The sequence below is a fragment of the Triticum dicoccoides genome, chromosome 4B (genome assembly GCF_002162155.2).
Source record: "Triticum dicoccoides isolate Atlit2015 ecotype Zavitan chromosome 4B, WEW_v2.0, whole genome shotgun sequence".
Classification (NCBI taxonomy): domain Eukaryota; kingdom Viridiplantae; phylum Streptophyta; class Magnoliopsida; order Poales; family Poaceae; genus Triticum; species Triticum dicoccoides.
Genome location: NC_041387.1, coordinates 241,984,463 through 242,054,383, shown reverse-complemented (window position 1 = coordinate 242,054,383; position 69,921 = coordinate 241,984,463). Strand labels below are relative to the sequence as shown.

General features: G+C 44.7%; 2 protein-coding genes across 12 annotated transcripts; both read right to left on the bottom strand.

The window, feature by feature from the left end:
• Positions 1-26,445: 26,445 nt before the first annotated feature.
• On the bottom strand, positions 26,446-28,983 carry LOC119295890. Of its 5 annotated transcripts, XR_005144460.1 has the most exons (4): positions 28,248-28,983; positions 27,930-27,959; positions 27,699-27,836; positions 26,446-27,094 (listed from the first exon to the last, which is right to left on the bottom strand). XR_005144460.1 is itself a non-coding variant. In XM_037574326.1 (3 exons), the coding sequence occupies exons 1-3, from the start codon at positions 28,529-28,531 to the stop codon at positions 27,773-27,775; spliced, it is 405 nt and encodes a 134-aa protein (XP_037430223.1). In that variant the 5' UTR covers positions 28,532-28,983; the 3' UTR covers positions 27,382-27,772. The 5 variants fall into 5 exon arrangements, 1 of the variants encoding a protein (XP_037430223.1); XR_005144457.1 differs by having other exon boundaries at positions 27,930-28,983; XR_005144461.1 differs by lacking the exon at positions 27,930-27,959 and having other exon boundaries at positions 28,221-28,983.
• A 3,753-nt stretch (positions 28,984-32,736) lies between these two features.
• Positions 32,737-37,637, bottom strand: LOC119295888 (protein RETICULATA-RELATED 4, chloroplastic-like). Of its 7 annotated transcripts, none has more exons than XR_005144456.1 (5): positions 37,358-37,637; positions 36,312-37,219; positions 36,069-36,112; positions 35,401-35,444; positions 32,737-33,068 (listed from the first exon to the last, which is right to left on the bottom strand). XR_005144456.1 is itself a non-coding variant. In XM_037574325.1 (5 exons), the coding sequence occupies exons 1-4, from the start codon at positions 37,478-37,480 to the stop codon at positions 36,434-36,436; spliced, it is 327 nt and encodes a 108-aa protein (XP_037430222.1). In that variant the 5' UTR covers positions 37,481-37,637; the 3' UTR covers positions 34,845-35,444; positions 36,069-36,433. The 7 variants fall into 7 exon arrangements, 1 of the variants encoding a protein (XP_037430222.1); XR_005144453.1 differs by lacking the exon at positions 32,737-33,068 and adding an exon at positions 34,845-35,107; XM_037574325.1 differs by lacking the exon at positions 32,737-33,068 and having other exon boundaries at positions 34,845-35,444; positions 36,069-36,458; positions 36,588-36,697; positions 37,151-37,219.
• Between the last annotated feature and the right edge of the window lie 32,284 nt (positions 37,638-69,921).

Below are 69,921 nucleotides of genomic sequence, written 5' to 3'. Positions count from 1 at the left end.
TGACACCATGATCTCCATCATCATGATCTCCATCATCGTGTCTTCATGAAGTTGTCACGCCAATGACTACTTCTACTTCTATGACTAACGCATTTAGCAATAAAGTAAAGTAGTTTACATGGCGTTCTTCAATGACACGCAGGTCATACAATAAATTAAGACAACTCCTATGGCTCCTGCCGGTTGTCATACTCATCGACATGCAAGTCGTGAATCCTATTACAAGAACATGATCAATCTCATACATCACATATATCATTCATCACATCCTTTTGGCCATATCACATCACATAGCATACCCTGCAAAAACAAGTTAGACGTCCTCTAATTGTTGTTGCATGTTTTACGTGGCTGCTATGGGTTTCTAGCAAGAACGTTTCTTACCTACGCAAAACCACAACGTGATATGCCAATTGCTATTTACCCTTCATAAGGACCCTTTTCATCGAATCCGTTCCGACTAAAGTGGGAGAGACTGGCACCCGCTAGCCACCTTATGCACCAAGTGCATGTCAATCGGTGGAACCTGTCTCACGTAAGAGTACGTGTAAGGTCGGTCCGGGCCGCTTCATCCCACAATACCGTCGAAACAAGATTGGACTAGTAACGGTAAGCATATTGAACAACATCAACGCCCACAACTACTTTGTGTTCTACTCGTGCAAAGAATCTACGCAATAGACCTAGCTCATGATGCCACTGTTGGGGAACGTAGTAGAAATTCAAAATTTTTCTACGTAACACCAAGATCTATCTATGGAGAGACCAGCAACGAGTAGAAAGGGGAGTGCATCTACATACCCTTGTAGATCGCTAAGAGGAAGCGTTCAAGTGAACGGGGTTGATGGAGTCGTACTCGTCGTGATTCAGATCACCGATGATCAAGTGCCGAACCGACGGCACCTCCGCGTTCAACACACGTACAGCCCGGTGACGTCTCCCACGCCTTGATCCAGCAAGGAGAGAGGGAGAGGTTGAGGAAGACTCCATCCAACAGCAGCACAACGGCGTGGTGGTGGTGGAGGAGCGTGGCAATCCCGCAGGGCTTCGCCAAGCACCATGGGAGAAGAGGAGGAGGGAGAGGGGCAGGGCTGCACCAACGAGAGATCAAATCGCGTCTTATGGGCAGCCCCTAGGCCTCATATATATAGGGGAAGGGGAGGGCTGCGCCCCCTTTAGGGTTTCCCACCCCAAGGGGCGGCGGCCAGCCTCCAGATGGCATCTGGTGCGGCGGCCAAGAAGGGGGGAGGAGTCCATCCTCCCCAAGGCACCTCGGAGGTGCCTTCCCCCTTGAGGACTCTTCCCTCTAGGGTTCCCTAGGCGCATGGGCCTCTTGGGGCTGGTGCCCTTGGCCCATGTAGGCCAAGGTGGACCCCCTACAGCCCATGTGGCCCCCCGAGGCAGGTGGCCCCACCCGGTGGGCCCCCGGGACCCTTCCGGTGGTCCCGGTACAATACCGATGACCCCGAAACTTGTCCCGATGCCCGAAACAGGACTTCCTATATATAAATCTTTACCTCCGGACCATTCCGGAACTCCTCGTGACGTCCGGGATCTCATCCGGGACTCCGAACAACATTCGGTTACCACATACAAGCTTCCTTTATAACCCTAGCGTCATCGAACCTTAAGTGTGTAGACCCTACGGGTTCGGGAGACATGCAGACATGACCGAGACGTTCTCCGGTCAATAACCAACAGCGGGATCTGGATACCCATGATGGCTCCCACATGTTCCACGATGATCTCATCGGATGAACCACGATGTCAAGGACTTAATCAATCCCGTATTCAATTCCCTTTGTCTATCGGTATGTTACTTGCCCGAGATTCGATTGTCGGTATCCAATACCTTGTTCAATCTCGTTACCGGCAAGTCACTTTACTCGTTCCGTAACACATCATCCCGTGATCAACTCCTTGGTCACATTGCGCATATGATGATGTCCTACCGAGTGGGCCCAGAGATACCTCTCCGTTTACACGGAGTGACAAATCCCAGTCTCGATCCGCATAAAACAATAGATACTTTCGGAGATACCTGTAGTGCACCTTTATAGTCACCCAATTACGTTGTGACGTTTGATACACCCAAAGCACTCCTACGATATCCAGGAGTTACACGCTCTCATGGTCGAAGGAAGAGATACTTGACATTAGAAAAGCTTTAGCATACGAACTACACGATCTTTGTGCTAGGCTTAGGATTGGGTCTTGTCCATCACATGATTCTCCTAATGATGTGATCCCGTTATCAACGACATCCAATGTCCATAGCCAGGAAACCATGACTATCTGTTGATCACAACGAGCTAGTCAACTAGAGGCTCACTAGGGACATATTGTGGTCTATGTATTCACACGTGTATTACGATTTCCGGATAATACAGTTATAGCATGAATAAAAGCCTATTATCATGAACAAAGAAATATAATAATAACACTTTTATTATTGCCTCTAGGGCATATTTCCAACACCAGGGCACTGTCCGGCGGCAGAGCTAGATCATGCCCATCGTGACAGTGCGGCGCGCTTGGCTGTGGCTCGAACCCGTCGAAGATCAAGTCTCCGCGGTCATCATCCCTGTAGTTTAAACTTACAAATCTGACCTGATGGCCAGGGGCGTAGCTTTCGATCTGCTCCAGATGGCCAAGCAAATTGGCCCGCAGTGCAAAGCCGCCGAATACGAAGATTTGTCTGGGGAGAAAAGTCTCACCCTGGACTGCATTGTTGTTGATGATCGAAGGAGCCATCGGGCCTAAAGATGACGAAACAGAGGAACTCTCAATGAAAGCACCAATGTCGGTGTCAAAACCGGCGGATCTCGGGTAGGGGGTCCCGAACTGTGCGTCTAGGCGGATGGTAACAGGAGACAAGGGACACGATGTTTTTACCCAGGCTCGGGCCCTCTCGATGGAGGTAAAACCCTACTCCCGCTTGATTAATATTGATGATATGGGTAGTACAAGAATAGATCTACCACGAGATTAGAGAGGCTAAACCCTAGAAGCTAGCCTATGGTATGATTGTTGTTCGTCCTACGGACTAAAACCCTCCAGTTTATATAGGCACCAAAAGGGTTAGGGTTACACAGAGTTGGTTACAATGGTAGGAGATCTACATATCCGTATCGCCAAGCTTGCCTTCCACGCCAAGGAAAGTCCCATCCGGACACGGGACGAAGTCTTCAATCTTGTATCTTCATAGTCCAGGAGTCCGGCCAAAGGTGATAGTTCGGCTATCCGTACACCCCCTAATCCAGGACTCCCTCAGCCGGCTCAGTAAGATAATATTGAGCTGGGACTTGATATATACTTCAATGAAAATAACAGCATATGATATAACCCCCATCATGGGACTTGAATCCATGTCCACAAGGTTAAGAGCCTTGTGCTTTACCAACTGAGCAGTAGACCCTTCAATATAATGAATAAAAAGCTTTGTACCTTGAATTGTTGACAGGAGCAATTGGTAGCCCCCAAGGGCCGGCTCATTATGATGTGAAGAGTCGGGTCTTCAATAAGGCCAATAAAATGACTTTGCATTAGCCCCCAAGTGTCATGGTGCATGCTTGCAGCGACATGAGACTTGCATATTTGATATATCTCAACTTAAATAATGTAGCCCCCAAGTGCGGGGTCGTAAGCCTGCAGCGACTCAGGACTATTCCCTCCATTGTAGAATAAATCATATCCATTGATAAAATAAAAGCCATTGCGCTGAAGCGACTTTGAAAACCTCAATCATAATATTGGTTATTTGATAACCATAATAAAAATCCAGCCATGTTGGCTATTAAAGATTTGAATAATATACCCAATGATTTATAAGCGCATGATTCCAATGGCGCAATCCAAATATATACTGGCGACTTATAGTCCAAAGCCAGGCCGGGTTAATAAACACCGGTGATTTGTATTTATGCTTTATTCAACCTGTTTCTGCATACAACAAGTTTAAAGTGTCCTGGCAGTTTACCACCGGACGGGTCATAATGCCCAACATATAACCCGGGTTTATAACCAAGGCTGCACTTAAGAAAAATCAAATATGAAATATATCATACATGTGACATTGAATCACATTGTTGGTTTACAAACTTTTTGTAGTAAGGGTGATAATCCAAATCTTGAGTATTATAACTCCCCTCATATTTTGCCGGTTTGTAATAAAACCGTGTCGGGTTGTAATAAACACCGGATAATCATCCTGGTGACTTATAGTCGATGCCAGACCGGGCTAAGAAAACTCTGGTTTATAATTGAGTTTGTACTAACAATTGATAGTTGAAAGCTTGTGACGGGTTAAGAAACACCGGACTGATGAAATGACTTATAGTCAGGCCAGGTCAATGGACACCGGTTTACCTTAAAACCTTATCAAAGGAGAAAAAACTTTGACCAAAAGCAAATGAAAAAACTTATAGTCAAGGCTTTTCAAGGGCTGCCAGGCCCAAATTCGAGGCTTTTCATGGGCTGCCAGGCCACTGAGTTAAACCATTTGAGAAAGCCTTTTAAGATGGGCCTCCAACTAACCAATCATCGTTTTAACTTTGACAAGTTCAGGGTCTTGTATAAGAGCAACTTGTCAAACGTTCGGTGAGTCATGCCAGGATTAACTGGATGGGAGTGGCTTACTTGATGAAGGTAGGTTAACCCGGGGTTTTAGGTGAATACACCAGGCTTCCAAGCCGTGGGTCGATACCCAATTACAAGGGTCCTTTCAAACTCTTTGTTACTTTACACAAAGAGCCCCCAAGTAAATTTGTGAGCTGTGCTCAATGGGTGCCTATGTTTGAGTTGTTCTTTTAGCAACAATACTCTCTTTGGCCCCTTGGTGTGAAGCTCCCAAGCTGTATTGTGGCATGACAGCCGGTTTAATGGACAAAACAGGACGTCGCTTTGTAAGCAGAAGCCCCCACATGATAAATAATATGATAAGCCAATAAGGCAGGATACCCATGTTTGAACCGCGCATCATGGTAGCAGGTCCTCTTCGGCAACCTTTAACTTTTTGCAAGAGATAAATTCTTCTTGAACCGGGATTTTGAACCGGATATTGAGAGCTTCAAAGCTTTGTGAGAGACATCTTTCCCTTGAGGCGGATTTCAAACCGGAATCTTCATTTTCAGCTGGAAATTTTCTGACGGCCTTTAAACTCGAACTTGCGAGAAGTTAATTCCTTTTTGAACCGGACATTCTTAAACCGTATTTCAGAGCTTCATAGCTTTGTGGGAGCACAGATTTCCCTTGAACCAGATTGTAAACCGGATATTTGAGAGCTTCAGTGAGACTGACTTCCCTTGAACTGGATTTTAAACCGGAATCCTTTCTGATGACCCAGAACTTCTTCCTTAAGCCGGGATTTTGTAACTGTCATGTCCTTTCTAAGCCGGAAATTTTGTGACGGCCTTTAAACTTTCATAAATGTAACAATAGCCTCCGGGACCGGGTTATCTTTACCTCCATCGTCCTGGGGTTCTTAAATTTGCTAAAACTGGCAAGATTTGCTGAGTCATGTCATCGTAGCCCCCGAGCCTCAAAGGTGACTCGAGGATTTGGCTTCAAACTCTCCATATTTGACCGTGATATAAACCGGCATAAGTTGTATATCATTGGTGTTGATAGCATGATGTGAATCCACAGAAGGTTGAGGTGACTGCGGTGGGTTATAAATGATCCCGTATGAGCCGTGTCAGCAACTCGGCCAATGGTTCCTTCCAACTGGCGATTTGAAGTTAACCAAACTGTAGTGGAGGTGACTTGTGCGCCTGCCCATTGAGCCACCCAGTGTAGACGGCGGCTGATGATAATTTGCCTCCATTTTGTTGAAAGAAAACCATGCTACCCAAGCTGTGACTTGCTCATACTCAATAAACACCTCATGCAGACAGGTGTGGCCCGGTGTCTTGATGTAGACCAGGCCGCGAGAGGCGGACGGAAAAGATGACCTCCGCATCAGAGGTGGCTCAAACAGATGAACCGTCCGCGGTGTTGTAAACCGGCGCGGACGGGCGAGTTAACCACGTCGTTTTGATGTAGTGAACAATTGTCTGATGTGCCCGGCCGGAAATAATCCGCCATGAAATTGATGATCGCTATGTGAAGTTGAAGTCGCTCACGGGTGAACCGGCCGCGGCGTGGTAAACCGGTGCGAACGGGTGAGTCGGCCGCGATGTTTGTAAGCCAGCTCGGGCGGGAGAGTCGGCCACGATGTTCTAAACCGGTGCGGACGCGTGAACCGTCGCGAGGGCAGATGAGCGAGTCGTCCGTGCCATTGTAAGGCGGTGCAGACGGGTGAGTCGGCCTCAACATTGTAAACCGGTGCGGGAGTCTGTTGAGTAAGGACGACCACCTGTGCCCATTGATGTGGCACGCCTCCATCTCCGTGGTATAATGCCATTTTATAATGAATAATTCTCCTGCACATAAAATACAGTAGGGCAAAGTAGTTTTGCTTGGATGAATTAATATGTACTTAAAATAAATAGGGTAAATAGCACCTGATTCACTTTGACTATAGATGATCTGCACGCAGACTGCCAGCGTCAACATGATTCACTGGAAGTAGTGATCCGGGGAAACCTCCAAATTTATTGATGTGTGACCCCATGTCCAAACAGTACCCATCATCCATCAAGCTTGGAGGTGCATGCCCATCATCCATCATACTGTGATGCATACAGACGATTGTGTGGATTTCTTTCAATCCTTTTCGCTGTTTTAACTTATAGCAGCGGATCTGCTTCATCTTTAGATATCTATCTGAAAACAACTTTTTCTCCGCAAGAAGAGCTGCTGAACTTAAGAAGGAATTTGGAACATTTGCAGACAGCGTGGCTCGCCCAGCGTATGTTTATCATCCACCATGTTCTCATCAGTAGAGGCGGCTCCGCGTACTATTGGAAGTTTTGACAAGGTCGCAAGGCGACTTGGTGATAGCTATGAGGCAGGGCCACAGCTGTGGCGTGGCCGGCTCAGAGCGGAGACCAGTAGCCACGAGGGCGGCACTCGCAGGTGCGGAGGCGGGCCAGTGCCTAGCACGGCGGCTCAACACAGGACCAGAACAGAGGCGCAGGTGACGTGTAAGACCCAGACGGGGGCTCAATGCTACGATGAGGCCAGCTCGAAGTGGATGTGGGGTCGACGAGGCGCGGCCCGGCAGCAGAGATACGCTGGCCACGGTGGAACCGCGGCAGTAGAGCGACTCGGCGGGTCACGGACGCGGCGGCTAGCGGGATGGCGAAGGCAGCTCCAGGCGCGGACCACGGAGGCGGGTCTAGCGGCCGGCTGCGGCGAGTAACGACAGCACGGGGCCGTGAGCCCAGGCGGCTCGGAAGCGGCACGGTCGCTCAAGGTGAAGCAGCACGAGGCAGATTCGTAGAAGAAGAGACCCGTGCCCACTTTCGAGTCGTGGTTTTCCTTGCCTCAAACCTCTTTTTTTCACGGGTCACACTGCACTTCTACGAAAAAGTAGTGCTACTAAATCGATCTTGACTTCACGCCGGCTGATACACCTTTTGCCATAGTGTGTTAGATTAGTCTTCAGAGCCGCTTGCCACAAATAAAAAAATCGATCCAATATCTGCTTTATCAAAGGATGCCTTGACGTAATTGCTGCTTCAAATTGATGTGATTTGCTCACTGATTCTTTCGTCGACTAGTACTACCTCTTGCATGTATGTATATCCAGCTTGATCCATTGGGGGGAAATAAGGAGCTACGGTGATTTAACTATGGCGCAGGATTGCTTTGCGTCGGTTCCGGTGCACCCGCTCCGTAACCCGAGTAGGAAAACTGCAAAGAGAAAGTTTAATCTTGGTCTCGGCGATTCTTCTGGACGGCAGCGACAGTGCACGCAACCCTAATTTCTCGATCTTCAGACTTGCAATGTGAGCTTCTCGAACCCTAGAAGAGATCCCTCCAAGAACTCATCACCACCGTGCACGAGCCCCACGGTGGGTGCCAACTATCGTGGATTTGTCACGGCAGATGTCCTTAGTGTCAGGACTTAGTCGCGAGGCCAACACATCTATGTAGTAGCTTGAGAGGGGTTGATCGGGACGAGAGATGCAACACACAAGACAAGGATTTAGACAGCTTTGGGCCCCGGGAAACATCATCCGGAATAGCCCTACATGCTGTTTGTGGCTAGGTCTCATTATGCTCATGAGGGAGTCGCCGATAAACCGGCTTTTTGTGTCTAGCCCTAGAGATTGTTTCTTCTTGCTTGTCCCTCTTTGGGGAGCCCTGCCCCTCCTTATATATGTTGAAGGGGCGTGTTACATGACTAGTCCTAGTAGGATTAGGATTACTCTATTACAAGTGGAGTCCTAGTCTTGCTTCCTTTGTAGGAAAATATTCCTTGTGCTTTCCTTATAAACCGCCCCACCATAGCGTGATCCGGCCTTCCATAAACCGCCCGTTGGGCCACCGGGTCTTGTCGCTCCTCTGACCCGCCTGCCGGATTACCAATGAATCGTAAACCGCCAGGTCCAAGTGGGTCACCAGTGAATCGCCAAACTCTAGCCGGGTCATACATCCGGCGGTTTATACCGCGGGGTATATCCCCTACAGTGAGGTATACACGGATCATAAGATTTTGAAGTATATCTTCACGCAGAAGGAGTTGAACCTTAGGCAAAGGAGATGGTTGGACCTCATCAAGGATTATGATATGAAATTGCACTATCATCCCGGAAAGGCCAATTTCGTAGCAGACGCGTTGAGCCACAAGAGTTATTTTAGCACGCTCATAACCGGAGAATTACCTAAGGAGTTAGCAGATGATCTTCGAGAGTTATGTTTGGAGATAGTTCCAAGAGGTTATGCTGCAGCATTGGAAATTCAGTCCACTTTGATGGCTAAGATCAGAGAGGCACAGAAGACTGACAAGGAGATTGCCGAGATTAAGGAAAGGATGAGTAAAGGAAAGGCTAAAGGATTTCGTGAGGATGAGGACGACACTTTATGGTTTGAGGATCGCGTATATGTGCCTAATGACCTCGAGATCAGGAAGTTGATTCTACAGGATGCCCATGATTCGCCGTATTCGGTTCACCCAGGAAACACTAAGATGTATCTGGATTTGAAGGAAAGTTTCTGGTGGACAGGAATGAAGAAGGATATAGCTGAGTATGTAGCAGTATGTGATGTATGTCAGAGAGTTAAGACAGAGCATCAGAAGCCAGCTGGATTGCTACAGCCATTGTCGATACCCGAATGGAAGTGGGATAAACTTGGCATGGATTTTATCACTAGATTGCCCAGGACTCGTTCAGGCTATGACTCTATCTAGGTTGTAGTTGATTGGTTAACAAAAGTAGCTCATTTCATCCCGGTAAAGACCACCTATATGAGTGCTAAGTTGGCAAAGATATACATGACCAGGATCGTATGTCTGCACAGAGTTTCGAGGACCATTGTATCAGATAGAGGAACCCAGTTCACTTCAAAGTTTTGGAATCAGTTGCATGAAACTTTGGGTACCAGGCTAGAGTTCAGTACAGCCTTTCATCCACAGATAGATGGACAGAGAGAGAGTCAATCAGATTCTGGAAGACATGTTGAGAGCTTGTGCGCTAGATTATGGATCTAGTTGGGATGACTATTTGCCATATGCAGAGTTCTCTTATAACAACAGTTATCAAGCCAGTATGAAGATGTCCCCTTTCGAAGCTTTGTATGGAAGGAGGTGTAGGACACCATTATCATGGGATGAAGTTGGAGAACGACAGTTGTTCGGACCAGATTTAATCAAAGACTCTGAAGAGAAGGTTAAGTTGATTCGCGACAGACTCAAGGTAGCCCAGTCCAGGCAGAAGAGTTATGCAGATTCTAAATGCAAGGAGATAGTTTACGAAGTCGGAGACAGAGTATATTTTCATGTGTCCCCGCTTTGAGGAATTAAGAGTTTTGGAGTCAAGGGAAAGCTAGCACCACGTTTTATGGGACCATACAAAGTTCTAGAACGCATGGGAGAAGTTGCATACAAGCTAGAATTGCCATAAGGATTGTCAGGAGTTCACGATGTGTTTCATGTTTCCCAATTGAAGAAGTGTCACACAGAGATGGCCGATATTCCTCTCAGAGATACCGTGCCACTGGAAGCAATTTAGTTAGACAGTGATTTGACTTATGAAGAGAAGCCAGTCAAGATTCTCGAGTTTTCCAGCCGAGTAACTCGCAGCAAGGTTATCAAGTTTTGCAAAGTACAGTGGAGCCACCATACCAAGGAGGAAGCCAGCTGGGAGCGAGAAGAAGATCTTCGTAGAGAGCACCCAAACCTTTTTGCTGACCAACCCGAATCTCGAGGGCGAGATTCATCTTAAGGGGGGTAGGTTTGTAACATTCCAATTTTCAAATTGGATGTTACACATAGATCATCATATGCATATCATACTTATTCCTGCATTTTGGTTGTGATCCTGGAAATCTTAAGCAACTCAAGGACCCAAGGGTAGAGTTGGAGGTTTCACAAAAATCATATTTGAATTTATTTCAAATTTGAAGAATGGATCAATTTGACTTTATTATTTTCGCTCCAATTAATTCCCATATTAAAAATAAATGAGAGAAGATAATATGACTTCTTGAAACTAAGAGAAATATTGGAGAAAGAATATTAAAATCAAATTATGATTTTATTTGCTATTTTATTTGAATTAGAAAAATATGCATTTTTCAGAATTGCATTTTTAGGCCAGAAAAATGTTCACTTTGTTCTAAATATTTTATTTAGATGATGAGAATTGTTTTTTGGCATTTTTAGAATTTTTTTATATTTTATTAGGAATTTTCTTTTCTTTTGGGAGAATTTATTAAAAAAAGTTCCTGCACGACAGGGCCGAAGGCCCAGCCGAGCAGGTCGGCCCATGCGCGCGCCGCCTCCGCCCGTCCGCCCCGCGCACCGCAGCCGCCGCCGCCGGAGCTCGGGAGAGCCGAGCCGGACTCCCCTCGCCCCGACCCCTCCCCCAAGTCGACCGAGCCCCCCCCCTTAAATAGCATGTCGCCCCGCTGCTTCCTCCCAACCCCGCCGCTGCCTCCTCTCATCGCCGCAAGCAGCAGCAGTGCCGTCACTGCTCTGCCGTGTCGCGCCACCCGCCGTCGCCCCACGCCACCCGACGCCATCGTCCGTCACTGATCTGCCGCCGAGTCGCCGCCATTGACCGGCCGGTTTTCTTCGGCTATCGCCCGCTTTTTTTAGTTAGCCGATTCGGTTTTTTATTATTAGATCAGTTTCGTTCGGTTTATTTATTTGGCGGACGTTCATTCGTTCATTCGTTTTAACGAACGCTATTCGCCAGATTAGTTCAGACAGCGAACGTTCGTTCGTTAGCCTTTTTCTTTTTAGTTTATTTTCGGCCAGGGACTTATCCATGATTATTTCTATCGCAATTTAGCCCCTGATATTTAAACTAGTATAACTTTTTACTCGTTTATCCAAATTAGATGAAACCAGCGCCACAATCTTCATCTCGAACCCCTCTTTCCAGTTAACCAACTTGAACATGATTTTGGTACTGTAAAATTTGACCTTAGTCCAGATTAGTAAATGATCTTGTTTTGTTCGTATTTTGAGTTTCGTTGCTCCGCTTGAGTTGAATCTTTTTGCGAATCATAGCTAATCACATGTACCTACTGTTAAGATTTAATTCACATGATAATATTGCTGTTAGGTTTTGACCCTTGTTAGTTTAAGTCGTTTGCTTTTTTCGTGTTCGATTTGGATCTTTTCTCGGGTTTTCTCGTGTTTCATTTGAGTGATTGCTTATGTATGCTATTGATTGTTTACGCTAGATTACCCGGAGTGCGAAGCTAGTTACTACGAACCTCTAGAGTTTGCAGATCGTCAGCAAGGCAAGTTATACTTTGATCATACTCTTTCATACCCAGTTTTTACTATGCATTAGTATTGCCCCACAAATATTTGTATTAGTTGGATTGGGAACATGTGGTTTTGGTTGTAGTGCTTGAGGTAGGAACCTAATACCTTTTGATCACCCCGGGAATATACCTTATGCTTATTATTGCTTAGCCATGCTCATAGACGGGGATTGGATCGTGATTCACACATGGAAGTTTGAGAGTTATTTAATCATGGATAACATTAAGGTGGCAACTTTAATATACATCTGGGTGGATTGGTTGAGGCACCTGGGGAATCCAGTGTTGTCTGTTTTTGGAAATCTCTGGGTATCCGTGTGATTATCCTATGGAATGCCACCCAGGCTCAAAGGGATCATAAGATTATTCATGCTAGAAACTTCTGTGTGCAGCCACAAGCCATTATGGGCTCTGTCATAGTTGAGTAAATTGCGTGAGCTCTTGAAGAGGTAGACTAGCAGATGTAGAGGGTTGTAGGTGGTACTGTCTATCCAGAGTAGAGAGTTAATGCTTCAGAAAGGCTATGTCTCGATCATCCGATCATGGATGCGGTCGAGTCTTGTGGGGAAAAGTGTGCAAACCTCTACAGAGTGTATAAACTAGTCATGGTTAGCCGTGTCCCCGGTTATGGACATCTTGAGTATCTAGTACTTGAATCTATTGATGTGATCTCAACATGATACTTTAATTTAATTGAGTTGGGTTAATGATGATACTTTTAATTGGGATTTGAGTTGGGGTTACCTTCTCAAATAATGGGCAACATGGGAGTAGTTAAATAAATTTATTCCTTTGTTGTAGGGAAAAACTAGCTTTATGCAAAATCATGAACTTACAGCCTCCACCAGCCAAATATTGCATGTAGATATAGTTCTTGCATTATCATTGCTTTACAATGTAACTATGCCAGCATATTCCATGTGCTGACCCGTTTCGGGCTGCAACGTCTTATGTTGCAGACTACTCAGACGATAAATAAGGTGTGATAGGTCATTGTTTTACAATCAGCTATGCCGGTGGAGTTGATGGACTCATTTACCTTCGAAGCTTCCGTAGTTATCTAGTTTAGATGGCCTTTGGCCATTATATTTTTGTAATCATACTCTTTATGATGACTAGATGTAATAAGTGTGTGATTGAAACTCTGTTATAATTCCTCGAGTACTGTGTGTGTCAGCATTACCGATCCATGTATGACACTGATGCATAGAGACTTGACCGTTTAAGGTCTGGTCGCTATAGAGGTGCTTGGCCCTGGGCGGCTATAGTGCCGGAGCATACTGTAGCTCGTTCCAGAGCACGCAAATGGCCGGCATTGGCATTGTTTATGCCATGTGGGCGTGCCCTCTGGTGTTTGGTAGCTAAGGGAGGTAGTAGAGAAAAGGGGGTATGCCTTGGATGCCATGTGTGGCCACTGGATTGAGGAGGAAGGTGAGGAAGAGGGGTGCAAGGGCTGTCCAGAGAGGTAAAAGAGGTGGTTTCACCCTTCAATCACTGATCAAAATCCAGGGGAGAGCTACTGGAGGCAGAAGAGGTCTAGGAGGAGCTGTGGTAAAAAGTTGAACTCGTGGAGATTAGTGGGAGAGGTCAAAGTGGTGTTTTTAGAAAAAAAGGCAGAAGGTGTTTGTTGCTGGTTTGGGCAAGAAGATGAATTCCTCTTGTCATGAGGCCTAACAGGGTCAAATTTCATGAGAAAATAAGAGGTTCCACCAAGATTGGGTTTATTTGGGCAAAGTTGCCAATGCAGCTTTTGTAAACCCTAGAAATCAACAAAAATGAGTTTTCCAAGATCTAGTCATGCAAAACTATTCTCCTTGATGCACCACTTGGTGTAGTGTCATCATTTATGGTTTAGAGCACGCCCACAAAGTTTGAGAGCAAAATAAGAAAGTTGACAATGTAAAGTTGTTCAAATTTGATTCTGGACAGAGAGGGTTTTGAGGCACTTTGATCAAGATATAATTTTTTCCAACTTGTGCCATTTGGTCTAGATGCATAATTAGACCATTGGAGCATGTGCACCAAGTTTGAGATTATTTGGGCATGATTGGCAATGTAAAGTTGCTCAAACTTCAAAATGGACAGAAATGGTTTTGAGGGGATTTTGTGATGTTATCTTGCTCTCCAAGAGATTAGGCTTTGCAAGATCATCCAATATGTCATATGTGACATGCTAGAATTTTCTTGGAATTTTTAAAGAATATTTCCTTTGTAAATATTTCAAAAGCTTGACATATCCAAAAAGGGTTTTTGAGGGGTTTGACCAATATTTTGAACATGGACATGTGTTAAAACTCTTATATGTGGAAAATATATGTCCACTGAGTTTCCCTAATTTTTCACAAATATTTTTAAAGCATTAAAATAGTTTTAACCTATTAAAGACCATTTCTGGCCTAAAGAAAAAGCCTTTAAATAAAATAGCAGAATAAATTTTAAAATTATATTTTTGTGGTTTATGGGAGTCCTATACCTAATAGGAGTCAAACATACTCTTTGAAAGATTTTTCATACCCAAATCAAGTACTTGTAGTGCAAACCTCAATTCAGGGGTTTTTGGAAAACTAAGTTTAGAAAATACTTTTTGGCAAAATTATTTTTGTAAGAAAATTCTATGGTGTACTATACACATGGCATGATCATTGGGGCTAAAGTTTGGAGCAAGGAGATGAAGTAAAGAAGGTGGAGCTATAATACGGCTTTCATGAGCACTTGAAACCACAGACAAAATCCAATTCAAATAAAAGCCAAAAAATGCAAAAGGTTTTGTTAACCCATATTTTATCATGATATATTAACTTAAGTGTTGTGGCATGAAAATCAGGGTGTGACATAGACCTGGCTCATGATGCCACTTTTGGGAAACGTTGCATGGAAAACAAATAAATTCCTACACACACACAAGATCTATCCATGAAGATGCATAGCAACGACAGGGGAGAGTGCGTCTATGTACCTTTGTAGACCGTAAGCGGAAGCGTTTGACAACGTGGTTGATGTGGTCGAACTTCTTCGCATTCCAACTGATCTAGCACCGAACGTACTACACCTCCGCTTTCAGCACATGTTCAGCTCGATGACATCCTCCGCCTTCTTGATCCAGCAAGACGGCGAGGTAGTAGATGAGTTTCGGAAGCACGACGGCGTGGTGACGGTGATGGTGATGTGATATCTGCAGGGCTTCTCCTAAGCACTATGAAAATATGAACGGGGGTGTAAACAGTGGAGGGGGGCGCCGCACACGGCTAAGACAATGTTGTGTTGTGCTAGGCACCCCCTCCCTCATATGTATAGGTGGGTTGGAGAGGGGAGAGGCCAAGGGGCACCCCAAGTAGGCCCAAATCCTACTTGAGCTTACCCTAGGCCGGCCCCCTTTCCTTCTTTTGGTGCCAAGGGGAAAGAAGGTGGAGGTGGCGTCCCCCTTTCCTTTCTCTCACAAGGGGGGAAGACAGGACAAGGTGGCGCCCCATTTACTTCTTCCAGGGCCGGCGGCCAGGGAGAGGGGGAGCCAGCCCCTCTATGGGCTGGTGTGTTCCTCTCCTTGGCCCATTAGGCCCATAGACCCGTCGAGGCCTCCCGGAACCCCTTTCGGTGATCCGATGACTACCCGGTGCACTCCGAAATTCCGGTGTCTAAATACCATTGTCCTATATATCAATCTTTACCTCTCGACCATTTCTAGACTACTCGTCATGTCTGAGATATCATCTGGGACTCGGAACAACATTCGGTCACCAAATCATATAACTCATATAACACTATATCGTCAATGAATATTTAAGCGTGCGGACCCTATGGGTTCGAGAACTATGTAGACATGACCGAGACACCTCTCCGGTCAATAACCGATAGCGGAACCTAGATACCCATATTGGATCCTACATATTCTACGAAGATCTTTATCGGTCGAATCATTATGACAATATACGTAATTCCCTTTGTCCATCGGTATGTTACTTGCCTGAGATTCGATCGTCGGTATCTTCATACCTAGTTCAATCTCGTTACCGGTAAGCCTCTTTACTCGTTCCGTAATACATCATCCTCTAACTAACTCATTAGTCACTTTGCTTGCAAGGCTTCTTATGATGTGTATTACCGAGAGGGCCTAGAGATACCTCTCCGATACTCGAAGTAACAAATCCAAATCTCGATCTATGTCAACTCAACAAACACCTTTGGAGATACATGTAGGGAATATTTATGATCACCCAGTTACTTTGTGACATTTTATAGCACACAAGGTATTCCTTCGGTATCCGGGAGTTGCACAATCTCATAGTTGAAGGAATATGTATTTTGCATGAAAAGCAATAGCAATAAACTGAACGATCATTATGCTAAGATAACGGATGGGTCTTGTCCATCACATCATTCTCCTAATGATGTGATCCCGTTATCAAATGACAACACATGTCTATGGTCAGGAAACCTTAACCATCTTTGATCAATGAGTTAGTCTAGTAGAGGCTTACTAGGGACACGGTATTTGTTTATGTATTCACACATATATTTAAGTTTCCGATCAATACAATTCTAGCATGAATTATAAACCTTTATCATAGGAAATATAAAATAACAACTTTATTATTGCATGTATGAAATATTTCCTTCAGTAGCATGTGTGCACGCTCTAGACCGCGAATCTGAGGTGAGGTTCATCCAGTTGTTGCATCCAGGCCTCGTGCCAGGATACGGGACATGTTCTGTAGGCATCCTGCTTCATCTTTTCGTAGCAGGGGTCGATGATGGCTAAGGCGAGTTCAACCAAGGAGTCCTTCTTCGTGCTGCCCCAGACCCTGTAGTGGTCACAAATTTCGACAAGGTCCTTGTTGGCCAAGCCCGTAACCTTGAGCGCTTTTACATCCTCGGAGGTTTCTACCATAGCTAACTTGTAGTCGGTGTTGTTGACAAACCTAACGAAACATTAGCGAACTTGTAGTCTATGGAAATGCAGTAGTGGTAGATGAGGACATGATGGCGCACACACAATTGGGCTATGGCAACCTTTTGATCTTTGATGGGATCACCGATGGTGTACTAGAAGTCGATACCAACCACCTTGTACTTGTCGCAAGCAAGCAACTACTCCACGGTGTTGATGTAGTCCTCCACCACGGTCGGGTCGATGGTGTACACCACCGATAAAGACGTCTCCCTCGCGTGGGTCTCCACTTTATGCTCGCCGAACTCCATTGAACCGCCGCAAGATATTCTCTGTGTATGTGTCGTCGTGGGTGTGCTTGTTGTCTTGTGGGGCACAATCAAAACATTGAAAAGACTAAGGTTATAATGGCCGCGGGAATTAATGGGGAAGCCGTACGGCCTGGAATATACGCACTCCAAGATGGTAGTTCTAATTTTAGCACGTGACTCCATCGTGCCGCGCGTAACTACATCATGGCAACGTGCCCGGCGTAACCACATGCATATGGGGCTCCCGACGTGATCGTGTGCAGGCCCCAACAGCGGGCAGAGCGCTCGCGCAGGGACACGAGGAGAGTGCTCCACGGCCGCCTCAACGGCAAGCAACCATGTATATGCATATAGCAGTTGAACATGCAAGGAAAATCTGTCCACAAGCCGAGCGCATGGAGGTACATGAGCAAAGCATGCCGCGGTGCCTAACAGTGTGCAAAGCACGTCAAGGGACACGAGCAGAGCGCGCTGCAGTGCCTAACGATGAGTAGAGCGCGTGGAGGTACGCGAGCAGAGGCCTGCACAGTGATACATGGCGAATAAGACGAATTGTGTGAGCGATGGTAGAGACAACAAGCACGAATCAGATTAGAGTTGAGTGTGCGATACGTGGCATACAGTTGATCAATCCAAGCTGTTTGTGATGGAATAAGCCATGTGTGTTGTGGACAAATGCTTGCTAGTATACAACCGTCTGCGATTGATAAATTCATCACCGACGGGTTCCCTAGTGTGGTCGTGTGAGATGTGATATGCTCTGTCGGCACAACATCTATGCTCTGTGTACAAAAGAACAACATATATACTTATAACAGGACATGATTGCAAAACCAAATTAAATATCACAAATACCATAAATATTGCAAGGTTCAAATTCCAGCATTACAAGGCCCAAATTCAAAGATTACAAGGTTCAAACTATTCTTACACATAAAAATCATCTTCTTCAGAATCTTTTTCATGCATTATTACTGCGAAAGGATCAGCCACCGAGAAGTCATATAGCGGCTCAATACAGTGAATTCCTATTAATCTGTCATATGAAGTTACAAACTGAAATTCAGCTTCTGTAGAGCCTTTTCCATTCAGCTGTAGAAGCCTGCACTCTTTAGCAATCCATTCACTTCTACATAGTAAATATAGAGCAAACCTCATTACCTTGAGCAACCTTTCTTTCTCAACAAAGAACCTGGTGAATTTAATTTCTAGTGTGGTGCCTCAGTTCTCGTTAAAAGTAATTTCTGTGAGATGAAGATCAAGGCATTCAATGGGATTGTTATATTCCCCAACATTTTCTACTTTGGGGCCTGCTAGTACCTGCAAACGAAATATTAGTGCCTAGCTGTAGATTTGAACACTTCGGGCCTCTTAGATTTGCAGGATTTCTAAAATAAGTGAAAAGGGTAAAATGCCACCTTCAATCTTTCATGATTAACATCTAAAAAAAATATTGAAATCCTCCAAATTTCCTTTAGAAATCATTCTACATTTGTCATTGTAATCATGGGTAAAAGTAACAAAAAACTACGCTCCATTGTGGTTAACAATTATCAGGGAAGGAGCATCACCTTGATGTATAGCTTCTTCGTGCAAGGAAAGCATCTACGGAATCTAACAACTTCATCCAGATCGGGGCCGACAGATTGTAGTGCCAAGATCTTCACTATGCGCAGAGGCCGGGTCAAGCTTGTGGGAATCATTTTCTAGATGACAGGCAAATTAGATAAAATGTGTTGTCCAATAATATATAAGAATAAGAAGACTGTTGTACCTGAACGGATAATGATCCTGTAACATGTTCGTTGAATTCAGCACACGAATAGCCCAACACTGTCAATTTCCGCGCGTGAATGACCATTATTCTTGCTGGAACTAATTTATCAAGTACATACAATTTCTCGAAGAAGGGCGCATTCTCAATGACCATATCTTGAAACACCTCAACTGACAGCCTTGGGCGGTGCCAGCAATGCATATAAATCGCACGGACATTCGTCAAGGTGATGTGCAGGCTATTAAACCCATCCATCACATGAAGACGAAGGTACTCGAGCACTGTACAGCCGACGAGCAGGTGCTCCAAATCCTCCTTTGAGATGCGGACGACAATGTGCTCAAGGTACTTAAGTTTAGGGAGATGAAGAGCACGCGTGACATCAATCTGGGGGAAATGCAGTACCTGAATGTAGCGCGACGTAGCATGGGCATGAGGTGGAGCGCAGACGATGACAATGAGTGTGGACGCCCAGCATGAAAGCTGAGCTCCTCTAGCCGATCTAGGGCTGGGGATACAAACCAGTAGTGAAACTTCATTTCGGCCTTATAGTGGGAACTGAACCTGCCAATAACAAGGCGTCTGACCGGCCCAAGGTGCATGGCAAGGGAGTGGGACAATGCGTCCAGGCATTGCTGCTCCCCGCTGCAGAACTCGTCGTCAACGATGAGGTCCAGGGGGTGGAGTAGGGGTGTCATGCCACCACAGCGAGAGGACAGTGGTCCGCACGCCAGATTTGATGGGGAAGTGGGATATGATGGTTACCAACATCTCCTCGGGGAGGCTGCTGATGAAGTCCACGTTTGCCAGAGGCTCGGGCGGTTCTGTCTCGACCCGCCCCGCTTGTTGGCCGGCTCGTCCTCCATCTCACAGTAGGTGCTGGTCCTCGATGGCGGTTCTTGTAGATGAGAATGGAGGACTATTCTACATACCTTCCCGAGGCGGCCAAAACAAAAAGTCTAGAACCAGCAATAAATTGCAGCGCTCGCGGATCGCTTCTCGGAACGGTGAGCGTGCGCGGCGGATTGTTCGCAGTCGTCCCGTCGAATCAAACAGCCGCCCGTGGTAGTAAATTGTTAGTTGAACGCCCACGGTTGGACTAATGCGACCGTTTGCGATAATAACAACCCTATTTGGATACTTTAACTTAGCTAGAGGTTAGAGTTAGTTTCTAGGTCATGACTAATCCTAAATTAACTCTAGCCAAAGAGGTGTTTGGATGACAAGGTTAGATTGACAATAAATGCACTTGATGGAGAGAGAAAAGCAATTTTTTCAGTGGGCCCCATGAGAACTAGCTCCAATTAGCACCTCTTGGCTCGCGGGGTAGAGAGAGAAAAGTGATACTTCAGTGGGCCCATGAGAACTAGCTCTAATTAGCACCTCTTGGGTGGGATAGTATTTTTGGGTGGGTTAGATGCAACTAGCTCCAATCTAGCCCTCAGATTTGGATACTTTAGGGCTATTTGAGCTCCAACTAGCTCAAACTAACTCTAACCCATGGATCCGAACATGCCCAACGTGGTGGCTATTTGTTAAAAAATGCCTAGGAAAATCAATGTATAAAAAGGCAAAATGAATCCCAAGTAATTTCATATTTTTAGCACAGTTGCATGTTGCCTCTATAAAATAAATCAAGGCAGGAAGAGACAACATATGTCATTTCGCACACAGATCGGGTGACCAAGTTCCCTCTTGGAACCATGAGGCTTCTTGATAGAAGCTCCGGTTTGTATGAAAGAAAATATGGGTCAAAGTCGAGTTGAAAAAGTCAGCAATATCTAACTCCAACTTACAAAGGGTACAAAAGCACGATGATTAATTGTTCAACAGGTTTACACAAAATCCAGATTGAACAGGACAATAACATCTAACTCAACCAAAGTTTTCGGCAGTCACAATGAAATGGATTGGTATGATCCATAAAATCAAGATCTTGGGCCAAAAACTCTACTACTACACGAAGACAAGTTGTTATAAATAGAAGCCGAGCACGTTTAGAAGCCCTTTTGTCCACCTAAAACTTCTTTTTATGCTGTTCAACGTGTCCATCAGTGAGAAAGGGGGAGACTTTATTTGGAGAAAACGATTACGGATTTCTTTTCCAAAAACAAGAAGCAAGTGCTCCAGGGCAGGGCAGCAGGAGTGGATGTTGCTGCTGCAGTGAGGCCACCGACAGATCAACCACCACAAGCGCGAATTTTTTTAGTAGTGGGATTCAAAGGATTTGTACCAGATTGTCTGGTAGATGAACCGGGCCAAGGTGGCGGTGTGGAGAGAGGAGGAAAACAATAAGATGGACATCAGTGGTGAGGGCAGAGCTATAACGCTTGGTGGAAAGCTATTTGCATAGTAATGGTAGAACTCATGATGCTGGAGTTTTTCGAATTGATGGGATGTCAGCCAGACATCCACCGTGCAGGGTATGTGCAGCAGGCAGCATGCAGGGATGCATAGGCATTGAAAGGAGCCCTGATGGGAGGAGATGATGGCTCTGTGGAGTTCAAATCATGAATGACATATAGCCGGCGACAGTCAACACTAAGAGGCGTGGCGCACCACAAAGTGCACCACCGAGATGCAAGGACCTGTGTGCAGCAGCCATCCTTGGAGGGGAGAAGGAAGATGATCTCCCCAAGGATGGTGTCCGGGAGATCGCTAATGCGGTCCGGCTAATATTCCAAGGATTCCTCGGATCCAGGGGTGGTCGCTTCTGCCCGCGCTGCCGGGTGCAAGATCTACAGCCTGCAACATCGCTAGTCAGAGCCTCATCTTGTACATACCAATCTGAAAAATGGCAGAAACATACATGTAGGACATTCAAAATCAATTCTCAAGATATGGAAGAAAAAGGCACAAACATATATGGAGGACACTCAAAATCAATTCTCAAGATCTGACTACGAATTATTAGCACGAACGCTAACCATAGTTGGACTATTAGCAAAAAAAGTCATTTGTATGGAACAAACACTTAAGCACTCACCATAGATACCATTTAAACACTACACAGATCTAACGAATCTTACTTTGATTTCATAGACTGGGTGAACATAACTATAGGATTCCTATTCCCAAAAAAAGGGGGGACTAACCAGTTTTCCGTTGGAGTCAGAGTCGTTGCCGGAGTAGCTATGGACCTCTAGTGCCGGCTGGGGAGGCACGACATTGGAAACGAAGTCAAGGTTGCGCTACTGCCCGCATGAGACCTCGTCGGCGGCGACTGCAACCTCTGTGCCCATCGTCATGCGTTGCGCGGGTGCTTTACCAACCCCGGTGTCGCCACTCCCTCCAATGGTGCGCTTCGGCAACATCCTAATACACTCCATGCGGCGGTGACAACTGTGGACGGGGGGTGCGGCCACCTATTATGACCAGCGGATCGGGCGCGCCATTAAGATGGAGGAGTGGGAGCGAGGTGGGCAATGGTCAAAGGGCTGGCTCGCCTCCCGATGAGCCTACGTTGCGGACTGCTGGCATGCCTATCGTCATTTCACACAGCTACTAGCACGCCCCACGGTGACACTACGTAGTGAGCATGTGCATGCCTCGGCCTCCCAGTCTGCCTACGCGGCGGGCTGCTAGCATGCATCTTGTCAATTAACGCATGCTCATACGGCATACGGGACGCGTGGCAACACGTATTATATTGATTTTCCTTTTTGATGATTAATTCTGCCACTTTATTGCTTAACCAAAGCACGACACCTACATTGTTGGTCCAATGCACACGGTTCGAATAAAGAGTCCGTTTGCGATATTGGTTGCTAATTATTGATAATTTTCTGTCTATAAGAAGATTATATGAAAACTTGTCTCAAATTTGATTTTTTTAATATCACAGTCTATTGGTATCCATATGACACCACGATAAGTTTCATGAATTTCAACTTAGTTTTCGATTTACTGGATTTTAAAATTAAGATTCTCAATGTTAGAGATTTCTTGCATGGGGACTAAACAGGCACCCACGGACACGTACATACGATTTTCCAATCCATTTTGGTGCACTATCATGAGTCTCATGTAGCTCAAATTTGAATTTTGCACATTAAATTGCTAGGAAATCAATCAATGTATAAAAACGAACAAATGTTATCTATTTTTCTTCTTCAATTTTTAACACTAAACTCCTTTCGTCGCATGTTCAGTGCAGAAAGAATTTGACATGCATCTTTGGGCTACATGCACGCGGTGGTCCTCGGACACTCACTCTCCTGTGACTCTCTCTATGGGCCCGTGAGGTCGTCGTCCATCACTATGACATGCGGTGAGAGGTTAATTTAACCAACAAGCATGGTAATTTTTCGGTTTATGTTACGTACGGTAGGACTATAAATATAGTACGCGAGAAGAGAGTGGGGGCAACATATACTGCGCGTCATATAGGACAGTCACTCGCATGCGATGCTTCCATCTGTGGGCCCGTGATGTTGTCTTCCATCACTTTGACCCAACGAGAGAGGTTAATTTGACCAGCAAGGAGGTTTCTTTTTGGGTTGTGTTGTGGTAGGAGTATATAGTGCGCGTCGAAGAGGGGAGGAGGGGCAGCACATACTACACACACATCACGAACGATCTCGCTGTGGTGGGAACTTTTCAGTAGGCCGGTGCCACAAAGAAGTTGTGCATATTGGGTACTAAAAACATCACCAATTCCTCTTTGGGCCACGTGCAGACGATGGTTGTGACTCACTCGCCTATGATGCTTCCCTCCATGGGCCCGCGAGGTCGTCGTCCATCTAATATGACACAACGAGAAAGGTAATTTGACAAATAAGGAGGATTATTTTTGGGTTGTGTTACAGGAGGAGTACATATTACGCGTCGGACAGGGGAGGGGGGGCAGCATATACTGCGCGTCATGAACCTCGCTTCGTGTGCGGGACTTAAAGGTTTCTGAGGTAGGTGCCACATCAAAGTTATGCATAAACATTATTCTGATCACGAGATCAGAATAATATTCTGATCACAACATGAACTTCCCGAGTAACGCGTCTGACCTTTCCCGAGTACTAGGTTGAACTTCAGCTAAAAGATGTCCAAATGGGGCTTGCGATATACTGTTGGAAAGATATGGCACCAGTATCAGGACCCAAGTTAAATTTTTGGTGAAATGTAAGCGGTTTAAGAGCAGTTTTGAAAACCATTTTTTCTTCATACAAAAAACATGAATCATATTTTCGATCGCACTTCTAAACCATTTATCGGAATGAGGTAAATAATATGGCGTTGGAAAGCTGCTGCAAAACTGCTCCTTCGACATGTTGAAAGTTTTCTCTAATTCCCTATGGATAAAGAGTAATTTGGGAAATCGTAAAATTTTGCAAACCGAACAGCCGAGTTCGTATTTTCAATGTAATTTCTAAACAGCTAATCCAATTGAGGCAAATGATATGGCATTGGAACGCTTGTGAAAATGCGCTACTTTTTCATGTTGAAAGGTTTTTTCTAATTTTGAACGGTTTAAAAGTAATTTAGAAAACGGTACAAGTTCCACCGAGTTTGTATTTTCAAGCTAATTTTTTTGCTGTATGTCTGAATGCAACAAATGATACGGCGTTGGAAAGCTTGAGGAAATGCAAAACTTTTTTGTATATATTGTTTTTCTCAATTCTTTACTGTTTTAAGTCAATTTCGAAAATGGCTAAAAACTTATTTTTTTCTTAATTTCTACAAACTTTATTGGAATGGGGCAAATAATATACCGCTGAAAAGCTACGGAAAATGCGAAACTTTTTCATGTTGATGGTTTTCTCCGATTCCCAGCCGTTTTTAAGTAATTTCAAAAACAACGAGATCATGCGTTCTGCCTTTATCGCGAAACAAATTCTTCGAAAATGCACCGTGTGAAGAACTTGAACTTCTCGGCATGTCTACCTGAACTTCACTCTGTTTTTCTTATGTTTTTTTTGCTCGTAGATCTCCATCCACTGCTCGTAGCTCTCCATCCATTCACCGGAATTGAGCACGTGATATACCGATGGAAAGCTGCTATAAAGACGCAACTTTCCTGTGTTGATCTTTTTTTCATACTCGTGACGATTTTAAAAGTTTTTCTGAAATTCATTCAGCGTAGTAGTTGAACTTCCTACTGTTTTCACGTTGAACTTTTGTGACGTATTTTTGTTTGTAATTTTCTCATCCATTCGTCGGTGTTGTACAAATGATATTCCTTTTGTACAAACGTCTCTCACAATAATTTTTTTAACTTTCTCCGACCGAGGACTTGAACTTACACAAATGACATTCATGTCGTTTTGAAGCAAATTAGAAAATGGCGAGATCATGATTTCTGCGTTCATCGTGAACGAAAATGCACTACATGAAGTAGTTGAACTTCTAGGGCATGTCTGTTTGAACTTCACTCTGTTTCACTGTATTTTTGTTATGTGAAATACACACCATGTAGTACGAAATACACACCATGTAGTACGTGAACTTCCGGTTGTTATCACTTTGAACTTCTCTCTGATTTGAGAGAATTGTTTTAAAACACAAAAAACAACATATTTTTAATGTATTTTGGACATCTAAATACACGGTGAACCTCTCTCACAAGAATTTTTTAAACCTTTCCTCACCGAGCAGTTGAACGTCTAGCAAGCATTTTTTCGTTTATGAGTTGTTTTTAAAAGTGCAAAAATGGTGTTATGTTTTTTATTTTTTGAACAGGCAAATCTTAGGTTTTAATAAACTCTGAACTTCTCTGTTATTTCAATTTGAACTTCACCTTTTTATATTTTGAGTAGAGAATAGTATTCGATTTTTATACGGAAAAAATTGAATATGGAAATACAAGGTGAACCTCTCTCGCGAGAAGTTTTGAACTTCCCCGGACATACCACTTGAACTTCTAGCAACAAACTTTTTAGCCTTTGCTTTCTTTTTTTAATACAAAATGCACACCGTGTAGTACGTGAACTTCTGGTGGTTATCAATCTGAACTTCTCTCGGTTACATGAAAATATCTGAGTTTTTTCAATTTTTTGGTTTATCATTTAGTAACGCGAAAAATCTGGGTTCTTCATACATTGAACTATTCTATTTTTAAAAATTGAACTTCTTGGTTTTACAATTTGGACTTCTTGGTGTTATTCATTTGTAACGGAAAAAATTGGGTAATATGTATTTTATAGAGTTTTTCAAGTGCTATGTTATTTTAATATGACCTTTGATTTTTTTTTAACGTGTAAAGTATGTTTTTGTTACATTTTTTGATTTTATTTGTGATATAATTTTAAAAAAAACATCGCTTTTCAATAATGGGAAAATCCATGGGAGAAATTTTTTGAACACCCATAACATTTTCTTCGAACTCTCCAATATATTAAATTTGAACTTCAAGAGTTAACAATTTTTCTTTGTTACACTTTGATTTCTTCCTTGGTATAACATCGAACCACTCTATTTTTTTTAATATGAACTTCCCGATTTGTTCTTTAGTGATGGAGAAATTTATATTCGAAATGCTTCTTGATATTCACACCTCAAAGATGTATATTTTTTCGAAAACAAACATTTTGAACTTTGTGCGGCACAAACTATGAATTTCTCATCCCCTGTTTTTTGTGTGTATCCACATATTTTTCAAGAGAACACATATACTAGGATTTCTAATTTATATTTACAAGAAGCATTTCGATCTCCGTCAAGCACAACACACAACACACAGAAGCAATGTTCATGCCAAAGTGGTAACTAACAACCACTAGACACCAACTGCTAACATATATACATATTGGTGCTCAGTGACCTTCATGCAAACACAATGCCCAATGTGCATTCCCATACATACACATTGAACCTTTACAAAGGATAAGGCTAAACTTCCTCATGCAGACCGGAACAGGAGCACAAAACACAAGCTCCCACAAGGTGAGCGTGCACACACACGAGACACCAGACCCAACACACATGCCCTAGGACATGATGCTCTTTTATAGATTTGGGGTCTTCCTTTTTTTAATAAACACATGGAGAGAGAACCAGCTGCAGCTTACAAGTGTGGTTAGAGCAGCGGCGATGCACAGGAAGAGCGTGCTGGCCAGCATCCAGCATGGCAAACATGCATCTTGCAAGGCACACGTGAACCAAGCACACCATACTGGCGCCCGCACACACGAGCCCACAGTGTCGCACAACAGTAGAACTTCACAGAACATCTCCGAAGAACATGACATATAGATGTAGTGGGACTTCGTGGAACGTCTCCGAAGCCAAGCACAAATTTGACTGTTAAAAACAATAGTTATGCACAAAGTTGAACTGAACTTTTAACACCCGAATTGAAGCCATGAACAAACTTTAATAGAATTTTTTATCTGTTCCCAGCAGCAGCAAGGGCAAGCCACGGTGCGAGACACATAGCTGCACATAGATAAAAGCAGAGGACAGGAGGGCACGCTGGTCCTGTGGCGGCACCAAGCGAAGGTGCGTCACAATTTCCCATGTAGCATCGTATTTGCCACAGCCACCAGTAGACAAAGAAACAAATTGTATGAACTATGTACAAGTAGAACTACCAAAACTGTGCATTTGTAGTGCCAAAATGGGCTAAATCTATGTTTGTACATACAAGCTGTATACGAACACTAATTTTTGCAGAAACATTAGCTAGCTGATACACACATGAGGCACTGCACATATGGTATTCTGTCTTTGAAGTGAACATGAAGTGCAACCCATGTGCAACAAGTCAAGGTTCTGCTATAGGTAGCAGTAGCCTAGTCGTTGAGTACATCTGAACCCACAGTTGCGGTCATAACTGAACCTTTTAAACAACTATACTTGAACGCTCAGAGAAACAACAAGGTAAACTTCGATCAGATGTACTCACGCGCATGGGATGAGCAAAAGGTTGGGATCTAGCTGCGCGGTTAATTTCATTGTTCCAGCAGCGGAGAGTTCCAATTAGCTGCACATAGAAGAACGCCACATCCAAGAGACATCTGCAGAGCTTGGGAGTCTCAAGTTGCTGCTCACAGAAGAACAAAATTAAATTTTCCACCGCACAACAGAGCAAAAAAAATTATGATGAATGTCAACATCATGAACTAATGCACCTGACCTTCTCAACATCAGACCTTCATGTTCGGCCCTGTGACAATGGCTTTTTCAGTTTTCTTCTTAAAATGGAGCTATTTTTTCCTTTTCATTCAAACTTTGAACTTATGTTAATTTTTTTTACATAATCATCAACATCAATATCTCTAAATTACAGGAGTGGAACCACTTGAACTTCTGTCCAAAACTTTTCTGGACTACAACCTAGACAATCAACAGCAGCGCCACATTACCCAACTTCTTCTACGACGAGGGAAAGTTTGAGGCTACGGCAGGGAGAGGAGGGTGGCCTCACCAGAGCAGTAGAGATAATTGGGAGTACCTCACCGGAGCATCGGAGAGCCATGGCGGCTTGCTCCCACTGGCCCTAGGTGGACGGCATCCTGTCGAGGAGGAGGGCCTCCAGCAGGTCTCCACGCAGAGGAGGGGACGAGATCCAGCAGCCCACCATGGATCCACCATCGGGGCTAGTGGAGGCAGAGCTGTCGGCCAGTGGAGGCGCTTTGGGTAGGCGGCGACGACGGCGTGTGGGATACAGGGCCGTCCGGTAGCGCACGGGAATCCATGGCCCCGTGGCGCGCCGGGATCCTGGACCGGCGACGGCATCTGGGGTTCCAGGCCCCGGTGGCGGCGCGAGGATGCGCGTAGGATTTTGGGCGCTGCTGCGCCGATGAGAGGGTGAGGAGAAGGAAGAAGGAGAGCTTAGGCGTGCGGAGGCGGAGGTCCGGCGGTCGCCGGCGAAGGATGATGGGAGGTCGGTCGAGCTAGGGCGAGGTCGGCGGCGCGCCGGAAGGAGGCGACGTCGGTAGGGCGGGGCGAGGTCGGCGGCGCGCCGGAAGGAGGCGATGTCGGTAGGGCGGGGCGAGGTCGTCGGCGCGCCGGAAGGAGGCAGGTCGGTGGTGCTGGTTCCAGGAGGAGGCAGGGGAGGCCGCGCCAGAAGGTCGCGCGACGGCGACATCTGGGAGATCGCCGCGGCAGCAGGGCATCAGGGGGAAGGGGGTCGGGTGGGAGAGTGGACAGTTCGTGGCCTGGTGTGTTGGTTTTTTTCTTTTTTTAGTTGTTGGTTTTGCAAGTTCAGGAATATCCGATCGCTCTCTATATAGAGCTGACCCTATCCAAATAACTATTCTGATCCCAAGATCAGAATAGTGTCACCTATATATATAGAGGACTATTCTAAAACAGATTTTATTATTCTCGATTCTATAGGAGTGATCGAACAGGTACTGAAAGAATGAAAAACGCAGCAGCCCACCTTCGGTCCATCGTCGTCCCCGCCCGGACCAAACCCTCGGCCGCCGCGCAATATCGACGGCGGTGCGCCTCATTTCATCGCTCCATGGCTCGTTGCTCACCTCGACGGTGTCGTGGACGCAGTGGTGCTACTGCATCGCCTCCTTCCCGTGCTTACAGGTTGGCCTCCTCCTTAGCCCCTTCTGTCCCGAGTAGGACAGCATCCTGCACAGACCGTTCACCGCCACTATCCCGGGCAGTTCACCATGGTCACCCTTGGCCATTCACCCCTGATCCCGACTTCCCTTCCATTCCTCAGGTACGTGCGCCACACCCAGTCCGCCCAATTCGGCCGTCTGCTATGTCGCTTAGCATTTCTTTATTGTCTGTCGTCAAAATTTCGCTAGCGGTCTGGCTGGCGAGAGGCTGCTTGCTTTCAAGGCTTGTCTCTATGCTGCTGCTTGCTGAATTTCGAGGGCGATTAATGATCTCGGCAGGGGGAGAATTGGTGTTTTGTTTAGCCCAGTTCAGTTTAAGGAGGAGTGTGTATGTAGGAGATCTTCAGTGCTTTGTCTTGTATCACCATTCACGTGGGTGAAGCATAATCTAGTCTGTAAAAAGGTCAATTTTGCCGCCGCTGGTTGGATTTTGGGGCCTGCAACAGTTCACATCTAGATATTTTTCTCCATTTTTGCATTTTAGTTTTGCACCATCTCCGTTTGCCTGTGTATATATACCTAGATGTGCTAATAATCAGTTTGACTGTATCATTTCAACTAGTTAAAATTGTCTCAGTTCATCTATTTAAATTGTCTTAGTTCCACTATATTTATTGTGCCAAAAAAGTAAAAATATTAGTTAATCATGCTTCCATTTCCTCCAAACAAAAAATGATCTCTTAAGATTATGTCTTTCACTTTCCCCTCGCCTCCCGGGTCGCACGCGCGTGCGGCTCCGGAGGCTCCCCCAACCCTAGAACAGCCAAGCCTCAGATCGCCTCCCCCGGCCCCTGTCGGTGGCGGCCGCGCCCGGCTGCCGAAGGCGTCGGGTGCGGGCGGTGCCCCCCAACGGATCCCCTTAGCGCGGAGCGGGACGTCTCCGGGGCGGCCATGGTGGTAGGGTGGCCGGCGGCCTGATTCGCGACTATGATCGTCGGCGCACGGCGGAGAGCGCGATGGAGAGGCGGGTCCAGGCGAGCTGCTGCAGAGTGGTGGAGGTTGGTGGTGCGCGGGCGCTGATGGTGGCGGTGGCCCCGAGGAGGCCCAGCCAGGAAGGAGATCCTGCGGGCAGCGAGCGGCCGGCTGCCTCCTCATGAGGGGCTTGCGGTGGTGCTCTCGGAGGCGCGAGCGCTGGATTGTGGATGGAGGTGCAGGCCGGATCTGAATCATCTCAGATTCGATCTGGGTCTTTGGTGTTGTCTCTATCGCCTGGCAGTCCCTGGTGCGGGTGAAGGCCGACATGGTGGAGTAGGCCCTTGCACGGCATGGCAGGATGCGGCGGCTCCTCATCTGGATTGTTGGTGGCGTGTTCTCTCGGCAGTGCTGGTGTTGGAGGATCTCGACTGTGCAACTTCGTCGGTAATTTGCTGCGGTGACGGCAGTGCGAGGATTCATGGACAGTGCCTCCCCAAACCTTGAGGTGTGGAGATGAGTGACATTACGGATGAAAATCCTGTCCAGTTCTGGCCGGGCAGGCGGCAATGGCACCTGCGGGTGTTGTTCCCCTCCCTGGAGGCGTCGCCGAGTGTGTCGCTATTTTCCCTGTCTTCTTGGTGTTGGCCATTGTCTCCGGGCGAAAGCCTTGATTCGGTGTGGGATCGGCACGATGGCAGCGTCTTCGATGTCGTCTCTCTGTTGAGAGCATTGTGCCAAGAGACATGGTTTGGAGGTACTATGTTGCGCTCCATCGGTGTTCGCCGCTGCCCTAGTTCGTTCTCTCTGGCGCAATGTATGGTCGTCGGTGGTGAATCCAAGACGGTGCCTTTCTCAGGTCGGATCGAGTCCTGCCATCCTGTTGCCACCTCCTTTAGGCATCAAGGGGGGATGGTGCGGTGTCGAGGGAAGCTTGGCGAGAGCTGCTGTTCTTTGGAGGTGACTGACGTCGGTCGAGACGCGGCGAGGTTTCGAATTAAGGTAGGGCCTTTTGCGTCGTAGTTGTGTTGTCGTTGCTGGCTGTCCTTGGACTAGCCGGTTGTGGAGTGGGTGCTACGCTCGTTGTTCGCAGCGAGTGGTAGTCATTTTGTACTTGCAATTCTCTTCTTCTATAAAGCTATGGTACGTAATTTGCGTACTCTCAAAAAAAGATTATATCTTTCCCTTGCATAACAACACATGGAATTACTTCTACAGACCCGGCTAGTGTGAGCGACAAAATGAAAATCACACTACATAAGGAAAATAATTCTATACCGTGTATCAACCCCCAAGCCACTCACATTTGTTAAAGCTGGACTTTTGTCGCATAAACAACAATATCAGGCATTCAGGATGTTGTCCATCATCCTTAAAAAGTGAGTTTATTCCTTACATATATGTACTAGTGACACTACTCTTGCATAAAATTTCTCCTTTTGCAAAAAGTAGTTTGTGCAAAAAGAAGCAAAAGTCATGTTTACCTGGTCTGCAAAAATGATGCTTGCTAGGTGTTTGTTCTAATGCCTATGTGAACAGAACACTTTTATTTCTTGTTTTCTTTATACTGAGAAGAAACCTTGTGAAGGTTTAGGGAAACAGAAGGGCTCACCAACAAAACCCACTAAAAAAGTTTAGAATAATATTGGGGAGGATCAAGTGCAAGAATACAAAAAGTTCAGAGTTGGGATAGCGGAATAGTTCATAGGCCTCTCCCGTTCACAAACGCATGCCACTGGCCACTTGAGATGTGCTGCCACCATCACCCATCTAAAATCACAGTGACTATCAAGTTTCTTTGTCAAAAGCTTGCATCGATGGCTAACTCCGTACTATTATTTTACCTACTATTATGCTAATGTTGTATTGGTGCTCTTGCTTATTAAGGCATGCATAAATAGTTAATCTTGAACTGGATGTGCTATTCTATGTTCGGTGACTGGAGCATTTCTTTAATGGATGTGTGCTTTGGCTGAGGACGTCAACGTTGTGTTGTTTTCATACTTTCGACGAAAAATATCTATAAGTTCAAAATGTATAACCCTATAAGTTCACTGAAAAACAAAAAACAAAGAAAATAGTGCATGAGCAAGTAGCCGCCCCTGGACGTCAGCGTTATGTTGTTTTTATACTTTCAGCTCACATTGTAGCTTTTTTCAGTTCAATGGATTCCAAAAAGGGAAAAACTATGGATGGGTGATGAATCAACTTCCTGTACTGTTGTGCCATCAGCATTGGACGAGCCCGACCACCGGCACCACCGCTTCCCGACCTCCTGCTTTCATCGCCATCTCCCAGTGGGGCTCTGCCGCCGGAGCACCCTGGCCGTTCACAGCCACCACTCCAGGTTGTTCAACGCCACCACCCCAGGTCGTTCATTGCCAGCAGCACCCTGGATCCCACCCCTCACCCTAGGAGTTCCAGTTATCGAGTGAGTTTCAGTCCAACTTGAGCTCCTTGCGATGATCATATAATTAACTTCAAAATTACTACATGGTCTATGTATTTTATAGCAAGTCCATATAGTACTACATGCGAAGTACAAAAATTACTGCTAGTGAGAGTTCGGTTAAATCCTGATCAGTTCATCTCCTCAAAACATATTTACTTCTGCTCTGCTCTGATCTTTCTCTTGAATTGTTGATGCTGCATCCTCTCTCTCATGATGTGATGTTGTTGCTCTCTCGTAGCTAAAACATGGTCACAGAAACATCCTATAGCTGACCACAATCTGTAATTCTGAAACTACATGTTGTCCTGGTCCTTGATCATCTTGCAGACTGACAAAAAAAAGTGCACTATCATTATGATCTTACTTTGACAATTATAACATGGATGATGGATGCAGTAGCAAACTAGATGAAAGTAAACACCAAGTGTACAGCAACCGAAACTAAACCTCGGTTTATTGTTACTTAAACGCATTTGTTCTCTGAACTTAAACACAAACATATTCTTGCACTGCGTGTAGGTAGCTGTCGAGGATGTCACCCCACTCCTATGGCTTCACCCCTTCTCAATAGACCAAGCTACTTCATTTTTTATATCAAATTCTAGAACTTTCACATATCTGTACTGCTGCTGCTCCGCACTCGTATTTGCTATTTCTTCTTATGTGTGCACTAAACTTCTAATACTGTTCGCGATCAAGCTTCTAGTTTTTGCTCTATTATGTGCTTCACTTCTACAAAAAAAGGTTGGGATATGTAAATAGGATAAAGACATTTGCTTGCTTTCCAGAAATGAAATGGTTGGACATGTATCGACGATGTAAATAAAGCTCTTGTCTTGTATTGTTTGAAAATAAAATCACACAAGTACATGGTGGAAATTGCTACCAGTTCGAAGAAAAAAGAAACAAAGTTCAAAAAGAAAAATTATGAGTTCACCTTCCATAAAGTTTGTAAGTACAAAGATATCACCTTGATGTAGTATGTAACTATGTATTACAAATTTGCAATTGAGGAATGGGTGTGTGTTGTAGTCTCTGCCTACAGAGTCGATATGTGTTTTTGTAGTGCTAGTAGTTGTGGTCATTTTTTCATGATATATTTGTGTCTTTGCAGTGTCAGTACTTATAAGAAAAAAAGTTCAATTTTGGAAAACTATGACAATTCAAGTGCATAAAAAACATAACTCCTTTCTGCAAAAACAATAGTAGACGCAAAAAGGGTTCAGTTTTGAGAAAATTATCCCTCGGCTAAGTTCGAAGGTGTTATCCCGTGAAGCTCAGCTGTTCAGTTCATGTCCAGGTTGCCGGGTTTCAAAAACAGCGATATGAACTCTAGCAGTCAGGCCCATCAAATTTGCAGGTAGGAGGTCTCCACGTTCCACCGTGTCCAGTTCTAACCCGGCACTCTAAGTACACTACACTCTGTACATATCATAGTTGTACTGCTGACTGATGTAGTCAGCAGCATTATTAGTTGGAAACTTAAATTCAATTCAATTTCAGATTTTGAATTAGCCTTGAGATTATACAGATGCACCTCAAGTTCAGATTTTGTTCTCTTATCTTGGTTCCATATCTTTTGGTGCATATTTTTGTCTGTATAAAACTTATATGTTACATTTTCTTGAGAAAAATGGATGCAACATTCACAACCGTTTTGGATAACTAAGTAGAACTAATATAGATTCAACCAATATAGATTCAACAGAAACACAAGGCATGGCAGTTGATAATATTATTATACCTAGTCTTTTCCACACAGTAGAATGATTGTCGAGTAGCATAGACAAAACATTCGTGGGTACAAAATTTTCAATATTCATATTACATAGAAGATGTAAAAGTAGGTTAAACCATCAACGTTGTTTAAACATTCTAATAAATCTGAATTTTAGCCTCTTACGAATTAATACCAACCTTGAAATTGTGCTAACCCAGAATAAGAAAACTTTGCTATTTGCTAACTTGAAGCAGTGCAAGATCTGAATCATTTTCTTGCCTTTGGCAAAACTTAGACACAAAAGAAACTCGGTTCTGTAATAACCATTTTCACATCCGCAAAAAATACCAATTCCAAGCATGCACATGTAGGCCAAAGGGAAGATATCAAATACAAGGTCTCAAAGATTTGCAAACGTGCAATAATGAATATTAGTATCCCATTTTTACCTTGGTATACATAAATTTATTCACACAATTTGCATATAAATGCAAACTATCTAATCACTGGGAATGAGGGTGGGCCGAGTACACGTTCCTCAATCTGAATAGGAAACAATCAGAACCATGAGCAATCTCCAAGGACGCAGCGTTGCTCCTCCACACTCTAGAACTTACCCCTACTTGTGCTCCAAAATGTTCTTCAACCTGCCGTTGCGAGTTCTCAATGAAATTATTCCTACAATGGACTGAAACGCACAACGTGAAGCAAACACATGTGTGATATGGCTAGTTGCCAACTGAATTCATTCTGCACACCTTTATTCGTAGTGATCATAAAAAAAGAACATCTCTTCAAGCTGACATGGTCCAAACCGAAAAGGAGAAAGTATTGACGGGGACTGACTTTAAAAGGCAAACAGAGCACCTTACCGAAATAAACACTATCAAGTGACACCTTACTAAATACAAAATGCTTAAGGTAGTGAAATGAATAATACCTCAAGTGTTCTTTTCCTTGTCAATCTCACATATCGCTTGGTCCCTACAGAGGGGAAATACCATAGGTCCATATCATCATACTTCATCATACAACAAAAGAACCATCTACGGATTAAGCTATAGTTTTGATAACAACAACTCAAAAGAACCAAACACCTTGTAAAGCAAAGAGTTTTTTTTACAGTGAAAAGCAAACAAACATCACTCTGCAATGAGAACTACAACTATCCATTTCAATTAAGACCTTTGTAGTGTACCATTTTATCTCGCTACAAAAAAAGTGCACCAATTGAAGGCACATAATCCAAACAAGAAACTGAAAACATTCTGCACTTTTACATATTTATACACGATTCTTTTAACATCAAGAATATAACTAAATGCAGAATATGCAGAGTAATAGTCTTCAAGATCTACATGCAGAAATATTATGCTATATACACAATCTATTTTGTATTTTCATAATACTATCAAGAGATGGACTGTACAGAAGTATCGCTAACAACACTTCCCTAATGAAATCATAAATTAGTAGGATCCCTTACCAATCATAATTGATGAAAAGCAATACAAAGAAATATACATCAATTGGGGGCCTAGAATAGCCAAATGCACGTCTAAAGTGCTGCATTACAGAAATCTGCAAAATAAAAACCATGTTGTTTACCTGACTTGAGTTAATCTTCTATATCCTCATAATTGTAAAGACAGCTGGAACAACATGGAGAAACGACTTCATTATATATTCTTAATAGTAAATTAAGCACCAGATATAACAATGTAAACATTAATCCATGTTGTTTATCTGATTCGAGCAAATCTTTCTATCAACCCTATATCTAGAGATTGTAGTACTGCGGGAACAGCATGTACAAAAGCTATGATACATTTAGTACAGAAGATATGTAACCTGGTCGATTGTTGCCTTGTTGGGGACATGAGTATAATATATAACTGACTAATTATGTGTTGAATGATTGTATTCTGATATGCTTAAGGGCTAACATGCATATCTCTGACATACTTCCTTTTCTAGTCCATCATCAAGTTCAACTTCCTGCAAAAAGGAGTTGGGTTTGGAAAAGCAGCTAGATATTTAATTTGAACGAAGAGAAGATATCAACAAGGCTACAAAAATGAATAAATCAATTTGACAGATTAGAAGGAGCAGAAGGAGTGATCTCACATTGTTGCCAAAATCATTGTTGAATCCATCAGCAGCATCTTGCGCTCCCCCCTTGCAATCACCATCTCCTTGAGAGAAAGAAGACCATAACCTGAAGGGAAAGTCCATCCCTTGAATGACGGCCCCACCCCACAAAGAAAACTTTCCACAATTATGAATCACACCAGAAGCACATTAGTTCCTCTATTGAACAGTAATATCATAAGAACATTCCGATCTGGGTCACTTGTTGTACATTATGGTCAGACTACAATTATGACAAGATGATGAATAACGTGTAACAAAATTCTCTCTTGAATAAACAGGATGAAAATAGGTTGTGTGTGTGTATGCTGCTGTATGGTCCGTTACGGAGGAGGACGATGACAGCTTTGGCGGGGTCGGTGGCGACAACATGTAAAAAGGGAAAAATATATCAAATTCAGATATAAGATGCACTTTGCATTGCAATAACAAAGAGTTTTTTCTGCTATCCCCATCTGCATGTGATTTAAAATGTCAGGGTTATATATCAACATATGTACAGATTGCCCGTCTTCAGTAGCAGTTGACAAGAGGCGTACCACATCAGCGATGACGATGTCAATTTCTTTGACGAAGTTCTCCCGTCTATTCTCGTACTCGGCAGCGGTCTGAAACAAACAGAGCAGGAACAAAAAAGGGTCAGACAAATTAAAACGCGATTTCATTTTTTCTTCTGAAAATCAAAGGAGGATAAGATAAGAATAAGTTGAAATCATTCATGATTCAACCATGTCGATCCCACGGACCTTGGCGATCATGCCGACGCCCATCTCCATGGCAAGCTTGGCGAGGAAGAGGTCGTTGGCGAGGAGGCGCTCCCTGAAACCTCGGAAGCCCGGCAGCCAATGGAGCAGTGGCGAGCGCTCCATCTCCGCGAAGCACTGCACGATGTCGTCCGTGACGCGGCCGCCCTCCACGGCTGCGGTGAGGTCCGCAGGCAGGCTGGAGAGCTTCCTCTTGCCTGCGCCAGCACGAACAGCGCCTCCCCCCGGTGAACGCCCCACTCGCCACCGCCGTCCCCTGTTTCATCATCCCCGCCGTCGCTGCCGTTGTTGCCACCGCCGCCGTCGTTGCCGTTGTTGCTGGGGAGGGCGAGGGGGAGGAGGGTGGGGAGGCGGGGGCGGGGAATGGCAAGGCGGAGGCGGAGCGGGAGTGAGCGGAGGAGGGAGAGGCGGGAGGCGGGAGGAGGAGGGGGCGAGAGGTCGTGCGGGAGGAGGATAGGAGCAACCGACGCGAGAGCGTGGATTTATTTTTTCTTCGAGCCTGGGGACGGATGACGGGGTCGATCGTGGGATTAGTGGGCCGAGCTAACCGTGGTTTGACGTTAAACATTTGGATGATTTGGATTGTTAGATGCTTTGATCGAATGGTTGAGATGAATTGGTTCTTCGTCCTCGCTTTTATAGGGATAGTAGATGACTAATACTCAGAGCAAGTGTTCTATAAATGTTAATATGATTTTATTAATGGATAAAGATATGAAATCATATCTTACTTCAAGTTTGAGCACACGATTATTTTGTATCTTTACTGTTTCTAATAGCAAGTTCTGCAATTGATCCGTCCAGATGGGAGAAGGAAATCAGTCCAACAGGCGCATCTAAAGTGACATGTCATGCACCGCCCACTCGTCCTCAAGTTGCTCGTTGTGTCGTGTCGGCTTGCCATCAACCACAGTTGTGGCTCAACCCCCACAATGAGCTGGCTAATTGGTTGCTGCTCCTGCGTGCTGCAGTACGCCGCCGAGCTGGTCACATTTATATTTTTGTTTTATGTTCATTTGTGTTCTTGTTGTCAGCTCACCTGCAAATTTGTTATCGTTGTTAGTTCATGTGTGTTCTTGTTGTCAGGTCTTATGCAAGTTTGTTATCAGTTCATGTGTATTGTGTTTCTTTTGTGGCTTCATTAGTACATATCCACCTACAGCCCGTTCAATGATGTAAGCCACACAAGTTCGAAAAGAATTGTTCCAGGAAGTTCATGTCTTAAAACTAGATAAGTTCTTCATAAAAAAACTAGATAAGTTCGAAAAACAAACCATGACCAGTTCGAAAAAGAACCGCCCCTCACCCTAGGAGTTCAGTTATCCAATGAGTTTCAGTCCAACTAGAGGTCCTTGAGATGATGGTATAGTTGAGTTCAGTCATTAACATGTCATTAAGGTTTGCATGGAATAAAAAAGAGAATTGTTTGTGGCAATCAGTTGCTTAAGTTGTTTCTCTTATGCCAAATGCAGTCATTCTTTGTTTGGATGTTACTACCTATACACATGTAAACCCAGCTATTAGAGTAAATAAAGGATACAATTTGCTGTTTTGGAAGTGTTTTATAGCTTGCTCACCAAATATATAAGGGGTCAATCAAGATACGTGCTACAGATTACTAATTTGTTGTATTCTGAATATATCTTCTTTGCCTATGATGTGAATGTTGCTGATGAACATCTTTGTGCAGAAAAAGCTAAAAAAAGTCACTTTTCTAGTTTCAAAATTTGAGATGATGATTCAGTTCAGAAAAATGGATATTTGCCAAAAACAATTAAGGTAATTGCTCGATGTTAGCTTTAACTCTATCCTGCTAGTCTGTTGTGGTGCTAGTGGCCTTGTGCTCAATTAAAGCAATTTGGAGCAACTTGTCGCTCTAAATCTAACTCTGCATTTTGTGTGTGTTCATATTCAGAAGTTCAGGTCATCCCTACAACAGCGTCGAGCTCGCACTCCGCGACCGCTGGCGCCCCCAACCTAACGCCGTTCGTGACCCTCCACTACACTCCTCTGCTGGAGGAGCATGTCAATTCGTGTGGAGCATAACGGTTTGTTAGTTTCAATAGTTTGTCAATTCACCGGTGGGATCCGCAGGTCAGACCCTCATTCTCTGGCCGCCGCGCTGCCTGGATCCAACGAGGTTGCGTCGCACCGGCCTCGGATCCACCTGCCTCCATGCCATCACCTGCCTGCGTCAGCCCCGGCCCCGGATCCCCCTCCAACACAATTCGTGCCATGGACAAGGTCAGCTCAACTTGTGCACTTACTACAACGATTGCCACTAAACTCTGAACTCTGATTATTGCTACTGATTTCATGTACTGCCCTCCATGAAATAACCTAACAAAAGAATACTTGATATTGTGCACTAAGCTGAACAAGTGTTGTCAGTACATGTTTTTTTGTAAAAAATATCGTCAATTAATTAAAAAGGCAAAACACAAAATAGAAATTGTTCTCTTTTCTATACTAAACTCAAATATTAGTTCAGTATGTATTCTATCATCAGTTCAAAGAGAAGAAATTCTTTTTTCTTCGATGTGTATTCTATCGTCAGTTTGGTGTGTATTTTTGTTCTTTGTTCTCTAGTACACAGAGAAGAAAATATCGTTAGTGCATGAAAAGAGAATTTCTATACTAAACTCAGTATTAGTTCGTTGTGTGTTCTATTGTCAGTTTGGTGTGTAAATTTATTCATTCTCATGATTTTATAAAACCGCATGCACTCTCTGTACAACTAAGTTCAGTCAAAAAGGTTCATTTTGTAAAGTGAGTATACCTGGCGCATGGGACATGCGCGAGGATCCCTCAGTTCATGAACATGATTGACTGACTGGCACCTCACTTCTCCAACACATGCACACATACTGTTTTGAGGGAAAAAATGGTTTGAATTAAAAACATCGACCAGTACGAATTAAAAACAATGATCAGTTCAAAATAAAAGAAATGATTGGTTTGAAATAAAAGAAATGATTAGTTCAAATTAAAAAATGCCACCACATCGTAACACTGGCACACGGTCTCCGTCTTCGCAGTGTGGCGTCGTCCATGGTGGCCTGCGCCCCAACCGTGGCCACCCGTCCTCAAACGCCCTCACCGATGCCTTCAGTTCAATCCACCTCCCATTTCTAAAAATCGATTCCTTCAGTTCCACCGTACCTAGAAAATCAGTTCAATCCATCTCTATATTTTTGAAAACACGTACACCCTGATTTCCATCTAGGAGAACAACCATTTTCTGGAGGATTTTTTTTCAGTAGTGTCCTATTTTTGCTGTTGATGCTATCTAATTTCAGTAGTGTCTTGTTTTGCTGTGGATCCCGTCCTCGGCATTCACGAGCGCGAGCACCCCATGTTCGGCGGCGAGATGAAGGCCACCCGTGATGCCCAGAACAAGCACGACCACCTACAGTTCCCAGTGGTCGCCTTGGCCACCCTCGGCCACGAGCTCGTCCACCATGGTTACTTGCAGCTGTCCAAGTGGAGCGCGGACATCAGTCCAAGTAGAATCACGGCTACCATCTTCACCAAGTGCTACACAACCGTCCAAGTCGAGCACACACAACAGTCCAAGGTGATGCATCATCACTGATGGATTCAGCATCTTTTTATTAGTTTGAATTCTGCAAGTCTCAATTCTATGGAAGCTTGCCGATGATGCGGCCAACATGCTTACATCAGTTCAATCGCAGAAAGAGAACAAGTCCGTGAGATGGTCATATAATTAAGTTCAAATTACTACTTGGTCCATGTGTTTAACTCCAAAGTCCATGTATTACTACATGACAAGTACAAAAATTGCTCTGCAGACATATATGTTACGATGTGTCGGAAAAGTTCAATTCATCCATGCACTTCAGTTCAAAACAGAATAGAATACAAAACTATCAACTTATCCTCCGACATCCGATGATGCTCCCCCACCACCACTCTGCCTTCTCCCCAATGGTGCTACACCGCCACCGTGTACAGGAAGTTCGCTACCACCACCCTGTCCGTTCAATGTTGCCGCCGTGGGCGCATCCCACTCCAACGCCATTGCTTATGCTTCAGCAGCAAACAGTGTAGCCTGCTAGAGGAGTTGCGGGGTCGAGGACCTCCAACTCAACAGTACAACTTCTTGCTCTGTGGCAGGTCGCTCAAGGAGCTGCCTGCCGACCACTCCTTGCTACAAGCTGCTACACCTACGACTGTCCGGCACAGCCGCTGCTGATGCATGCCCTCTACTATGCGGCTACCAATTGTTGCTATTGTTACCTCTATTTTCTATCTGAAGTTCAGTTCTAGTGCGGTGATAGAGAATGTTGAACATTTTGTCATGTTGAATAATAATACCGCTGAGCACCCTACAATTTTTTTGCTTGAGTGCGATTTACAGCCAGTTATGCCTTCCTGTCATGCTGCACACGCGAACTAAAAAACTGTAGAAATGAGAATTTAGTAATGTTTTGGAGAGCATAATTTCCCAAGTGGCAAATTTGATCTGTACCTGTAAATACATGATTAATATTTTAGGATGTGTGGTTCCAGTAAGTACATGAGTACTATTTAGCAAGTTTGATTGCTTCTCAAAACTGAAAAAGTCAGTGTGTACTGATGCATTCAAATTGTGTTGTGTTTTTTCAGGAAAAACTTTTGTCAGGTTTTTGGTGGCCAGGTATTATTGATATGGAGATGAATGACTATGCGCTTCGGTTGTTCTTCTTGAAAAGACAAGTTGCCATGCTTTACTTTATGAGCTTTCTAATTTGCATACTTCTAAGTTATTGCTTACTGCCACTAGTGAATTGCGCAAGTTCAATGGGTGTCATCGAGCATGTTCAGAAGTATGCCCTTCGTGCGGAAGTGTGATTTTTTTCAGTATTTTGTATATTTCAATTGGCAGAGGCTTCATGCCATTTTGTGGAGCTTTATAAATGTACTGTAATTACACTTTTAAGGCCCTAAGAGTGCATTATATCATACATGTGTGGCCGTTCAGTATTTCTACTTCTTTACTTTTTTTGTATATTTCATTTGGCAGATGCTTCATGTGATCTTGTGGAGCTTTATAGATGTACCGTCATTTCACTTTTAAGGCACTACAAGATCATTATATCATACATGTGTGGCTGCTCAGTATGTACTACATGATCAGTTCTTGAAAAAAAGAACACATACATAGTTTGGTCAAAAACAATGATCAGTTTGATACTGTTCTCTCTTGCCTATTTTGGCTGATGTCTAGAACATCGTTGCAAAACAATGTTGAGTTAAAAAAAGCACAAATAATATTCTCTTTATGTAAAAAAATATCATTCAGTTCAACAATAATAAACCATGCAAGTTTAGGGACGATGATAATAGCAAAACGTACCAAAAAACAAAGTAAAGTCTAATATGTGATAACAGGCTCAGTACAAAACCATACGAACATTAGTGCAAGTACTCTTCTCTTGGAGCCATTCAAAATTACTCTATGAGAACTTCATTAGTACAAAAACATTACATAGATCAGTACAAGTACTCTTAGTGCAAGTACTCTTCTCTTGGAGCCATTCAAAATTACTCTATGAAAACTTCATTAGTACAAACACATTACATAGATCAGTACAAGTACTCTGTTTTTTCTGACGGAAAAACAACACGGTGGATCTCACCGAATCCAAATTACTCTTCAACTGTTGCGAATTTGAGAAAACGTTCAAACATGACTAAGTTTTGTATTTTCGATATCTTTCCAACGATATATTATTTGCCTCATTTCGACAAACTTTTAAAAAAAATTGCGTTCAAAATCAAACTTAACCGTATTCGAATTCATTTTTAAACCGTAAGGAATTAGAAAAACATTTCAATACAAAAGAGTTGTGCATTTTCCATAGCTTTCCAATGCCGTATCATTTGCGTCAATCCGACAAACCATTTGCAAAAATTCCCAAAAATATGTTTCGTCCAGAATTTCACCGTTTTTCAAATATACTTTTAAATCGTATAGAATTAGAAACAAAAATAGATATATGGAAGATGCGTATTTTCAACTGCTTTCCAACGCCATCTTATTTGCTCAATTCCGATAAACCGTTTGAAAACTGAGTCCAAAATAGGATTCACGTTTTCACTTTTGAAAAAAATGGTTTTTTCAAAACTGCTCTTAAACCATAATGATTTTGCAAAAACGTTCAATATACTTGAAATATAGTTGTCAAGAGCTTTCCAACGATATATTACACGCCCATTCTGAGAAAAAAATTGTAAAAAAAATTTAAACTAAAGAAGACGATCTGTTAAACAAAATTGAAAGCACACGGATCGAAACCACACACACTAAAAAAAGAAATCACCCACCAACCCACCTCACCCACTCCTCCCCAGATCCCCTCCACCTTCTTCCTCCCATGCACCATGCACCACTCCCCGATCCACCAACCCACCGCCGCCCCGAGGCCGGCCAACTACCACCGCGCCCCCTCCCCCCACCGGTGCTCCTCCCAACCGCCCCACCTTCATTGGTGCGCCCTTCCCCGCCCGAGACCGGTGATCTGGACAGAGTGCCCCGCCACCCAATTGCCGGCGTGGATCCTTGCGCACCACCCACCTCGCGTGGCTGTCGCGGCGCATCCGGTTGCGGCGTCCACCGTCGTCCTCATCTCCCTTCCATTCCCCAGCTACCAGGTCGAGCTGGTGTTGGCCGCCCGCGACTCCCAGCGGACGAATCCAGGCCGCGCCGGCCCTCTCGCGCCGCCCATCAGCTGGATCCAGGTGCATCGGCGCTCCCGCGGCGCGCTGCCGCCGGATCCAGGTCCCTGGCTCAACACCGAGGACCCCAGGGCAGAGGGCCCCTTGCCATGACCCTTCCAGCAACCGGAGGTGCTCGAATCGCCCGCAGATCGAGGAGCATCGGGGCGAGAAGTAATCCTCGCCGCCACCACTCCCCAGCAACCGAAGCAATGCACCGGCGCCACCCTCGCAGCCTAATCCCTAAGCTGTGGTCGGTGCGGATCCTGGCGAGCAGCAGTTCCTATGCTCCACCTTGCAGTTCGCTACCCCCTCCTTTGACCTCGCACATCACCGCCGGATCCAGCTCCTCTCCTTGCAACGTCGATGAGTTCCATCTTGGCCGCTCGCTGCCCAGGTTTTTTTGTCAACTCAGTGCAAATTGGTGTGTTTGTCAAAAGGCGCGAAGAAGGTCAACGACGGTGACGGCATCCCGGGTACGTGACTTGCCGCCGGTGCAGTTTACAGAAGGCATTTTTTGCATTTGCAGATTTCGGATGTGCACTTCATCTTGTGTGGTTGGCCAGTGCAGTGCGCTTCCGGTGTTCGCTCATTTTTCCGCTCATTTTTCCGTTTCTTATAGCTTGGGTCAGGCGGTCCGCAGCATGTGCGTGTAGTGCGGCATGTGGGTGTGTGCAGTGCTCAACAACGGTCGTGTGTGTCTTTAATAAAATTGTTTGTTGACAAAAAAAGTAGCTCGCTAAACTTGTGTGTAGCAGCTCATTACCCCTTTGTATGAAGTGCAATTTATTTCATGTGTTTCAAAACTCACTCGACTAAAATCAACACCTGCAGTGCGTTTGGTTTTCGGATGTGGTTCACTTTTGAGAGTGATGTTGTTCATTTATGCACAATGTGGAAGTGTGATGTTTTTTTTAGCAAAACAACTAAAAAGTAATGTGATTCACTTTGATATATGTTGTGGTTTACTTGCCCTCATCTATGCGGTCCACTCGCATTCATAGAAAAAGTTGAAAAAAGATAACAAAAACTCATGTGAGAAAAATTACGTCCGACAAAAGAAATTATGTACCTCGCTTGCTCGTTCGATGCAGTGCAGTTTTCATTCTGAAGCAGTGCAGTCACCCGTATGATGTTGCTCATCCCGTAAGTGCAAAAAAATTGTTACGGGAGCGAAGAAAAGTAATGCGGCTCACTTCTTGATAGTGTTGTGGTTCATTTACACCCGATGCAAAGTGCACTCTACTTTCTCGTCCTTGAAAAAATTGCGTTTGAATAAAAGAAACCATGCAATTCTCTTACTCGTCCGATGAAGTGTGGTTTTTCGTCTGGTGCAGTGCGGTTTTCAGTTGGATGAAGTACGCATATCGATTTGGGTGTCATGAAAAACAGTGTCCGCATTTTGGTAAATTTGAAATTTCTCTTAAACCGTAAAGAATTAGAGAGAGTGTTCTACATGAAAAAGTTGCGCCTCGTCGATATCTTTCCAACGGCATATCGTTTAAATCATTCTGACAAGCAGTTTGTAAAAAAATTGCAAAAAACTTCCACTGCCACTCATCGTCCGCTGCACGATTTCCAAAATTAACTTAAAACCGTAAGGAATCTCAAAAACAGTTCAACATATTAAAGTTGCGCCTCGTCCCTAGCTTTCCAATGGCGTATCACACGTCTCGTTTAGACAAACGGTTCAAAAACTGGAGCAAAAATAGTACCGAAAATTTGATTTTTTTTTAAAACAGAATTCCGCGATTTAGTAAATTTGAAACTGCTCTTAAACCGTAACGAATTAGAGAAAATAATAGATATGTAAAAGATGCACCACGACGATATCTTTCCAACCGTGTATCATTTGCTTCATTCCAACGAGCGGTTTGAAAAAAGAAACGCGAAAAAATAATCGCTGCCACTTGTTGTGGATCGCACAATTTTCAAAATTGCTCTTAACCCGTGAGGAATCTCGAGAAGTGTTCAACATAGAGAAGTTGCGCCTAATCCATAGCTTTTCAACGGTATATTACACGCCTCATTCCGATAAACGGTTAAAAAACTAGAGCAAAACAGGTATGAAAAAACACAAGCGTGCAGTTTTTTCCGTCGCGAAGTTCACTCGCGTGAGTACTGCACCGCACTTGGTTCGAACAATGACGTGTACTTGCATTGAGAATGCAGTGCGAAAGTGTTATCAGAATAGTTATTCTACTAATATTAGCAGAATAGACCGGTTGTATATATATATATATATGGTATTCAAAGATCACAACCACATGTCTCCATACATTCGTTTCGCCCACATGCATGCGATGTTAATTGTCCTCTAGCACTCACTCATGGGGTTATGGGCGAGATGCTTCGTCCATCTGCGTGTCCGCTTGGTCTATCACTTTGACCAACAGCGATAGAGGTTAATTTGGCATATAATTAGGAGGGGATTAAATTTAGGTTTGTCTTATATGGTACGGTACATGCATGTCATGATGTGACATAACATAATATACTTTGAGTGCATGCATACGCATGAATCCCTCCCACCGGATCAAAGTGGGGGGAGGAGGGGGGGGGCAAGCACGCAACGCATCATGAAACTCTCTCTATGTGGGGATTGTGCGATTTTCGACACAAGCACGCGCCACATCAAAATGTTGTGCTTTTGGTATTCGAACATATGCATGCATCACGCATGTCCATACATATGTTTGGTGCACATGCATGCAATGGTTATCTTTGGACATTCTCGCTCACTTGGTTATCATCGACGACCTATATATTTCATGGGCCCGCGTGGTTGACCATCACTTCGACCAACAATGAGAGAGGTTACCAGGGTGGATTCTTATTCTCTTGGTCCGCGTTACCGTATAGTCGTACGTCGATCATGGTGAGATTCCAGACCTAAGTTTGAGGATCGTGAACCATCGCTCTGTTTGGGGACTTTCTGATTCCAAAACCACGGTGCCACATCAAAGTTGTGCATTGGGTATGTTCAAACACCACATAACACTTCATACAGATGTTTGGGCAACATGCACGTAGTGGTTGTCTTCAGGAATTCCCTCACGTGGTTATCAGCGACAAGATAACCTATTTGTGGGGCCGCGTGTGGACGTCCATGACTTTGACCCAACATCGAGAGAGGTTATACGACCAAGGTGGTGATTCTTCTTGGTGAGTGTTACAATACGCCTTGGTGAGATGATGCCCCCTCCCACCGCCTCAAAGTGTATGTGTGTGTGGGGGGGGGGCACTATACTACTTCCCACTAGATGAAACTCCATGGGTCTAGGGATGTCCGGTTTGCGATGCACATGTGCCACATTAAAATTGTGATTTGGTTATTTAAATATCACAGCACACCGTTTTCACACACACACACACACACACACACACACACACATACACACACACACACACACACACAAGCACACATCTATGGGCCAACACACGGTCCACATCTGACGGAAGCAAAAGGGGGGTGGGTTTGACGATGATGTACTCCTTGTGGTGTTGTGTTACCGTAGGGAGAGATGTCAGACCTACCTATTTTGGGGCATGCATTCATAGCTAGGGTTCCCCTCCCGCTAGCACAAAATATGTGTATGTGTGTCTGTGGGGTGGGGGTGGGGTGGGGGGCTAGCAATAATAATGTGCGCTTTGTGCGACAGGTGCCACATCAAAGTTGTGCATTGGGTATTTGAACATCAAATCACCATTTTCATACATATATTTGGTCCACAAGCAAGTGTGTTCGTGTTCTGACCCTTTTCATACAAATAGCAGACGACTCGGACGCAGCAAGTGTCTGTGGTCAGGTAAGCAACAGACACGGTTCCCCAGGACTACCCCTGTGTCGCGCCCTGCCCCTATCACCAACATCATCACAGTAGATTGGGCTCCTCGAGTCTTCCCTTTCGCTCTCGAAAATATCTACTCTCTCGCAATCTCGAAAATATCTACCCGCCTAGAGGGTTTTTCTATTTGATAGCACATGATTAGTATGTGTGACCGTGTGCGGTGTATGTTACTCCCGCTCTGCTTCAATTAGTTGATCCAAATTTTTAGTAGCCCTGCCATTTTACTCCTACATGCATCCCTCGCAATCTCTAAAATATCTGCTTGGTTGGAGTGTTTTTCTATTTCATAGCACATGATTATTATGTTTTGACTGTGTTTGATGTTTTTTACTCCCGCCCCGCTCTGCTTCTATCCCTTGATCCAAACTTTCGGTAGCCACGCCATTTTACTCCCACCTAGTAAAATTTTTAGTACCCGCGACATTTCCTCAAACACAACCTTGGACCCCCTCCACACACATACACTAGAAATCCCTTGCTCGCCCCAAATCCCCCGCTCACACATACACCACCCCTCCCTCGCTCGAAACCCTAGCTAGGTCGCCGCCGCACCGCCTCCATCTTCAACCTCTGCCGGTCTGCCTGTGCAGGTTACCCACCAATATACATACCCTCGCTGCCCCGAGTTTCTTAGATGATGCCTGCGAAACGCCCCCTTTCCCACAGATCCCCATCCCCACCCCTCCCCCACTCTAGAGCGTCATGTCCTAAGCCCGGCTATGCTTCCCGGGGGGCTAGAGGAGCGAATGGCCCCAAAGAGCTTTACTGCGGCCTCTTCGCCTGACGTTGGCGAGGTGGCCACCTAGGAAGTTGACGATGATGACTGGTCATAGGATTTCAATCAGCGGGCTAGAGTATTTTGGCATGTCGTGGACTCCGACTACGAAATCGAGGTCACCGACAGCAATGGCTTGACGCGGGAAATGTCAGAGGTTAAGTTGCCCACCCCCAACCCCTCGGGTTCCACAACTGCCGATCTCATGAATGGCCCTGGTGCTGATCTCCTGCGGCTCGTTATGAACAATTTGCCATCCTTCATCTCCATGGAGCCCCTTTTGTCATTTCTGAAAGACACATTCTGCAACGTTGGCTTGGGATTCTCAGCTATGAAGTCAGGCCTCATCGATGGCGACCACAAGGAGGAGCCTATCTGTGACAAGTGAGAAAATCCATGATTTGTTTTGCCGTGCCTCACCGAGGGAATCCCATGATCTGTTTTCTGAAACCACTTTTGTAGTGAGAACCTGACCAATATTTATTGCTATATTTGGTTGTTTCCATTACGCCTTGTTTATTTCTATGGTTTTTGGTTGTTTGTAGTTAGCATATGTCCAGTTTCAATTGCCATCTTTGGTTGTTCGTAGTATGCCTTGTTTATTTTAGTTATTCACAATGTGATGTTTATATGCTAGTATGAACTGTGCAATTCAATTTCATCAATACCAGTTTTAACAATAGCTCTATGAATGACTATATTTGGTTACTGTTAAGCATGTTGTACTCCCTTCGGTCCTTTTTAGTTACCATATGAGTTTTTTCTAAAGTCAAGCCTCGTAAATTTTGACCAACTTTATAGAAAAAATACCAACATTCACAATATGAAATCAATATCAGTTGACATGTCATGAATTAAAATTTTATATTGTATAACTTTAACATGGTAGATGTTGATATTTTTCATCTAAATATGGTCAAACTTTATGAAGTTAGACTTCAAACAGTTCTTATATCCAAAGTAAAAAGGACCGGAGGGAGTATTTAACACGCATTTCCATTTGATTTAACAATAACTAGTGTACTTAGACCTGCACAATACAAGTTTGAATGACTATGTTTGCTTGTTTTTAAATATTAGGCCTGTTGCAGTTAATAACACACCTTTCCACTTCTTGTTTTTATTAACTAGCGTGCTTAAACCTTCGCCATAAAGCTATCATTTGGTGATTATGTTCTCTACCATGGATATATTTGGTTGATGTTTAGCCTATTGTGCTTAATATGCCTTTAGATGTACTTACACAGGACAATATTGGGAACATCTATTGTTTACCATCGAGGTTAGTTTCATCCCATCTCTTATATATACTCACTATTTAGGATATTGGTAGATGGTACCATATAGTCCGGGGGTTGATAAGGGATTAATAGTTGAATCACACATTTAACTGAATATATCTGTAACCCATTTATCGGTAGGTTAACTAGGGCCATATCTAACATATCTCAGGCTACATAGCAGGATGCATTGTACCGAATGACTAAATATGCAATCCTAGGCCACACAACAACAAGGAAGGGTTGTTTGGTTCTAGGCCTAGGAGTGACACACTTTGCCATACAATGTTGCGAAACTTGCCGAAGGGTTAGTTCTTTAAAATGAGAGCCCCAAGTTGGCACGCCTAAGAGAATCTTGCCATACATTTTTACTGTATGTGATGTGGGACTATAGTGTGGCTTGCCTAAGATGTGGCTCGAACCAAGCACACACCTAACCTTAGGTGTGGCAACCTTTGGCAAACGTAGTCTCAAACCAAGAGTGTTACCTTAATGTTCTAATGATGTCTAGATATACATAGATGAGCAGCAAGAACACCAACAACACAACAGTAGTTGACTAATGTAAATTGGCTAATATTTGTAAAAATGTAATAAACTCCCTCTGCCCCATAATATAAGATGTTTATTCATCCACGCCGTGACTATATTGGATGCTATAAGATCTTATATAATGGGACAGAGGGAGTGTTGCACTACATCATTGTGCAACTGTTGTTTAGTTTCTAATGTTAACTTGTTGCTTTTACGTACATGTCATTGGTAAAGATCCCTTTGTCGACCCTTTCTGCGTATGGGTGATAACCCGCAAGTATACGGGATATTTGTAGCCTCTTTCGATAAGTAAGATGTCGAACCCAACGAGGAGGTAAAGGTAGAACAAATACTCTCTCAAGTCCTATCGGCCACTGATACGACTCTACGCACGCTTGATGTTCGCTTTACCTAAAACAAGTATGACACTAGAAGTACTTTTGTAGGTGTGATAGGATAGGTTTGCAAGATAATAAAGAAAACATAAATAAAAAGTAGGGGTGTTTAGATAAAGATGCAATAAAGTAAATATAGCGAGTGTGGAAAAGTGGTGATAGGAGTTGTGGAATTGTCCCTAAGCAATTGACTACTTTAGTAGACCGATAGCAAGTTTTATGTGGGAGAGGCCACTGCTAGCATGGCATTCCTGACTTGGAATTCTATGCATTTATGATTAGAACTATTAGCAAGCATCCGCAACTACTAACATTCATTAAGGTAAAACCCAACCATAGCATTAAGATATATTAGTCCCCCTTCAACCCCGTATGCATCAATTTCTATGCTAGGTTGAAGCTTCTGTCACTCTAGCCCTCCAATACATAGTCCTATCAACATACAACTAACCCTAAGGTGTGATCCACGCGCGCACTCATATGATGGGCACCAAAGGACAGCAACATAACCACAAGAAAATTAAATCAATCATAGCAATTCATCAACCACCAATAGGACAACGAAAATCTACTCAGGCATCATAGGATGGCAACACATCATTGGATAATAATATGAAGCATAAAGCACCATGTTCAAGTAGAGGGTACAACGGGTTGTGGGAGAGTGGACCTCTGTAGATAGAGGGGGGAAGGTGATGGAGATGTTGGTGAAGATGGCAGAGGTGTTGGTGAAGATCGCGGTGATGATGATGGCCCCCGGTGGCGTTCCGGCGCCACCGGAAGCAAGGGGGAGATAACCCCCGCCCCCCTCTTCTTCTTCTTCCTCGACCTCCTCCCTAGATGGGAGAAGGGTTTCCCCTCTGGTCCTTGGCTCCCATGGCGTGGGAGGGGTGAGAGCCCCTCCGAGATTGGATCTATCTCTCTGTTTTTGCGTTCTGGAATTCTGCCCTGGCACTGTTTCCTTTATATCTGGATATCCGTAACTCCGATTGGATTGAAACCTTCGCCCAGATCGTTTTCCAAAATTTAGCTTTCTTGCGGCCAAAGAAGGATATCAACCGCCTTACGGGTGGCCCACGAGGGTGGGGGGCGCACCCACTTTAAGTGGGCGTGGGCCCCTATCTCGTGGCCACCTCAGGCATCGTCTCGCGTTGATTCTTCCTCCCAAAAATCACAAATATTCCAAAATAATTCGCCGTCTGTTTTTATCCCGTTTGGACTCCGTTTGATATGGGGTTTATGTGAAACATAAAACATGCAACAGACAGGAACTGGTACTGGGCACTGGATCAATATGTTAGTCCCAAAAAATAGTATAAAAAGTTGCCAAAAGTATATAAAAGTTGAATAATATTGGCATGGAACAATCAAAAATTGTAGATACGATGGAGACGTATCAATGGGGCAATGAGATATTGATGAACCAACATCAAGTGAGGAAACTGATAAAGATTGTTAGTAAAATGGGTCAAAAGATGGCAATTAAACTATTTGTGTACACTTTATCCAAGACAACACTGAACTGTAGTATGGTAATTAAGAACTCTACAACCTTCTTTTCACTTCCCATAATGAGTTGTGTTAGATGACAATGTCTGAATCTTTTTCCTTTGCAATGGTTCTCGAAGCAGTTTACTCAAGATTACCTCTCAAAGTACATGATTGGTGGGCATGCAAAGGTTAAATTATTTCTAGAACACAATGACTATCTAGTTGCCCTCATGAGTCATGAAGACAGTGAAGGATGGGCAGTTGGCCATCACAAGGGGTTTGACTGAGTTGTGCGTGCCTTCTGCATGGAGGAGAGCACAATACGGGAATTCTGCTTCACCTTGTTCAGCAACCAGAATGTCTTTTGCATCTTTCTTTACCGTGTTTAATAGTACAAGTATACAACCCTGGTTCATCATTCTTTATTTGGTCCTTATGCAATTCTTCAACATGTGTATCTGTGAATCAAATAATGTATTGGTTGTTTAACCTCATGGATATGAATAAAGTTATAGTCAACATTCAAAATCATTCAGTACAATTGTAAATAGCAGCGAGATAGGGTCGAAATATGCTTTGCAGGCCGTTACGGTGCACACGGTTTGTAAAGCATCAACCTGTGTGATATACTTGTATTTCCGACATGGTTTGCAGAGAGGAAACATGTGTGACCATGCACACAGTTGCCATTTGCGAAGTGTGTGTGATGTCAGACAATATCACAAACGGTGCAAGCAAACTAAATGTTTGTAATAGTCGCCTTATTGTACAGGGTTTACAATCATGAACTATTTCGGTTGTCGTAGGCATCATAAATGTTGCACCACATAATAGTGTGTGTGATAGTTATCCTGTACGACACTGGTACTTAGGTCCAACATTTCGTAATCCTATCTGACACTCGTACGATGAATAGGTAATGTTCTTAATTACAGATTGCATATGGTTCAGGAGAAGTGAATGTGTGTGATAGTCTCTTGATCGCACACGCTTGGCAATCATGGACTATTTGTAATGGAGTGCGAATCATAAATGTTGCGCCACATAATAGCATGTGTAATGGTAATGACAGCACACCCGGGTAGCAAAGATGGAGCGGTTCGAATATTCGATATATCACAAACATTTGTGTGAAGAATCGTGTTGGGGATAGATGCGGGCATGGCATACGCTTTGTTCTTGAAAACGTATGCATTCCTGCTCCATATCCCCGACGGTTTCTGGGTCATGTGAGAAAGCCCCCCAATCGCCCACACTAGCAAGGCGATGGTTTAAAACGCCCTCATGGAAAGGGGTTAAAAACCATTTGTATAGCAGCTCATTGTACTAGTGCCTGGGAGTTCTTCTGGAAAGACATCTTGTAAGTCGCAAACAACTGGAATATTTTCAATCCCCTCAAGAGGTGATGCATTCAACACATTCAATGAATAAATCCCTGCTTCAACATTTTGAACAAGATGAGCATGGTAGCTTACTATCTCATTCGAAGAATGTAAGAGATGGATGGTTTTAGTGGCACAAAGATAGAAGAAGTATGTGTTTTCAACCATTCCATTCCCAGAATCAGGTCAATAATGGAAGACTTCAAAACAATGGGGGAGACATCGAATTCCAACCATTCAATTTCTATGGCGACATTGTGGCTAACCATGGTGGTTTGACATTGGCCCGCAGGGGTGTGTACCATTAGTGGAGTGTTCATATCTTCATATTTAATGCCCTGCATGAATGCAAAATCTTTTTGATATGAATGGATTGCACCTAAATCGAATTGAACAGAAGCTGGTAACAAGAAGAGTACCCATCACAATAGCTGGCTGGTCTTGAGCTTCATTCAGGTAAATGTGGTTAGCCTGACCACGACCATAAGGCCTGGCATTGGGCTGGTTGTAACTGCGACCATTGCCACGACCAGTTGAAGGAAGAGCAAGCTGGTTCTAATTCTGATAGCATTCCCTGGCACGGTGACCTTGATGGCCACATTTGAAGCACATCCCATCATTGGGATTGGGAATAGGAGCTCGGGGCGGTGCAGTTCGAAGAGGCTGCCTCAGCTATGGAGGAGGTAGACGAGGTGCGGCATAGGAAAACCGTGGTTCAAGGGCAGCTGGGCGATACATGTTGTGGGGAATCCATACACGAGCTTCTGCGATGACGGGCCCGAAGATGAACCAGCGTCACGATTGCTGTCGGGGATATACCCCACGGCGTAACCTGGCCAAAAGTATAACCCGGCTGGAGCTTGGTGATTCACTGGCGACCCACTTGGACCTGGCGGTTTACGATTTATTGGTAATCCGGCAGGCGGGTCAAAGGAGCGACAAGACTCGGTGGCCCAACGGGCGGTTCATGAAAGGCCGGCTCATGTTATGGTGGGCCGGTTTAAGAGGAAGACATAAGGAATATTCTCCTACAAAGGAAGCAAGACTAGGACTCCACTTGTAATAGAGTAGTCCTAATCCTACTAGGACTAGTCATGTAACCCGCCCCTTCAACATATATAAGGAGGGGCAGGGCTCCCCAAAGAGGGACAAGCAAGAAAAAACAATCTATAGGGCTAAACACAAAGAGCCGGTTTACCGGTGACTCTCTCATGATGATAATTAGACCTAGCCACAAACAACATGTAGGGCTATTACTGGATGATGTTTCCCGGGGCCCGAAGCTGTCTAAATCCTCGTCTTGTGTGTTGCGTTTCTCGATTCCGCTCAACCCCTCTCAAGCTACCACATAGATGCGTTGGCCTCACGACTAAGTCCTCACACTAGGACATCTGACGTGTTAATTCCACGACAGTTGGCGCCCACCGTGGGGCCAAACGCACGGTGATGATGAGTTCTTGGAGGGATCTTTTCTCAGGGATCAAGAAGGTCATAATTTTCTGGATTAAGAAAGACCGGTTTTGAAGGATCTGTATCAGCTTTGAGTTTATCAGTCCAAGATTGCAGTCCGTGAAATTTGAGTTTTGGAGAAATTAGGGTTGTGTGTGGACGTGAGCCGGCGAGCCGTCGTATCTAGAGACGAGAATATTCGTTTTAACGGCCGCCCTGCAAACTGAGGCAAAAATCTGCTTTGGTGAAATTGCCAATATTCGTATATCCACTGGATCAACAAAGCAGCATTATTGGAGTGGTTCTGTAGAAAATTGGATTTGGTCATTGTTTTAGCGATACGGGAACACCAGAGATATTCAAAGGAGCAAACAACAGCGACTCCATCATCGATTCCAGCCAGCTCACGAGTCCAATCGTTCCACGCCAAACTTAACCAGATATTTTGCTGCTAGCCGAGTCAATCAATTACGCTGACTGGCAGTACGTCAAGTCAGAGTGCAACTTGGTTTTACAATGTTCAAGGAATAGTTTAAAAACAAGAGCCCATCACGGGTAGAAGTCAAAAAAGGGAAATAGCATGATTTGCCTTACGTGAACATACATGATTCCAACACCTAATCGGGTTGACAAGTCAACAACAAGCTTGGATGAGGCCACGGACTGAGTTTCGGTTTCTGTTTTCATGTCTAAGCCGCCATGGCCGGGCGTGTTTTTCTGACTACCGCTCGTCGTCGCGGCCCCGCTACACCGGCGCCTCTCCAACTCGCTGACAGTTTAGCTACTCCTCGTCGTCTCTGCCACCTCACCTTCCGCTTCAAGCCGCCGCCGAACCGGTGCCGGGCCGCCCCGGACTCGCCTCGGTTGCCCCGGACCTCTGCTACCTCCACCTCCGTCGCCTCGCCACGCCAGGTCACTGCCGTCACTCCCGAGGCTGCATCCAAACCGCCGCGGTGCTCTTCTACCACAAGTCACCGGCCGCCTTCATCGACACAGCCGCAGGCCCCGCCTCGTCGACCCCGCGCCTCAAGCTGGCTTATCATCCATTACCGACCACCGCCGGGTCAAGTCGCCGCACCTCCGGCTGTTTTAAGTCGCTAAACCGCCGAGAGCTTCTGTAGCTGATCCGTTGGCCCTGCCCTTGATTTCTACTGTGCGTGGCTGTGGCCTCTACATAAGATTATTGTTGATATGGATGAGATGGTGGAGAAGCCATTGAGAGAAGATTAATCGGTGTTATGGTCATTTGTGAAGCCAAGTTCGCGCAATACTTCCGCGTTGAACCGCCGGAGCCGCGTTGGGCTACCTCTGCCACTGCCTCATGCCGTCATTGTTAATTCGCCAGGGCATCGCTCCGCCGTCAAGCGTCAAACCGCCCCCGCGGCCTTACCAGCATGCCAAGCAAAGCAGATCCCCCAGAGTGATTACCGGATTGCCCTGCCAGTGTATTGCTGGTAGTGCAGTTTTTTCTTTTTCACCGCTAGAAGGCAACATCGCCGTTTTTTGTGGAAGAACATTATGCAAAAATATATTTCAAGGGAAGATGCTTGATGCCCAGGAAGTTCAGACTGCGTGATCTTCAGAGAGTGTGTGACCCTTTCTACGACAGCCTCTATCCACTCCAAGTCTCATTGGTCAACTAGAACAGTACAACCATGTAACCTGCTGAGCACGACATCATGGATTGGACGAGTACGAGGAGCTGGTTGAATTTGCTTGCTGGACTATCAATAGAATATGAAATATACAAGACCCTTTGACATCATGGATTGGAGAAGGAAGCAAAGAGACCCACTACGTACTAGTGCACTACTAGTATATACATATATTATTCCTATGGGTGTCACATCAAACAGAGAAACGAGACTACAAGTCTACAATTGCTGGAATATGGCGTTCACCCAACGGAACATCAGGTGATATCTGTCCGGTTTTATTTTCATAGCACATATTAATTTTTGTGTGAACAATTACTTTGGCATATGATATTTTTTTGACGCAGGACAATTGTTCATTACAAATGAGGCATTATATTACAGACACGGAGCACGCGCTAGCAACGTTCTGCACTGGCATTTCGTCCGTGTTATACCACCCGATGAATGAACGTGAGCAAGTCTCTGTCCCTGTGGCCCTGTTTACATCAACTTGCCTGGACCGCACCCGCGATTAGCTCGCCCGTCCGTGCCAGTTTTCGACACCGGTGCTGATTTTCCCTCGTCCGCACCGGCTTACAATGCCACGGCCGGTTCATTTGTCCGAGCTGCCTCTGATGTTGTGGTCGCCTTTGTCGGCCGTCTCTCGCGGCCTGGTCTACATCAACATACCGGGCCGCACCTGTCCGCATGAAGCTGTTTATTGAGTATGAGCAAGTCACAGCTTGGGTAGCCCGGTTTTCTTTCAAAATGGAGGCAAATTATCATCAACCGCCGTTTGCACTGGATGGCTCAATGGGCAGGCGCACAAGTCACCGCCACTACAGTTTTGGTTAACTTCAAATCGCCATATGGAAGGAACCATTGGCCGAGTTGCTGACACGACTCATACGGGATCATTTATAACCCGCCGCAGTCACCTCAAGCTTCTGTAGATTCACATCGTGCTATCAACACCAATGATATAGAACTTATGCCGGTTTATATCACGGTCAAATACGGAGAATCTCAAGACAACTCCTCGAGTCATCTGAAGACTCGAGAGCTACGATGACATGACTAAAAAAACTTTGCCAGTTCCAGCAAATTTAAGAACCCCAGGATGATGGAGGGGAAGTTAACCCGGTCCCGGAGGCTACTGTTATATTAATGAAAATTTAAAGGCCATCAGGAAATTTCCGGCTTAGAAATTATATGACAGTTACAAAATCCCAGCTCAATGAAGAAGTTCCGGGTCATTAGAAAGGATTCCAGTTTACAATCTGGTTCAAGGGAAATCAGTTCTCCCACAAAGCTTTGAAGCTCTCAAATCCGGTTTAAATATGTCCGGTTCAAAAAGGAATTAACTTCTCGCAAATTCGAGTTTAATGGCCGTCAGAAAATTTCCGGCTGAAAATGAAGATTCCAGTTTACAATCTGGTTCGATGGAAAGATGTCTCCCATAAAGCTTTGAAGCTCTCAATATCCGGTTCAAAATCCCGGTTCAAGAAGAATTAATCTCTCGCAAGTTCGAGTTCTCACGGAAATTTAAAGGGAGCAAAGAGAGTCTGTTGCAAAAGCACAACTCAAACATAGGCACCCGGCGAGCACAACTCAGAAATATATCACTTGGGGGCTTGGTCGTATTCGAACCATAGCTACACCTCTTCATCGGCGTAAGGCCACCAGGGAAATCACTTGGGGGCTTGGTTGTATTCGAACCATAGCTACACCTCTTGATCGGCGTAAGGCCAACAGGAAATTAATTGGGGGCCAAAGAGAGTGTTGCAAAAGCACAACTCAAACATAGGCACCCACTGAGCATAGCTCACAAAGTTACTTGGGGGCTCTTTGTGCAACACAACAAAGAGTTTGAAAGGACCCTTGTAATATGCTATCAAGCCTAGCTTGGAAGCCTGGTGTATTCACCTAAAACCCCGGGTTAACCTGCCTTCATCAAGTAAGCCACTCCTATCCAGGTAATCCTGGCATGACCCGCCGAACGTTTGACAAGTCAATCTTATACAGACCCTGAACTTGTCAAAGTTAAAACGACGATTGGTTAGTTGGAGGCCCATCTTAAAAGGCTTTGCCAAATGGTTTAACTCAGCGGCCTGGCAGCCCATGAAAAGCCTCGAATTTGGGCCAGACAGCCCTTGAAAAGCCTCGACTACAAGTTTTTATTTGATTTTGTTTTTGCAAAGTTCTATTTCTTCTGATAAGGTTCTAAGTTAAACCGGCGTCTATTGACCCGACCCGACTATATGTCATTACATCAACCCGGTGTTTCTTAACCCGGCGTTGCTTATAGTTATCAGCTGTTAGCACATAATCAATTGTGAACCGGCATCTCTTAATCCGGCCTGGCATTGACTATAAGTCACCAGGATGATCATCCGGTGTTTATCATAACCCGACATGGCTTATTATACACCAATACAGCATGGTGGGAGTCGTTACCACTCCAAATTTGGGTTATCACCTTTACTACAAATAGTTGGTAAACCAACGATGTGATTCAATGTCACAGGTATGATCTATTTCATATTTAATTATTCTTAAGTGCAGCCTTGGTTATAAACCCGGGTTATATGTTGGGCATTATGACCCGTCCGGCGGTAAACCGCCAGGACACTTTAAACTTGTTGTATGCAGAAACAGGTTGAATAAAGCATGATTATAAATCACCGGCATTTATTAACCCGGCCTGGCTTTAAGACGATAAGTCACCAGTATATGATGAGAAATTATCTGGTGTTTATTAACCCAGCCTGGCTTTGGACTATAAGTCACCACTATATATTTGGATTGCGCCATTGGAATCATGCGCTCATAAGTCATTGGATTATATTATTCAAATCTTCAAATAGCCAACATGGCTGGATTTTATTATGGTTATCAGTAAACCAGTATTATGATTAAGGTTTTCAAAGTCGCTTTAGCGCAATGGCTATTATATTATCAATGGCTATTATTTATTTTACAATTGAAGGAATAGTCCCGAGTTGCTGCAGGCTTACAACCCGGCACTTGGGGGCTACATTATTTAAGTTGAGATTATATCAAATATGCAAGTCTCATGTCGCTGCAAGCATGCACCATGACACTTGGGGGCTAATGCAAAGTCATTTTTTGCTCATCTTATTGAAGACCCGACTCATCACATTACCATGAGCTGGCCCTTGAGGGCTACCAATTGCTCCTGTCAATAATTCAAGGTACACAAGTTTTAATCTATTATATTGAAGAATCCACTACTCAGTTGGTAAAGCACAAAGCTCTTAACCTTGTGGACGTGGATTCAAGCCCCATGATGGGGGTTACATCATATGATGTTATTTTCATTGAAGTATATATGAAGTCCCAGCTCAATATTATCTTACTGAGCTGGCCCTTGGGGGATACACGTTGCTGTTCAAAGTTTACATGATTAAATTTACAAAGTCCCTGCTCATTATTGCATAATGACCCGGCCCTTGGGGGCTAGACTAGTTGAAGTTTTTTGAGCATCAGGCAATTACAAGTCCCAGGTTGCTGCAAGCATGACAACTCGGCACTTGGTGGCTACATATATGGAGTATTAAGTTTTTACTAGTGACTGAGATGAACAACATGGATTTCTTCAAAGTGCAGTAATTATATGGAAAACAAGTCTCAAATCATCACTTTGTTCTGCTCAAGACTTGGGGGCTACAGGTAATATGGATATAAGGGAGAAATATCTTCCAATTTTCAGTTTTGAGCAAACCAGATTGACCCGACGTCTGCAACAATTATGATCCGGCATCACCAACAATTATTGACCCGGCGTCACCAATCATTATGACCCGGTAATGCAACAATCATAACCCGACATCATCAATGATCATGAGCCGGCGTTAGCAACAATCATGACCCGGAATTATCAGTTTTTATAACCCGATGATTTTGGAAATCATATATCAGCTAGTTCTACATTTTAAGCCGGCTGAATATCAATTGAATATTTGAAGACCAATATTTTTGTCAAGTCAGAGCATTGAAGGCCGAGTCAAATGGATTCTTTATTAACAATATTTCTTATACAAGCAAATTGATTATGAAGCTGGTCCACTGACCCGGATTTTCTAGAAGGAAGAAATGACAAGGACTTAAGGGTGATCAGGTGCCAGCTTACAAAATATTTAACCCGGAGCACAAGCCGTCAAATTTGTTCTTGTGTTTATGTTGCAGATCAGTTTAACATGTATAAATCCAAATTAAACTAGGGGCTAATGTCGAGGATATACCCCATGGCGTAACCCGGCTAGAAGTATAACCCGTCTGGAGCTTGGCGATTCACTGGCGACCCGCTTGGACCTGGCGGTTTACGATTCATTGGTAATCCGGCAGGCGGGTCAAAGGAGCGACAAGACTCGGTGGCCCAACGGGCGATTCATGAAAGGCCGGCTCATGTTATGGTGGGCCGGTTTAAGAGGAAGACATAAGGAATATTCTCCTACAAAAGAAGCAAGACTAGGACTCCACTTGTAATAGAGTAGTCCTAATCCTACTAGGACTAGTCATGTAACCCGCCCCCTTCAACATATATAAGGAGGGCAGGGCTCCCCAAAGAGGGACAAGCAAGAAGAAACAATCTCTAGGGCTAGACACAAAGAGCCGGTTTACCGGCGACTCTCTTGTGATGATAATGAGACCTAGCCACAAATAGCATGTAGGGCTATTACCGGATGATGTTTCCCGGGGCCCGAAGCTATCTAAATCCTCGTCTCGTGTGTTGCGTTTCTCGATTCCGCTCAACCCCTCTCAAGCTACCACATAGATGCGTTGGCCTCATGACTAAGTCCTCACACTAGGACATCTGACGTGTTAATTCCAGGACAGTTGCGCCTAAGGTATCCCTGGTGTTCCTGCAGACCAGTCTCAACCTGAATGGCCTTGTTCACCAAGGTGGCGAAGTCAGCGAAGTTATGAACCAGGAGTGCGAGCTTGATATCAGGGTGAAGTCCGTCATGGAAATATTCCTGTCTACGTGTGTCTGAAGAAATATCTTCTTTAGCATAGCAGGACAAGTCAAGAAACTCCCACTGATAAGCATCCATAGTCTTGTTACCCTGGGTGAGGTTGCGGAACTCTCGTTTCTCCATGTCCATGATTCTCTGAGGAACGAAGCAGACATGGAAAGCAGCTTGGAACTCTGGCCAAGTAAGGATTGTTCCAGCCAGTTGTGTATGCCTATGACTATCCCACCATTGAGCAGTGGGACCCTTGAGGAAAACAGATGTTAAAGTGACATAGCTGGAAGGGGTGACATCAGCAGGCTCCATCATAAGTGATGTCGTGGAGCTAGTCATCAGCATCAAGGGACTGAGTTGAGATGTGGTAGATAGCATGTTGAGGCGCATAAAATCTTGCAGTTACTCGAGCTGGCTGCTGATTCATATTGGGGCCTGGGAACTAAGCCATGACCCCTTCCATAAATTGGCGACTCAGCTCAAACTGCTGCATCATTCCAGCCATATATTTGGGTGGTGGTGGGTTGTTGGCACCACGGCCACGACAAGTAGGTCTAACCATCCTGCTAGAATGTAACAGGGATAGTTTAGCATGGAGCAATTGTAGATACATCGAATCGTTCATGAGGTAACATGCACAATGAAAAGAGCGCAAAAGATACACCATAATATTCAAGCATGACATGCAGATCCATACATAACGTTGATTACAAGCCAGTAGTACAAGTTCGGAAAGGGAAATAGTCTAGACCAACTAGGCACCGCGTAGGCACATGGTGGATTGATACAACAACGGGACATAGTAATATGCTACATCAACCTCGGGGAAAACCTCTGAACTCAGGTAACTGTAGGTGATAGAGCTGCATCTGGTGCTCGATATGAGGGGCCTACACTCCATGAACACTCTGGTGCAGGATCTGGTCCCGAACTAGAAGAAGAGGTCCACACCCAGGAGTATTACCCCCAACAGTAGGCCACTCAAGACCTAGCGACAGCTCTGTCCAGTGCGGGTAGAGGATGTAGTCTAGCTGTATCCTCACGCTGATTGCTGGCAGCATCTGTGTCAGAGTGTCTTAGTGACGAGCACAAGTGGCATACAACTCGATAGTCAGATCTCAAACAGTGCGATCCAGAGCCTCAATGTACCGAACCATAACCTGAGTGTCATAACAACGACTCTCGTAGGGGGTATAGACAGCAGTGTAGTATCTAGTCACATCCCTAGCTAGGACGTACGAGATGTATCTGAACCCAGTCTCCTCCAAGCAAGGGTACTGTCCATAGAGATGGGTGATAGCAACAAAAGCAGCATCGTGGATTGCCTCAACAATCACTCCAACACCCTCAAAGGTGTGCAACTCAATGGAGCGATCTCGTTGATCATTGATATCAACCACAACGCGGTACTGCTCCTGGTTGAATTTGCGGCAGTCCTCATATACAATGTACTGGGGGCACCAGCGATATACCAGCCTGGTTAATAGGTTGACCAGAATGGTCGGGAACCCAGTCGCCTGAATAGCCATGGGATCTCATATGACCTGCGTTGTGAGACGCATTTGAAACAAAAGAGTTCAAAGAGGTCAAATGACAGTTTGTACATCATTCATTATACTTCCAAAGAAATAGTTGCAGATAAACCAGCTCAGGGTCGATGTGATCATGAGACCCTAATGTTAGAGTTAGTAAAACCATTTAACCTGTATAGAAGAGAGATCAGAATCCCAAAGTAAAGACGAGGAAGAAAAGATCCTAATACCACCCATTTGTTATGTGGGCCCCTAAGCCACACAATAATGTTAGTAAAAGTTTTCCAAAGATTAGGCTCAACTTTGACCATGCAGTTGGAAAGGGGCTTCCTACAGGCAGTCAACTCTGATAGCAACTTGTGACACCACCGACTTAATCATGCACTAATCATACACACAAATGCACCCGATCAAGCCCAGGGACTCATGGGAAGATATCACAACACAACTCTAGACACAAAATAAAATAATACAAGCTTATATTATAAGCTAGGGGCCTAGAGGGTTCGAATACATCAGCTCGAATGCACAAGAGTCAGCGGAATTACCAAAATATGAGTACACATATAAGTAAACAAGTTTGCCTTAAGAAGGTTGAGCAAAACAACGACATCTAGATCGAAAAGGCACAAGCCTCCTGCGTGGGAGCCTCCGAACTACTCCCGATCGTCGGTCTTCATGTAGTGTTAAGGTCCGTCAGTGTAGTAGTAGTCATCTATGGGGTCAGCTGACTCCGGAGCTCCGTCATCTGATTGCAGCAATCGGGTATGGGGAAAAAGCGGTATCAAAGCAACTGTGAGTACTCATCCAAAGTACTCGCAAGACTTACATTAGATCTATGCTAAGTACGCATCAGTATCAAAGGGAAGGGGTTGTATTTGTGAACTAAACTACAGAAATGCCAGAACAGAGGGAAGCTAAGCCTATCGAAGACTAGCCTCTTGCAGCACTTTGCAGAAACAGAAGAGAGTAGAGTAACATATCATATGGTAACAAGTATGTAATAGCAATGCCCTGAGATCCTTCCTCGTCTTCTCCGCAAGGAAGCGATACCGGAGCCATCATATCAGTTTAATAACACCAGTATCCAATTCAAGTTGTATAAGATCGGGATACAACTCCGAGCGTCCTGTTACCATGCAGACGACTATTCGAATAGATAACTTCCCTGTAGGGGACACAAACTTACGCGGACCACCCGGGCGCGTGCTGCTAAACCGCTGATGTCAGTGAGCTTCCGGAAGAGTCATACGATGCAGAGTGCCCATACTTATTCATGCGTGGTGCTCAGTGCGAAAAGGCCAGAGGACTACACAGATCACATATCCATACCGCTAGTGTCTTTGGAGCGCGAGGAGACGATCAATGGTCCATGATCTATGGTCCCATCGCCCCATCTCATGACTTATGACAAGGGATAAGAATGCTTGGCCGGGACCCATAGTTATCTCATGGGTACCCTCTAGGTCAACCCGACTCCACTTCATCGCGTGTACCCTCACGGTCAACCTGACTTCACAATTCTCTCATGGGTACCCGTCGGGGTCGACTCGACTTCAACATGGTTCTGGGGTAAAGTCAACTATGTGTCGATAATAGCAAGGGGGAATCCGAGGAATCACCCTCGATGGATTCCACTTGATTTAACCGTGAATGTGAACTTGGAGGAATCACCCTAGAAGGGTTCACACCTGAGGTGTTACATGACAGAGTCGTTATCAGGAGTGGTGAAGGAGAAATCACCCTCTGTAGACCACGGCAGATTAGCTACACTACAGAGATGGCATGACCCAGATCCTAAGTCACATCGATCTAGCAAGTAGCACATCATATAACTTTGCAGCCTCATGCATGGTATTCCCATGGTTGTAGCCTTACCTTGGCCGGGATCGTTTGCGCCTTTTGGCTCACGTGTATGATTATGTCACTAGCAACCATATGACAAAGAACCTGGGCCAACATGACTAGTCGTAGACCCAAGGTGGCACAAACTTAAAGGGACAGGCATAAATGACCCAACAATGCACGTGTCAGCAGCAACTTTAACCGGGCTGTAGCGAGCTATGAGGACTCCGATAAACCCCGTGTGAGATTTCCCCAAAGGGACAGACATAGGAGCAAGGAAGGACACATGTCGGCCAATCCATGTGGTCTGCACCATTAGCAAGCTACCAAGGCTCAGTGGAAGCACTAGGAGGCATTTCCCCATAAGGAAGGCTACCAAGAATAAACAACTAGGTGTCGGATCCCACACATACCAAGCATTTCAATAACATACACACAATATGTTCGAAATGTGTAAATACGACATGGAAGCACAACAAAACTCTACGACTCAAGTATTTATTTGAAAGGCTCCGGAGAGGCATACATAGTACGATATTAAAAACATGTATCTCATGACCCAACATACAAAGTCATACAAGCAACAAGCACATGAGGAAGCTTATCCTGTCTGAGTATAGACAGCTGAAAAAAAGAAGGCCAGAAAGCCTATCTATCTGCAAGACCCTCCATAGGAGCCAGACCTCCATTTGGGATTCCCAAGCTAATCGTTGAAGCCCACATGGAACTACTAGTGAGACTAGAGCCTCCTCTGCAAAACTTAAATTAAGCAAACGTGAGTACAAATGTACTCAATAAGACTTACATCAGAACTATCTACATATGTATCAGTATCAATAAAGGGGATATGCAGTTTAACTACAGCAAGCCAACTTTGATTCAGTGGCTATCGTGAAATACAACTACTAGTATTTTCTTAGAGGTGAGAAAGCGCACACGAGTCCACATAATCACCATATCAATACACCACTATGGATCCACTCCCGTATCACTACGAGAAGGCCATCTAGCTGTCGTGGATGAACACGATCACCTATGGGCCTTGAGCCCCTTTGTGGTTCGACAAAGGGGGAGATCACGTTGCACAAAGAGTGGAAGCCATGAGGCAGGACGACGATGGGGATCTGATCGATTTTTACCCAGGTTCGGGCTGCTGGAAAGCGTACAACCCTACTCCTCCTTTGGTGGATTGGATGGTGGAAACACAACAACACGCAACACTCAAGCCCGGCAAGGTGCCCTCGGGGAGAGCTGCTACACGCGTACAAGTGTGAGGGGGTATGAATCCCCCTCTAGGTTGCCTTGGGCCTCCTTTTATAGCTTAAGGGGTAACCAAAGTGGAACAACAGTCATTATCTTATGATTAGATAGCTAACAGTGCCATCATACCTAACTCTGGCACTTAGGAAAAATGCCATAAATGCTACCTTATGTGGCGTGCGGGGGTGCATCCACGGGAAACTTATATTAGCACTTAGCCAGCTTAGCTTATCATCTTGACACACCCTTAGATGGGTGTCAAATGGGCATGATCTATCTTCCAGTAAAACGTCACGTGCTTAATGAGAGCCACTTAGCTGCATGGGGGATTGACACCACACTGACAAGCGACCAACATCGTGATGCGGTGGAGCAGTGGCTCTCTGGCCTGTGCCTATAGGGCACAAGGCTTGCCGGGCCTTCCTGGAGGGGTGCGCGCCATGGTCTCCGGTTGCACCGGAGGCGCGACTGGTGCGGTTTGGATATGCTCCTGCTTGTTGTATTGACCTTGCCGGCCTTGCCTGGCCGTCAAGGTACACTTCTATTGGAATCCTTGACTTGTATCCTTGACTTGGTGTTCTTGATATGCTCCTTGATCTCATGAAGAGTGGATTCTCAGTCCTGGCCTTGTGTTGGCTCTGAATGTGCATGACGGGCTCGACTACATTGAGGTAGCCGTTCCCCCGCCATGCCTTGGCCATCGGGGCGGAGGCTTTGTGTCCATGCACAAGTCAGGGGAAATAATCACCCTTGTTTGTGTACCCCGACAGAAGCCCCCGGGATTGATCCAAATGTGTCGCTGGGCATCATTGGGTTAGGCCCCAAACAATGCACGGATAGGTGTCGAAGGAGTGTTGCTCATGTAGTTTTGGTCATCATGACCTGTCAATCTCACGTCCACTCCATGTAATTACCGCGGGGTGTGGGGGTGTGGAACAGTAGCCGTTAGAGAGTGATGCGCTTGCAAAAATGGCATCTCCTCGAAAGAGATAGAGAAGAGCCAACCCTCCGTTCCTTCATCTTCTTCATCAAGCCAAGAAACTGCCTTCGCCGCCATCAACCACCCCTGGGAACTTTGCCAGATTCCTTGCTTCCCTTATGAGCTCAAGAGATGGGGCGCAAGTCGAGCACCATGAAGGGGAAGCAGGTGCCGCCACCATAGATACCGCAGTTGAGGAAAGGAGGAGGAAAGCAAAAGAGATGGAGAGGCAGTAGTAGGAAGATGTGGTTTTTCTCCTTGTCGCACCTGGATGTCAATACCTTAATCACAAGTTATGCCTATATGTGAGGGAGGGAGACTAGGAATGGGCACCGAGAGCCCATAGTTCTGGCGGAGGGGTCCAAAGTTCCATCAGATTCATACCACTTTTTTGTGCGCACTTTCTCTGTGGCCTTTCTTCCCCTTTTTTTCGATTTCTTCTACACTATGATGATGGTGTATGGGTTCCATCTTCTAGATTTCACGCCCAATGCCATGGCATGCATGACAATCTTTGCCCATCTGTGCGAGAACTTTGTTTGAGTCGCCCCCAATGTGGATTTGTTCAGGCATTCACTACTAGGGAGAAGCCTGACAGTAGCGCGGGTTATATCCTTATCAGTAGCGCGGGTAACCGCGCTACTGATACGACACTACAACTAATGCTTATCAGTAGCGCGGCCTGACCAGCGCTACTACTAACTAGGGATAGCAACAACGTTTGTCTGAAACAGGCGCTGTTGATAATAGCTAGAGCACCCTTATGAGAAGAGCGCTACTGCTAAGAGCTCGCTGCTGCTAATGCCATACCCCACGGTACTGTTATTAGTTTTTTTTTCTGCTCCACATTTTGGGCTGCTGAATTTTGTGCTGTGCTTTATACAGTAATATCTAGCATATCATACACATACAAATGTAATCATAGCATATACATAGTGATACAAGGTGGTCATCGTCATAATCATCATCCAACAGGAAGTGGTCTCTCGTCATCATTTCGAAAATAGTGATACAAGTCTCGAATACTTGCAACTACATCACCATCCATCTAAACAATGATATACGCTAGAAGAGCTATCACTATCAGTGAGAGCGGAACTATGCAGTACATGATGCGGCAGTTATGAGTCCTCTCTCGCGCTAGTGTGAACCTCAAGAAGCTAGCTTCTGCTCCTTGTCTTCTTTTGAAGCCTTTATGGCTGGCGCCCGAGATCCCATTCACTTGCGCCTGATACTCAGGCCACTCGTTGTACACCCCCCGAACCTTCCCTTTGTACACGACATAGCACTGCCACCTCGCCATCAGGAAGCTAGGTACCTGTTAGAGATGCATCTTCATCAAGAGAATGTACAATCATATGCAAAAAAATATATTAGAGCAACACAAAAAAGAAAGGGTTAGCAACTGGATGCAACATATAGTATGCAAACTAATTAACTAGAGGTACACAAGTCATCGTACCCAAACTAACAAAGTAGCGTTACACAAGTTCGGCAGGGACCGTGGACATCACAAAGTTTCATCACTACAAAAAGTATACAAGTTCAACCGACACATATCATCATCATCGGCATCGTAAATCACTAGAAGTTCCATCCTTCCATATCATTGAGGATGGACCCTAGATTCTTGAATGGCATGAGGTCATGACGTTGCATGCCTATGCGAGTTCGAACGTCAGCTCGGCGATATAGGGCTATGATGGAACATCCCCTTCTCATCGACGACTTCTTTCATGATGATCATCGCCATGTCCCTTTGGATGCGAAAGAAGTCATCTCTAAGTTTATAATCCGCTTCTCCATGAGATTCTACCCACTTGTGGATATGAACATCATTTCTATTTGTGATGCGAAGCTTTTGGTGATCTGTGCTAAACTCAATCATGAGATGGAGGATGTAGAATCCATCTTTATTGCTTGGTTTTGGGACATGGATGCAGCAGATACTACAAAAAAAGACACATCCGTGACATTTTGGGCCGAACGAATTTTTTTCCTGTCATACTTATGACACTTCTATGACAATAATTGTGACAAAACCCGGTATCATCATAGATGTGGTGGGCTCCTACTTCTATGACAAAAAATCATGACAAAAATGGGCTTTTCATCCTGGGCGGGCCGGAGATGCAGCTGCATGACATTCTTTGTGCCGTCCATGACAGAAAAAACCGTGGTAGAAGCAAGGGCGAGGAAAATATCGGGGGGTCCCGATTACGTGGGTGGTCGGGGGCCGAGCGATGCACGTTTCTCTCGTACACATACGCGCGTGGGTGCGAGGCATTGGGCTCTAACTGAACCCAGTGAGGCGTTTGCCTAACTGAACCTGAGTGATTGCACTGCAGGCTACGCATTACTGAACCCAGGCGATTGAGCGATTCCTTCGCTACTGCTGCTAACTGAGGCCGATCGATGCTGCCTC

Excerpts from the sequence above, each read along its gene's own strand:
- LOC119295890 (XM_037574326.1), bottom strand. The coding sequence starts at position 28,531 with ATGCCGTCGCCGGTCCAGGATCCCGGCGCGCCACGGGGCCATGGATTC. Across the intron at positions 27,960-28,220 it reads CAATTATCTCTACTGCTCTG|GGCCGAACATGAAGGTCTGA; the intron begins GTGAGGCCACCC and ends CCATTGTCACAG. Across the intron at positions 27,837-27,929 it reads GAAGGTCTGATGTTGAGAAG|CAACTTGAGACTCCCAAGCT; the intron begins GTCAGGTGCATT and ends TTCTGTGAGCAG.
- LOC119295888 (XM_037574325.1), bottom strand. The coding sequence starts at position 37,480 with ATGGAGCGCTCGCCACTGCTCCATTGGCTGCCGGGCTTCCGAGGTTTC. Across the intron at positions 37,220-37,357 it reads GCGTCGGCATGATCGCCAAG|ACCGCTGCCGAGTACGAGAA; the intron begins GTCCGTGGGATC and ends TGTTTGTTTCAG. Across the intron at positions 36,698-37,150 it reads ACATCGTCATCGCTGATGTG|GGATGGACTTTCCCTTCAGG; the intron begins GTACGCCTCTTG and ends CCGTCATTCAAG.